The sequence below is a fragment of the Lissotriton helveticus genome, chromosome 11 (assembly GCF_964261635.1).
Source record: "Lissotriton helveticus chromosome 11, aLisHel1.1, whole genome shotgun sequence".
Classification (NCBI taxonomy): domain Eukaryota; kingdom Metazoa; phylum Chordata; class Amphibia; order Caudata; family Salamandridae; genus Lissotriton; species Lissotriton helveticus.
Window position 1 is genome coordinate 383,025,610 of NC_136072.1, and position 72,089 is coordinate 383,097,698.

The window sequence follows — 72,089 nt, forward strand, 5'->3', positions numbered from 1 at the left end:
CAGGCTAGCTTGAATCCAGTGGCACAGTGAGCAAGGGACCGACGTCTGGGCATACCCATCCCACTTAGGGTGAAAAGTGTTTCAGCAAACAAATGATGGATGGAATGCTGAGAGGAACAGAGGAAACCGGGACTTTGGATGCATGCAGGGAGGCCGGAATTTGACTAAAATGCTCAATCGAAATGACCTAAAAAAGAACCAAAAAAGAAGAAAGATACACCAGCATCGACTGAGTGCAACGATAAAAAGACTTCAAACAGGTCGTTATTCTTCATACTCTCTGAGGCGTCTCGATTGTTGGAGGCATCTAATTGCGACTGTCCATTAGACCCCATCAGGATACTGGGAATTAAAAGCGCGTTTTGAGACTGTATCCAAAAAATTGTTTTAATTGGTGACGGTGGCTACATTCAAAGTCCCCATCTAGAAAGAAAAGTCTAACTGATACCTAGTGTGAGTGATTCCGCTATCAAGAAAGGAGTTCCACACAGATACGCTGTAAATATTTCCAGACAATACAGCGAGAAAACTGTCCTGAAGAAGGTGAACTATCAATCAAATTTCACCGAAACGCTGCGTCGACTTCTGTTTTCTGTAACCAATTGTATTTTAACTGCGTGTGATTTTCATACCTTTTTTAAATAAATTGTTTTTAACATGTATATGTACAAATAAATGTCATGAAAACTTCTTTATGCACCAAAACCTTTTTTGAATACGTGGTTATTATTTCAGTGTTGGCTGACACAATGAAAGTAGGATTGTTTTAGCTGTTATTTTTTGGCTGTTTACACATGTCTGTTGTCTAATTATGTTCACATAACTGTATGGAAATAGTGGGACATTCTCTGTTGCTCAGCTTTGACCCGGTCCCTATCGCAAGTAGTAGGGTATCTCCCTCCTTTTTGTAAATGCTGAGAATGCAAACATTCTTCTCCAGTCAAAAGATCTGGGTTAAATCCATCGTTCTTTTGCCAACTACACCACCCCAATTTGGACCCATCCATATGCAAATCAGTCTTGACCCTGTGCCCCATGGGAACAGATCAGACCGAACTGCCAGGCCAGGTCTTCCCTGAACCAGAAACAAGCATCCTGGGACCGGTTTCATGGTATGCTACCCTTCTTCAGCCTAGCTAGGTTGAATCCAGTGGCACAGTGAGCAAGGGACCCACTTCTGGGCATACCCATCCCACTTGGGGCAAAAAGTGTTACAGCAAACAAATGATGGACGGAATGCTGACAATGCAGACATTCTCCCCCAGTCAAAAGATCTGGGTTAAATCCATTGTTCTTTTGCCCACTACACCAACCCAGTTTGGACCCAGCCATATGCAAATCAGTCTTGACCCTGTGCCCCATGGGAACAGTCCAGACCAAACTGCCAGGCCAGGTCGTCCCTGGACCAAAAACAAGCATCCTGGGACTGGTTTCAGGGTATGTCACCCTTCTTCAGCCAGACTAGCTTGAATCCGGTGGCACAGTGAGCAAGGGACCCACGGCTGGGCATACCCATCCCACTTAGGGCGAAAAGTGTTACAGCAAACAAATGATGGAAGGAATGCTGACAATGCAAACATTCTCCCCCAGTCAAAAGATCGGGTTAAATCCATTATTCTTTTTCCCATATTTTTAAAAGCATTTCAATATTTAATTGCATTGAATAAGTGAGCACTCAAAACTGCTTCCTGATTTAAGTTCACAATGTTCTTCAAGCTGCAATTTCTGTTAATCTGAGACACTTCTTCCATCAAGCAAGCTCTCTGCCAATAAACTTGCTCTATTAACACCAGCAGTTTGTCTCTCATTCATCCTTGGCTAACCGTGTCTTCACAGCTCAGCTTACAATGACAATTTACTATTTTCAAAGCACATTTAATGATAGACATTTTTTATATAGGAGCATATTTTTAAGGGAAAAGCTGTTTTTTTTAACTTTTATTAATTGCTATACCTGACGCTTCTCAGACATTACTTCTTGCACAATGGCAGATTAAAAAGTCACAAGCTCCCAATTAAAATCTTGTCAGGCAAGTCTTCTAAATTTACTCCAGGAACCGACAATTTCCTCAGAACGGATGACTCTGGGTCAAGAAAAAACACCAATGCTTCTTTGTCCTCATCTTTATCAGCTAATTATGTACAACCTAGCGCTGATAAAGCATCCATGAAAGGATTCAAGAAGGATCCACCACCCCTCTCCTAATGCTTCTCTGGACTTGTTATTGGAAGAAATCATAATGTTGCTCCCAATTATGGAGGAAAATATTATTAAATTACACAACCTTTCAGATAGATGGTCCCTTATTGAAGAGTGAATCTCTAATGTGGAGCAGAAGGTTGTAGTTTTTTAGGACACACCTTCTGTTCAAAATAGTTTATTACATTTATAATAAAAAATGACAATACAAAAAAATTGTAGTGTAAGAATACCCAATTAGAATAAAAAATATTCAGAACAGCAATGAAATTCCAACAGGTAAAATACAGTATAGAATAATATTCCTTAAAAAAACAAAAGGGAAGGAGAAGAGGCATGTATAAATATATTATTAATGACGATTAAAGTAGAGCTACTATGAAATAAAGACTAGACTGTTATAAGAGCAATACATTTTAAAGCTGCTCATAACAGAAAATGTAAAAGTTTGACTTTTAAGTCACGTATTTTTTGAGAAAGACTGACAGATTTGCAGGTTAACAATTTGAATGAAAAATCTTCATGTATAATAAGTATCTTTTTTGCAATATCCCAGACTTCAGTCCAAAATTTAAAAACAGAAGGACAATCATAAAGCATATATTTTAGCAAACCAGTATGTAAATTACAGTGCGAACAATTTGAAGTCAGAAGAAGTTTAGCTTGGAACAAACCTTATGGATACCATAAACCGTTATATAAAACATATGAGTTTGTTGGATAGAACGAAACGGGTAACCATCCAGAAATATCATTGAGCCAAGTAATTTTCCATGTATCAATAGATAAAGAGGTTGAAAGTTCATTGTTCCAAAATGTTGAGATCACATTAATGTTGGTACCTTGAGAGATGTTCATCCTTTCATATAATATAGAAACACCATGAGACACAGTTTGAATATAAATTGATCGATCAGATTTAACACTAGAAGGAATATTATGAGGAAATGAATCTCAAATAGAATTACATAAAAAATCATATTTTTAGAAAATCAGGAGGTAAAATATATTTTGTTTGTAAAACCTCAAAAGATATAAAGCATTATTACAGTAAACATCTCTAATAAGTTTTATGCATGGGTTATACCATAATGACATATCTTCAGTAATGAATATGGATGATTGGTAAATTAAATCAAAATAATTTAAAATTAATTTAGTTGATTTTAAAATAACAGACTTATGACAAATGGAGATTTATTGGACATGGTTAACAAAGTAGGTAATGGAAAGGGTTCTATTCAAATTTTTTCTATAAAAAGCCATGAGGGGGATTACTCAAATGAGAGTGATTAAACCAAAGAGAGCTTTGATTTAATATAAAAGCTTTGTGATAATATAAAAAGTCTGGTAAACCAAATCCCCCATTACATTTAGCAACTTTAGTTTTTTATAACTAATACGAGGGGATTTATTTTTCCCCAAAAATCTGGAAAGGAGTTTATCTACAGCTTTATAAAACTTTAAATGGAATTGAGTAGGAATTATGGCAAGGGTATACAACTTCTTAGGTGCTATAGTCATTTTTATAGAGTTCCTTCTTCCCCACCAAGAAAGATGAAGTGAAGACCACTTGGATATTTTATCCTTAATATAATTTAAGATAGAGTCACAATTCAATGATATTGTTGTTTTCATAGATGAAGAAAACAAAATGCCAAGTTATTTAAATGTTTCTCAAAGCCAAATTATTGCTTTCATGGATAACATATCTGGAGTACAATAAATGTTTAACCGCATGCGTGAGGCGGTTATTTTTGCGCTGTGCGGCTTTTTTCTAAAAGCCACGTTACATGACGAGCTCAGCTCGTCATGAGCATGCGAGCGGCACAACTCATGACGAGCTGAGCTCGTCATGAGCAGGCAAGGGGTTAAAGGAAATCATTCTGTTTTATTAGTATTTAACTTGTAACCAGAAACTATGGAATAAGATGAAATAATTTCAAATAAGGGCGGGAATGAGGATAAAGGATTGCTAATAAATAATAGTACATCATCCACATATGCTAATGTTTTAATAGTAACCTCCTTAATATTGATTCCAGTAATTCTATCAAATTTTCTAATGGAAAGAAGCAAAGGTTCAATACCAAGGAGACACAAAAGCGGGTAGAGAGGACATCCTTGTCTTGTACCTCTGCAAAGAGAAAATTGGTTCAAAGTGTGGGCAATAATAAACGAGCTGTAGGAATAGGATATAGAGCAGATATCATATGAATAAATAAAACACCAACATTAAACTCTATTCAAGTACGAAATAAAACCTGCCAATGAACTTTATCAAAAGCCTTTTCAGCATCTAATGAAAGAACTCCTAAAGAGAAAGATAGAGTGGGTCCTTGTTCTATCACATGTAGTAAAGTTCTTGTATTTTTGGCCGAATATCTATTGTTCATAAAACCAGATTTATCTGGATGAATAATATAATCTAAAACAGAGGTTAATCTAGTAGCAAGTATTTTGGCATAAAGTTTACAATCTTGGTTGATTAAGGAGATAGGACTGTAAGAAGTGTAGGGTCTTTGTTAGGTTTGGGTAGTACAACAATCAAAGCTTCAGTAAAAGAACCTGTAGTAACCCCTGTAGAACTAAAACAAGTTTAAATAAATGAGGAATAAGTTGTAAATTAAATTCTTTATAAAATTCTGCAGGAATACCATCAGGCCCTGGGGATTTATTTTTTTAAAGTGGCTTTATGGTTAATAACATTTCATCTTGAGTAATAGGCAAATCTAATTTAGTTTTATTTAACTGGGAAATCTTTGGTAATCCACATTTAGATAAAAAAGAATCAATTAAAGACAAATCATCAAAGTTAGGTTTATTATATAGAGTAGCGTAATAATCTAGAAATTCATTAACAATATAATTTTGGGATAAAGCAATTTTACCATTAGAGCTATTAATTGAATTTATTTGTGTCTTATCTTTTTTAATGCGTAAATAATTGACTAAAAGTCATCCTGATCTATTAGCATTAAAACAAAATTTGGTTTTAGAGTTCGAAAGTTGAATACTGCTATTCTGCTAAGAATTGAATTAAACTCATATCTAAGTTTTTGCAATTTCAATCTATATTGAGGATCATTAGATGTAAATAAAAGTCTCTGATGTTTTGCAATTTGTTTATCTGAATCTTTAATTTTTGCATTGAAAGTTTTATTTTCATGTGCCATGAGAGAAGTCACCTATGGATCAAATAGTCTGTGTGACCACATTTTGTCCAAATATAAACCTTCTCAAAAAAGTTATCTGTTAGAATTGGCATTTAATTCACGATTTAGAGCCGACATTCTCAACTTTTCCATTGTTCACCCTAAAGAAAGGAAACAGCATTGGAAGTCAAGTGGCTCATGCTGGACTGCCAAAAACGTCATCCAAGAAATACACTGTGGGATCATTTAAATTTACCACCTATCATAGGACACCACAAGTGCAGGAATTGCGTGTGTTGTGACCAAACTATTGAAGGGCTCCTTTTCTCATACAATAACATCAATTGGAGACACAACACATTCACAAACTGTAAAATGCGAAATGCAGTTTATGGCACCTTGTGCCCTTGCCCAAAGCTTTACATTGGGAAAACCAATCAAGAGGTACATCATCGTATAAGCCAACACAAATCTAGAATTTTGAAAAATGTGCAGACAGCCCTGTTGGTGAACCACTGGGTAAACCACAACCATACAGAGAAAGATTTAACTTGGACCGTAATTTCAAAAATAGACCAAGATCTCAGAGGGGGAGACATTGATCACAAATTGACACAACGAGAAGCCCTGATAATTGTAAAATACAATACAGCAGTTAATAGACTGAATGACCTCTCTGAGATATATAACTTACAGCCAGTAAGATGCATCACAATTTATTTTGGGAATAAAAATAATTTGGAAACATAAGTATTATGCAACAATTAGAGTAGCTGTCAGTACAGCAGCTTTCACTCCACACCTCCGGCGTTAGGTGGATCTTTAAATAGATTCACTTAAGAATATATCATACATGATGCATATTACATGACAGGCTGCCAAACAAGTGGCTTTTTCATCGCAAAACTTTCCCAAAAATAAATTTCATTAAACTAAGCCTCCAAAAATATAGATCCGTGCAATAAGATATACCACCACGCAAAGTATACAGCCAAAATACTACCCTTTTTAATGTAAAATGGCCCAAGAAAAATTTGCTCACTTTCTGAAAGAAAAACAACCTTGGTAATTACAGACTAATGTCATTTAGACTCTCTCAATAAATGTGCAAATTAGACATGCATAACAAAAAAAACATGCATAGTACCACAAACGATCAGCAGATAATTTATCCAACAATCCTCTTTCGATTTTAAGAAAAAGTTCGAAAATCAGATACAGCATGCAATATTAGGTACAGTCTACATCTCCCAGAAATCTTGAGAGACAAGCTTTTGCGGCGAATATGGCGGTAAGCCGGATGTTTAAAAGAACTCCGGGATAGCCAGGTGAGCAGAATGAACAGACTAAACAGAGGAAGGTAGACGCTGCCATGCCGTATTGACGTGCTAAAAAGGTACACGTAATTAGCCATGCACTGACAGTTGAGTCTTTATATCAGCAGCCAATTAAGTAAATAGCTATGTCATTAAGTACTAGGTCGGAAGCAATCGTAAAACGTAGGCCGCACTCGGTGCGTATAAAATGCATCCTCAGCGTAAAGGCACAAGTTATGAAATGTGTTTACCGGCCATACCATGCCGTGAGAGTAGGAAAACACTGGCTGCACTCGGCGCATACTAAAGACGGCTTCAGCATAGAGGCACAAGTCGCGCCAAGTAAAAACGCGTTAACCGGCAGATAAGATGCAGAAAACTAGACAGCAGCAAAGTGCACACGAAACTATAGTGGATTAAAATGCCCAAGTGATTACGCTTTTTTAAAAACCTAGTCGCAAACGTATTACATCTTTGTATATATTAACTCAAGAGACCACGTCACTTTTCGAGCACAACAAAGGACATAAAAGAAAGAGCTGGCTCTTGCTGCAGATTTGACCCCAAACCCTGGGCGTAGTTCGCGAAGTAGCGCTACGCGAAGCTACGCGAAGTGCACTTCGCACTACGCGAGCTGCGTAGTAGCATGTTCGCACTGTGCAAGATGCATTTTCAATGATTGCACAGTGTAGACAAGCATCTGGCACCGTGCAATCATTGAAATCGGCATCTTGCACAGTGCAAGCTGAAGTTTTCTGCCGCTTGAGTAGATTTTAACTTGAGCGGCAGCTTTCTCAACGCGGACTGGTAGTTTCTCATCGCGAGCGGTCGCGAGCATGCGCGACCACTCGCAATGAGAAACCTGACCTCCCTGCGTTGAGAATCTCGCCGGGATGTCATTTTGCTTCCTCGCGGTCGCGAACATGTTGTTGAAGACCGCGAACAAGCAAAAAATGACCGCTGCACTACGCTACGCTGCGCTACGCGTGTTCGCACTGTGCTACGTGCAGCTCGCGTAGTGCGAAGTTGCGCAAACTTTGCAAAATACGCGAGCGTAGCGTAGTGCTTCGCCCAGGGGTACGTGTAACAAGAGAGGTACGTGTAATAACTCGTGTATTTCATGAAGTTAAATTTTGAACCACGGAATATATAGCTTCCATTTGTTAAGCTAAAATATGTCAACTTAAAAAAAAAATAACTGCGAGCATAAATCCTTTAATTAAAGAATTGTGGATAGCATTCTTGCGATGCAAATATTTTTTTAAAAAGCATACGTAAAACAAGTAGATTTTGAGCTGTTATACTTGGACGTTTTTGGCAGATTCTTTATTATGTCGATAAATTCCCACACAGAATTTGAAAACTTACAGTAAACTGGCCGCGGCAATTTGAAAAACATCAATAATGTTAAAGGTAAGCTTTGACATAAAAAGTCAATATGTTGGATTGACAATACAGAATGCAATGCTAATCAGTGGCTCTTCTGTCCTTTTAAGCTACTTCAATACCCTATAAAAGAACTAGGAACAACAACAGGAAACACCACTCTATGATAATAAGTGGCTGCACCAATAAGTTGGTCAGTTGTAACTAAAAAAATAAGCATTGGACATGGACGGTCATTAAATTTAATTCGCTTTTTATTTCCTTTCTTCTTCTTTTCTTAATTTTGACTATATTAGATTTCTTCAAAGACTACAGTGGACAAAAGGTTCTGATCATACTCGAACAGAAGAGATTGGCTGATCTCAGAAAAATAGGTCAAACACCAGACATTTTTAAATTGGTGAAAGGAGGTGCATTAATAAGTTTTTAAATTGTTCATGAGGTTAACTTCAGTTTAATTTTTCTTTTTTCTTATATTTGTTTTGGTCCTGAGGAGAACCCTAATGACTAAATATTGGGTTTGAAACGCGTCAACCATGGTTAATCCTAACAAGTGCATCAGTTATACAAAGAAAGTATCCCTTGTTGTTTCTGAATAGATCACCAGTAGTAAGAATTGAATATATTTAAGTTTTGAAAACAAACAGGGAGTCGTGAATTCATAGCACTGTTTGGGGCATGCACAAGATAATTGGTTGAAAAAGATTAAACAAAAGTGTAGAACCTAAAAGGGCAGGTGTGAGTTGTCTTCTTGTTTTTGTCTTTTAATGTGTCTAATTTGTCAGTCATCAATTGTTATATGTTGTCAGTGATCATTTGTTGTGTGCCCAAATCGTATTTTGAAAAAATTACCTTACAAGAATTGTTTTTTGTGAAGTTTGGATGTAGTGGTGTTTTATAATAATTTATGCGAAAAAAATGTACTGTGTTTGAAAAAAGTCTCAAAATAATAAGTCATTTGAAATATGAAATAAAAAATTCCTTTCAACAGATGTCTCTAGGTTGCATTAAGTGGTTAAAATACACCTAAATGGAAAAGAAAAAAGAAAATTAACATCAGTATTGGCATTTTGATTTGTTGTTTCCTGTTGATTAGGCTCAGCCTTATTGATAAGAACCAAGACCCTCTTTTGTTTATTGGTTATGAGAGAAATAGAGGCTCCTCTAATATAAGCTTTAAAAGCATCTCATCTATTCACCATGGAAGTAGAGCCTTCTGGGTTAAGAAGAAAGTAATCATGAAGAGCACTTAAGAGTTTTGGTTTATTGTGTTCATTAAGAACAATACTAGTATTCATCCTCCATCTGGATTGTGTTTAAAATTTGAATTCAGTTTCAAAACAAAGGAAATTAAGGCATTAGCCAAAATATAAATATTACCAATAGTAGGAGTGGCTACAGAATTAATTAGTTGTCTAGAAATTAATAAATAATAAAGCCTTGAGTGAGAGTTATGAGGATTGGAAAAAATGTAAGGCCAAAGCCAGGCCCTATCTTGAACACTTATTCTGCCCCCTCACAGACAACCTGGGTAGTACCTCAATGCAGAGCTGGGAGATGGAGCAGGAGGAAGAAAACACCACTTTTGGCTATATAAATTCCAGGAAAAACCTCACAGCGACAGGTAAGTACTTTGAAGCACAGCTACTTCATTATGAAATGAATTCTGACAGCAAATGCGGAGTTATTTGTCAAAAAACAGGCTGTAGAAAATGGAGCTCACCGGGACATGACCATTTGTTTTGCGCGCTCGCGCGTCTCCCAGGACACTCCTTCTAATGTGAATATCCTTCAGGAATAAGTAATCACCTTGCGCAAATAGGTCGAAGACTTAGAAAATTGCAACAGAAGGAATAACCTACACATTTATGGTCTACCCGAGGTTACGGAAGGTACAAATCCTATCTTTTTTTCAAACCTTTCCTACCACAGATCTTAAACCTGCCTGATGGCAAGCCACCCAATATGCAGAAAGCTCAGAGACTTGGTCATTTTTCCAAAGCTCTGACCAAATCTAAGAAACCTAGAGGAATACTCTTGTATTTTCTAGACTATACAGAACTTATGCAGTTCATATCTGTCACCAGGTAATTCAAACGTATATTTTGGTCTGGACATGACTAATTCTTTTCTGAAGATCATGTCAAGAGTACTGCAGATTGACAAAAAGAGTACCTGAGTATGAGACTGATGCTTCTCTTTTCCGGAGCCCATTCTGGACTTTTTCATCCTTTTCTCAAAGCCACGCAGAACAACAAAAGGACGATGTATGAAGATCCATTTCATCTGATAGACTTGCAAATAACAAGCCGCAGCATATGGATTTCACTATAGCCGCTCATGTGTCAAAATAGCATTATGTTCTTGACTTTTTCTTCTCTGCTTCTACACTTATTCCTTTCTGACAAGTAATTTTGTTTAGCTCACATAATGTTAATGTGTCCCTTTTGCTTAGTTATCTGATAAATTCTTGGACGGTGTATTTTTTTAGAGTTTGTTTATCGCTTCTCATGTTTTAACTAATCAGAATTTGTCTTGCAGGTGTTGACGATTTATTTTTTGCTTAAAACTTGGTCTGGTTGCATCAAATATATTATATGTTTTTAATGTTTTTAACCATAGTTTTCTGGAACGTCAGGGGTTTACATTGTCTTATCAAAAGTCAAACAGTTTTAATCCACTTGTCAAAATTTAAGGCACACATTGCTTGTTTGCAACAAATTAAAACTAAAGAACATGAACGCACAAAATTACATAAGAGTTGCATAGACAATGTATTTTTTCTTGCCTGGAAATGACAAAAAGAACTATGTTATAATTCCATGGCATAAATCTTTAAAAGTTCAATTCCTTTAACAGGAAATAGATCTAGAAGGAAGATGGTTATTACTTAAATTATTGATTAACATAGTTCCACTTGTTGTGTTTAACGTATATGGTCCCAATGCTCCGGATTGTAAGTTTTGGTCCAACATTGCTCAGAAACTGCTACAATATTTTGCCGAAAATTTTATACGAGCAGGTGACGGTAATATTTTGTTGCTCTTTTTCTTGATATATATTCTTCTTTTCACTATATTCCAAACAAATCACAAAAAGCAGTTGTAGATGCTATTCAACAACATCATCTGACTGATGCTAGCCAATTAGGTAACCCTTCTCTCATAGAATATACATATTTGTCCTTTGTTTATTGCATAGACTCTAACATAGATTATATTTTTATTTAGTATCACCTCACTTAGTCTTTACATGTAGGAGATATTGGATCCGTATTAATCTCTGATCATGCCCAAGTTTTGATCCAGTTGGACCTATCACCCAAACATGTCTCTCCTAAGAGGTGGCGATTCAGTAATTCTTTGCTATTAGATACTAATTTCACTTCTTCCCTTACCTCTTTCTTTCATGATAACACTCTGTTTCATGTAATATGGGATACTTTTAAAGCCTCCGCTCGTGATTGTATTTCTTGTTTCCAAGAGAAGGAAAACATCTCAGGCCCACTCTACAAAATTAATAAACATCTTGAACATACTTACTACACTTCACACACACAGCATTCCTTATAACAACTTAACAAAGCTAAACTGCAATCTAGTAAAGTGTCTATAAACTCTGCCTCATCTCATCTCCTCAAAACTAGTGCTAAATATTTGGTTGGTCAAAACAAATCTGGTAAATTATTGGCAAATGAACTGAAGATTAGACAAAACAGTTTACTTATTTAATCGCTTATAGACAATAATATACACCTGAGCATATTCCATCAGAGCTGGATATCTTGAAATATCTTTCCTCTGTTAAAAATCCGGACCTTTCTCACACAGACTTCCATCCTTAGAGGCCAATGTATCTTCTACAAAATTGCACCTAGCTATGCTATCCCTTAAAAAAGATACAGCTACAGGTCCTGATGGCTTTACAGCAGAATTTTATATTAATTTTACTAAACTTCTTTGGCTAAACACCTTATTCTAATCCATTCATTTTTAGATCCTTCTACTTCTTAGGGATCCTTTGGTGAAGCACTCATCTGCCTTATTCGAAAAGATGGCAAAGCTCCACACTATTGTACCCACTATAAACCTATCTCATTGGTCAACTTACATTATAAAAATGTTGCTAAAGCTCTATCTTCTAGATTAGAATCCTTCCTTCTTAGTCCTTTTGTAAGGGAACAATCAAGTTTTGTGACAGGCGGATATCTTACAGATAATACTCGTTTGTTTTTGTATATTATTTCAAAGTCTGCTGATTGCACCTGAACCTGTAGTAGCCATTGCTTTAGATGCTGAAAAATCTTTTGACTGTATAAATTGGTCTTTTCTCTTTCATACCCTTCATTGGTTTGGCTTTGGCACTAAAATTATCAACTTAATATCCCTCCTATACTCATCTCGCCAAGCTGCTTTTGTGCTGTTGGCTTAACCTCTGCTTATTTTACCTTGGGTAGAGGCATACGACAAGGCTGTCCTTTCTCTCCATTTCTTTTTAATCTAGCTCTAGAACCATTCTTATCTCAAATTAGACAAAACACACTTGTTTATGGTTTCTCGTACAATACAAATTAAACTAGCTGCATATGCTGACGATGCCTTATTATTCATAATGAAACCTCATTCTTCACTCCCAGCTTTTTCGCCCGAGGTTGTATCATGCTTTTGTTTCTTGATTTAAATTAAATAATGACAAATGTTACATTTTAGCCTTAAACAAATGTACTGTAATACATGATTTTTCTCCCTAAAATTTTAAATGAATACCTAATCATATAAAGTATCTTGGTCTTCATTTCACTCAGGGTCAGTAGTATGACCATTTTTTGCGGTCATAAATGGGAAATCGGCTAGTTTGCGATCACAAAAATAGGTGTGCCCCATGTACAAACCCTATTTTGCAAGTTGGTAACCTATTACCGACTCGCAAAATAGGGATTGCGACTCGCTATTTGGAAGGGGCATGCCAAGGGTGTCCATTCCTAATAGCGAGTCGCACTTGAATGTTTGATTGTTTTGCGACCGAATTTTGTGGCCACAAAACACTTGCAGTTATCCACCTACTTCAAGTAGATGGTAAGCCTCTCACAAAGGGAAGCCCTTTCTGAATGTATGCGAAAATGTTTTTTAAGAGCAGGCAGTGGTCCCACGGACCACTACCTTCTCTTAAAAAATGAAACATATACTTTAATTTTTCTTTTTTAAATGCATCCCATTTTACTTTAAGGAAAACGGTCTGCATTAAAAAAAATATGCTTTATTTAAAAATCAGTCACAGATTTGATGTATTTGGATATTTATATAGCACAATAATCACCCAAGGGCATCAAGGCGTTAGAGAAAGACCACAAATAACACATCGTCAAGAAAAAGAGTGGTGGAGCTTCTGCTCACCGTGTGCCTGAGAACAGCCAGGTCTTAAGGGCTTTTCTAAACGGGAGCAGAAGAGGAATAGATCTAAGTGCCAAGGGGTGGGAATTCCAGGGCTTACATGCTGCCACTGAGAAAGCCCTATCCACCACTTCTTCTTCTTGGTTCTTGGTACCAGAAGTTGCATTTGATGAGAGGAGCAAAGTAGTCGGCCTGGGGAATACCATTTGAACATGGTCTTCAGTCTCGGAGGATAGGAGGCATGCAGTGACTTATGGACCATACACAGTGCTTTAAAACTGATGCCTTGTTCAATGGGAAGCCCGTGTAGGTGTTCTAGTCCCTTTTTCGCTGATTGTCTTTTGCGAATGTCCAGAATGAGTCTTGCCAGTGCATTCTGCAGTGCCTGGAGCTCATGTTGTAGGCCCTTACTAGAAGCCAGGTACAGGGCATTGCAGTTGTCTAATCTGGCCATTACCAGGGCCAGAGCTACCTGGATCCAGGCTGAGCGCTGGATGAAAGGGAAGACTTTTTTAACATCCTTATAAGCCAGGACATGGTGGTCTGCTGACCCCAGAAGGCCACCATCCCTGGGAGTGCTAGCTATTCCCAATGGGGTCACAAATTGCACCTGCCTCATGAATATTAATGAGGCAGGCAATTGACGACCCCATTAGGAATCGCAAAGAGTGTCTGATACACTGTTGTAAATTACATTTTGCGAGTCGCAAATTGCGAGTCACAAAACTACGCAATTTGCAAATCGCATCTAGCCCCAAGTCACTTAATTCTTCCATTTCTCTAAATTTAGATGCTTGTATTCATAAGACTACATATTTATAAAAAATAGGTGGCATCCCTTATGTATTTATCTTGGTGGAGTCATTGGATACTATTAAAATTATGTTAGTTCCTATTATTTTCTTTACTATATCTAACATCCCCTTAAATATATCGCTTAAATCGTATAAGAGAATTTACTCAATTTGATCTCACTTTCCCTGGAACAATAAAAAGCCCTGCATGTCATTACTTAACTTGAGTCATACTAAGGCAGAAGGAAGAGTGAATTTCCCAGATTTTGCTAACCATCACAAAGCCTTCATATTAAAACAATCTTTATATTGGATCACACCTTCTTTCTCTTTTATCCCACGCTGGGTTAATGTGGAACATTAGTTTATATCTCCCTTCTTGTTTCGTGAATTTATAACTTTTATGCATAAGCCTAAAAAATTACTTACCCCAATCTTGCAACGCAGCTGTAATTATTGGCTTCTGTCACTCCATACTCTCCTACAAACCTGAATACTTTAATGGAATCCACCCTTTGGCATAATCATATCATACAAATAAACCATAGATCCATTTACTGGCCAGTATGGAGATCTAAAGGATTAATTTGGGTCAAACAATGGCACTTTTATATCTTTTACACAAGCCCAAAAACTATTTGGGCTGCCATCCACTTTTTATTAGAAATTCATGATCCTGCAAAATATCACTAACATTAAATCCCTTTTTCATCCTAATACACCACCCTCCATTAACCTTGCTAACCTCGTACATACAAAGCCAAAATCTTCTTCTATCCATTCAATACTTCAATGCACCTCCAATGATCAACCTAAATCAAATGTGGAACTTGCTTGGGAAACTGACCATCGTATCACTTTACCTATTTCAATTTGGCAGCAGATCTGAATCAAAATCAGGAACTCCTCCTGAGCAGTGAGTACAACAAAAACACTCTTCTTTTATACACTAGACTATGTACAGCACCTGTACTCCCACGAAAGATCAATTCTGACACCTTAGATTTATGTTGGATATGCTCTGCACACCACGCTGACCTGAAACATTTGATGTTCACTTGCCCCTATGTTTCCAATTCCTGGTTACAAGTTTGGGTCCAAATCAATGTTAAATGTCGTTCAAACATTCCTTATTCTATTGCTAATGTTTGCTTAGGAAGTACTTCTAATGTTTGGGCTAACGCTTTATTTTAAAGTAAAAATGGTAGATCTCATATTAGCAAGTTACTAAGCATTGGAAAGACTCTAAGCAATAATCGTCTAAAGCATGGTGATATTCAGTATGCTATATTCATAGTATAGACACTACATATATAACCTGTATCTCTTGTCTTAATACTGCAAGAACTTTGGTTACCCATTACACAGTTTCTATATGACTCTGCCAAAAGATCATTTGCATCCCAACCTATTACTTAGGAAGTATGTAAGCCTCCTTGATGTTTAATTCTAATTGTATTGCTTTTCCTCTTTATTACATATTGTAAATTAACCTGTAAATATGCAAATTGTGCTTTTATGGTCTGTTGACCGAAATACAGTTTATTGATTGATTGATTGAGTTACATATTGTTTTCAACTCATACCCTACTGTTTATTTGTTATATACAATCAGAACTATATATATATAGACTTCCAGAGCTACATACTGTGAGAAGTTAGCCTGGCATATGATGTACACTAGTTCTAATGGGCACCTTGCAGCAGTCTAATCGACCCTTATTGATGGTGGTTGTAAAGTCAACCTTATAGAAAGCTATCCTAGGGGTAGCATGGACCAGCAGTCATCAGGCTAACACTTCAGAGAGTGTATTAGGCAAGTTGTTTTACCAATTATAATCCCTTGAGTACCAGATGAAAGGACACCACACAAGGTATATATCAAATATATATGTATTTATTCTAAACACAACCCCTCTGCACTCTTTATGAGGTCAGAGGTGAAAATACAATACACGTCACTGAGTTAATATACGATAAGTTGCACAGTATACGTTATGCCCTAGGGGCCTCACAAACCATATACTAAAACAGTGGTATAAGAACCATGAGAGAATTAGAAAGCAGGCCTGGGGCCTGTGGAATCGCTGGGGCTACTCTAAACAACCAAAGGTTAGGAAGTAGGAGGCCCACGGGAGACGTGTGCAGTGTCTAAACACAGCCGCGGGTTACCATTGACTTTCTATGGAGATCGTAGAAGTTACAAATATACAATTTAAGGGCACTTCCGGATGGACTACGATGGAACCCTTTTAAACAAGGACACTTCAAGAGTCAAGACCCATGGGTGTATAGGTGTCTTTTCGTGTCGGGTTTTGTGGTCGTTTTCAATGGAGAGCTGCAAAGAAGTGCTGCAGGCGACCAGAGGAAAAGTGTCCGGGTGGATCCAAGGGTGGATTGAAGATCTGAAGAACCTGAAAGCAGAAGGGACAGAGTCTGGGTCACTTGCCAGTGACTAGGGCGGCGATAGGAAGACGCCACCAGATGTTGGGTGATTTCAGGTGAAGAAGTGAAGTTTTTCTCTTCAGACACGAGGACCAGGAGGCATCAACAACAACCAGGAGCTGGATTCTAGCTGTCCTATGAATGGATACAGTTGACTGTGGTGTCAGTATCTGGACTGGACCCAACAAGCCTTGGCAAACGCAACCCATGCAGGATGTCAAGTTTGTCTTCGGTGCAGACCAGCAAGATCTGAGGAACTTCTCCTTTGCAGGGAAGTTGGAGCAAGCCTGGAGCAACCAGGAAAGTGAGTTAGATTCAAAATGGAGTCTTCAGGGGGCTCACTAGCCAACAGACTAGGAACTGGGAAGATGTGTCAAGCTGAAATTCAAGAGCAGGCCCCATGGGACACTCGTGGAGTGTGGAGACCTGAGCTTCAGTGCAAATATTGCTCAGGGCTGGAGCTTCAAGCACCCCCATGCAAAACTTCGAGATACCTCGTAAAAGAAGTGCAGCTTGCTAAATGCAGTATGTCCAGGAGTTCCGGTCCCACATCTCTTGTGCCAGCCACGTATCTCTGCTTTGCTGTGGGTATGGGTCGGGGTCAGAGATGTCTGGAAGTCTGTGTCCTGTGTCGCAGATTCTTCGGGATCTGGTGGGAGCCTTGAAAATGCAGACCGGCAAAGTTGCTGTTGGTGCCTGTTTCAACAGGGTGGTCACTCCTTGACCACAAGGGAGATCTCTTCCATCTTCCAGTCAGAATGGAACGTCGATGGTCCAGGATATGTCTTGCAAAGATTCGTCCAGGGTAATCTAAAGTCCTAGGGACACAGCTCCTATACTTATACGGAGTTTAGGGGCTGGACTACCCTTAAGGTCCCTCCTATGGGTGGACCTGGGAAGGGAGTGGTTACACCCCTTTCCCTTTGTCCAGTTTCGTGCCAGAGCTGGGGCAGAGTGCCCCAGCAACCGGTTTGAACTGGGAAATGCATGGAGCACCTTGTGTGCCCCTGGCAGTGTCTGGAAAGCATTCACTGAATGCAGCCCTCCCTGCCCCAATACACAAAAGCCTGTCTGGGGAGGTGCTGGCACCTCCCTGGACAGGAAACCTATTGTCCAGGCCTCCACTGCCGGAGTTTCATCCAGCAACAGGAGGTCAGATTCGTGTCTGTGGCAGCAGCATCCATTTTGTGATGCTGAGGCTCTGTTTAACTTTAACCGGGTAAACCAGTAACTACATGTCTTCTCTCTCTAGAAGGGTGGAATGCTACCCCCGCCGCCAGGACTGGCGGGGGGGTTGTATTCCAAAGTGTTTGACACCTTACAAAACATGTTTTGATAAAGCCAAACCAAAGTTAGCATTAACCGCGAGGATTATAATGCACTTAAGAGTATATGGTATGGCTATAACATAGAATAACTATAAGGAGATGGTTCCGAAAGCTGCAGAGGGGCTCAGCTCATGCTAGGGCACCCTCTCACATAAAACCAAGCACTCTGCCTCCAGGAATGTTAAGGCCTGCCATAGGAGTGACTTATAGGTGTATATGTGTCTATAAGTATATATAGATATAGGTATACTATATCTAAGTAAGGGGTGATTACACCACCTTACCCAGGCTGTGTGAACAGACCTGTGGTGTCAGTTTGGAAGGCAAACCAGGGGTGGCACAATACATGCTGCAGCCTCTGGTAGGCCTAAGGTGCACCTATGCCCTGGGTACCTATGGTACACTATACAGGGGTTCACAAGGGTGACCCAGTAACCAATCTGGTATGTACCTAAAGTACATGGTATCAATTTAGAGAGAGAACATCTGGGCTGTGGGTCTGATTGGCAGGCCCACAGCCACACTAAAGTCGAAAAACCAGAGAATCACAGCAAAAAGTGGGGGTAACCATAAGGAAGCAGACCCTACTCTCCTACACCTACCATTACATACAGGAAACCAAGATCAATGTGGAGCCAATTAGTGAGAATGAGCCCAGAATTGAGTACAGCTAGCACATGGTTTACACCAAAGCTAGGCTTCCATAAATGCTCTTCTTGCCAAGCTTGCAAGTTCCGCATTAATACCACTCATTATAATACTCCATTTTCACACAAGAGTGTGCCCATTAGGGGTAGCTATTGCTGCAGAACTGAGTATGTGGTATATGTTCTGGTGTGAACCTGTGGCTTACGTTATGTGGGAAGCACTAAGTTGCAGGTGCACGTCAGAATTCTGCAGCATCTCAGGGTGATCGTTAATAATGACAACGCATATCCGGTTGTTAGACATTTCAAAGCTGTACACAACAATGAATTGAAATGTCTTTCATATTACGTGATCAATGCAGTTGCCCCCCTTAGATGGGGTGGTAACAGAGAAAAACTATTAAGAAAGTTAGAGACACATATTATCTTGGAATTAGACAGCAAGGCTCCTAATGGGTTAAACACCACTGAAGATATGTACAATTATCTATGAGCATTATGAATCAGGGTGCTGTTTTGCTCAATGGAGTGACTGAGTTTTCCTTTTAGGTTCTGTTACTGAAGTCTTTTCATATCATGAGGAATGGAGGATCTAGGCATTTTTTGCACATGTATAAAAGAGAGTGTTATTTTCCATTTTAGAATGTATCAACAAATAATTTCATTAGATTTTTTCTAAGACGCATCTTCAAGGATGGTTTATAGTGAAACTCTCGTTTTTTAACCAACATTACTTGCACAGTATGGTATTTTAGTATAAGTGTAGGTTAGGTGTTTTTTTTTATTCAATATTTTGTACAATTTTAACACAAGTATTTAGGGTATTTTTGGAGCACTTCAGAACTTTAAAATCACCACATGTTTACATATGTGAATCTATTAGGACAGTTTTTTCTAAATATTTACTCGCTGATTGCATTTTTGGGGACGAGTTAGTTGGCAATGTACTTTATGCATTTATGCAGCCAAAAAGATTGTTTTCGTGTTTTTATTCATATGGATGTATATTCATGTTCTCAAGTGGATCGGTGAAGCATTACACTTTGATATTGTGGCTGCTATACTGAAGACCCATATTGATGCATAATTTGCACAAAATGCGATGTTTTGCACAATGTTTGTTTACATATTTATTAGTTTATAGATCTAATGAATTTCATTTACGTATTCGTGTCTGCTATACATTCTACAATGGTACCAGAACATGTTTTATATTGAAGTGTTTATATATATTTATATATTTGTATATTTATATATTTAATATTGCATTCGTCACTTTACATTTTTGCATTTATGCCGTTTACAAAGCTGAAACTGTCGTGCTATTTCAGCATTTTCTCACAAAGGTTGATGCAACTGCTATGCCTGAGTCGAAGTATTTTCTCTATGTTTCTGTGAGTGGGCATGTGACTCAAGAAAGGGTTGGACACCTAGCAAACATAAAAACAATGGCGGACGCTTAATTTTCAGTATGATCAAGGGCACAGTGTGCTTGAAACATGTCTCAGAGGGAAGGGAGCAATAAACATTTTCCTGCCTGAGCCGTTTGGGTCCGTCTCTCTCATTTCGCTGCATCGGAAGTTCTGAGAGTATGCTTTGAATATATATGAGAACAGTGAGCTAATACCAGTACCCAGTATTGGGGCCACCAGTAGCAACACCCCTAGATTAATTACCACATATTGTAAGCAGGAGAGAAACATCAAAACCATTATTCAAAAACATTGGTCCATTGTGCTAACTGACCGTGTGTTTCACAATAAGCTCGCAGAGACCCCGACAATGACGTTCAGAAAAGGAAGATCTATGGGTATTGATCTTGATAAAAATTCCCCTGAGACCTGAAAAGCAGCTACATGGTTAAAACCAGCTAGAGGGTTTAGGAAGTGTGCGACATGCAGAGCATGTACATTTGGCTGCAATAAAACACACTATTCCACTCCATTTAGTGATTCACCAATTTCCATCAAAGGTAGCTATAATTGTAAGACAGAATATGCTGTATATGTCCTGACATGCACCTGTGGCTTTAACTACATTGGTAGTTCGAAGCTGCAGGTACCTGTCAGAATATTGCAGCATACCAGAGCCATTCTACACAGTGATCTGCTTACCCAGTGGCCCGGCACTTCAAACGTTCTCATGCAAATTATATTAATTGTCTAACCTATTACATGATCAGTGCCATCCTGAAATCTTGTTGAGGCGGCAATAGGGAACACCAACTTAGACAATTAGAAACCAAGTTCATCTTTGAGTTCGACAGCAAGTGGCCGCAGGGTTTAAACAACAACGAAGATATGTATAATTTTTTTAATGAGAAATCGTGATTATTGTTTATTGTTGGTTATTTGTAATTTGCATACAACAATAACATTGTGTTCAATGGCAAAAAGAAGTCTTTTTATTTCTACTGATTTATATAGATAAGACTAGAAAATGAAAAAGTGTATTTTTCACAGAGATATGTCTATCTATGCCTGTTTTGTATGCATGCTTGGTTTTAGAAGATCTGCCGCCAAACTAAATGAAATCCCATTTTTTACTTTTTAAGACCTGCTTTTATGTATAATGAAGTTTTAGCAAGCAATCTTTCGTTTTTAATAGTATGTTACCTGTGTGGAATTTTAATGTTAACAATATTGATACACGTTTGCATTTTAATTATACTAAACCTGGTCTTTGTATATATATATATTGTTCTGCACTTTATATTTGCTTTTTTTGCACATTTATGCATTCAGTTGCATGCTGAAGTATTTATTCACTTCATTGCTGCTTTTTCACCTATGCACTTTGTTCTGGAGTTACATTCTGGATTCATCCAGAGACTAATGTTTTTTACAAAACGACCAAAATCTGCTTAGAATGAAATTGTTTTTACATGTGGATTTATCCTGTAAATGTAATCTTTGGAATATGTTATTTATGTATTTAAACATTTATAATCAATACCAGTACGTATATATTCTACAATTGTATGTACCAATATGAAGGTTTTAATTTGCAAACCTGTATAAATTCCAAGCAAGGTAGAAATTGTTTTGAGCTTACTCGTAATGCTGGCTACTGCAGTGAGTCTGTTTACTATGATTGTCATCATGTGACCTGGAAAGGTGACGATGGGTGGTTACCAAACACACACTTGAATATATAAAAAAGCAATGGCGTAGTACATAACCACATGTGAACAAGGGCTCCTGTGGCCCGAAACGCGTCATGCGTGGGTTGTGGTAGAAATAAAACATCTTGCCTGAAGTGCTGTGGGGTCTGAGTCTCCTTCTTCGCCACCGCCGAAGGTTGGACGCGTGAGCCCGAAACGCGTCATTGCTGTTTACCTGAAATGAAAACATCGGTTGGCCAGATCCTGTGGTCCTTCTCCTGCTTTGCCGGTCCGTGTGGATTGGAAGTGGTTTTGAAGTGTTGCTATATATATATATATATAATTACGGCATACACCACCTTTTCCTTCCCCCTTTTCTTATTTTATTGGCCCTTTTTTTCTTTCAATTATGTATTGATGAATATTTTCTGGACTGTACTATTTTCATATGAATAAATCTTCCCTTTAAACTTAAAGTGTTGTATTGCAATTAGCATGGCCTTGCAGCTCTGCCAGGCGTGGGTATCTTCATGTTCAGTTGTTGAGGATTCATTCACAGACATTTAAGCAGGCTCATTAGTAGTGCAGATGTGGCAAATCTTTAGGATGTATATTTTGAACTAGTGTGGTTTGATTTGTGTTACCAGAGATCTGTATTAAACTTGGGTACATACTCTGAGAGGATTGGTATGTCACATGTCTGCCTTGAGGTATGTCTATGAGATAACTAAGACTATAGAGTCTTCTTTGGGTCCACACTATCTCTTCAAATCAGTATAACTGTGTGGTATTTAATGATTGTTGGGGTACTGTGTTATGTATAATCTTAGGAGAGGTATTTTGCTTTATGAATACACAAAGGCTATTCAATAGCATGGTGCTTCTGAGCTGTGTGGTATGTATATGTGTTGAAATAACTAATGTGTTATGTTGGAAGTTGTGATTATTTATTGTTATGCTTTGGACTGTTGTGAGCTAGGTGATAACTAACTATATGGAATGATTGAGCAATGCAGAGTTTCCTGTATACTGAGTTCTGTTGTGTGCTGACTGTTAGTTAAAGGAGCTTTTGTGTACATAGCAGCATCATCTAAGTCCAAGTCACATCCATGCAGCTCTGTACACCGTGGTGCTGACCTAGGCAGCTTGCAGTTGTTTTTGTTATTTACTTTTCTGTGCTCTATTATTGGCAACTTCATAGCCAATGATTGGAATATCTGACTTGCATTTGTTTGATGGGCAGGGTAGTGTCTAATGTGTTCTGTATTTTTTCTAGGAAGATAATGCTGTTGTAATGTGTGGTGATATCCACTCACAGGCCCCATTAGAGGTCCAAGAGGCAGGCATAGGTTACTGGTCATCAATTATGAGGGTTGAGGTCATTTGACACCGATGTCCTGGGTTCCATCCTCTTTTGGCTCTGCAAAGCGGACCAATACAATCCCTTCAAGCTTAGACTCCCAATGTAGTGAGGGTGAGCAGTCACAGGCTTTTAACAGAGTTAACAAGGTAGTGCTCAACCTCAGCAATCAACCAACTGGCACATTATCTTAGCTGAGCACCCATATTTACAAGAAAGAAAATACTTTAATCACACAGCTGCATTAAATGCTACACAAATCCATGATCACAAGTCAGCATCCATAAGTATGATCTCCTCTGTAGGTGCCACAACCACACACCCTATCCTTGGAATGGCGATTTGACTCAGCCTGGGCCAAACACATACAGCTTATGGGTCGGCAGTGGCAGTTTTCGAGGTTGAGGTCCCAACAAGACTGACAGAAAGGCATCCTGTTTCTGGGACTATGGCAATCAAGCAGTGTAGCTCTCATCTGGACCAAATGCAATAATGCGATTGCAGCACCAAGGAATGCAAGAGCAACAGTTCCTGCCAGGATTCGATATGAGAGACTAAGGGTGTGGTCCCACAGTCACCAGGATCTCCATTACTTTTGCTTACTCGTACATCATACCTATTACTACACACATGCTAAACATGGACTATAGATGCTGGTGCAATGGCGTGGTTACACACATAGAAGGGGAAAGTTACATAGGTGGGAGTATAGGCCACAATCTAAGCCACACAGATTAAAAGGTATGGTTACGCTATCGATTTCTTTTCAACACAGTATGCTGCCACCACTACTGTATGTGCTGTACCCTCAACACGGATAGTTCATGGGTGACATGATTGAGGGCACGCTTCGTGCACCTCTCCAGATCACTGGACAGGCCCAAGGCCTCGCATAGTCAGGGATTGGCCTAGGCCTCTAAGCACACACTTATCATGACACCATGGTCAACATAAACGTCAGGATACCAGAAACACCAGCAGTTGGGGACCCATGGCATGGCAACTCTCCTACTAAGCAATGAAGGGTACAATCCTATCCCATCACCCCTCATTATGGAGTATCTGATTTGAGCTGCATGGGTGATCGGGGTTCTGTCTAATGCTTCCTGTTTCATGCAGGGTGTAGGTATACTGACTTTATGCCAAAGCTCCTCTCTGAACCATGGCAGCAGTCACTGTGAGATATGCTACTCTCATAATTCTTGGCTGTTGCTGCTACTCAATTTTTTTGTAGTGGGAGCAACACATTTTTCTATCAACACACAGGAGGGTAGGGTCAGAATCATGTGAACCTTTGCATCATTGATTGAATTCATCCGCCATCTGGAAGCTTCCATTGCCATCCTCACCATTCCAGTTTGAATCACATGGAGTATGTTGTGAGCCTGGGGTGGGATTAAACCGGTCTGGATGCTATGCACACCAGAGGATGGTTCCTGAATGGTCATTCTGAAATCAAGCTCTTTCCAACTTCAGCACTCAAAGTCTATCTCTTTGGGAGTGCCCAAATTAAAGGAGATATGGAGATTTTATATTATAAGAATCTTGGGAGAAGTTGGTGCAATTGGACTGTTATGACACTATCTACAGCAGGGGGTGATCAATCTTTTATGTAATAAAAGCTGCTGATGTTCACTGAAATTCAATGTGAGCTACTATTAGTAGTACTGTAATAGTGACCAAATCAAACAATATCACAATAGTGATCAACATATGCAATACTACAAGCAGCAAGGTAATCACATCAGTTCCTCAGTCAGGGTTGCCAGCAGAATTGTAAAAAAGGCTTTGACAGTTTGAAATGACTCTATGGGCATGATTACAAATGTGTGTGTTATTTATCGCACCTGGCAAACAACAATACCATGGTGTTTGTCATTTATTCAGTGCAATAAATACCACAAATTGCCTGTTTCTGGGAAGAAACATGGATTTTGGTGTTTAAGGCACAGAAATATGCATGAAACAGTAAATATTGTATACGTCTCCACTGTTAAACATTCGGCAGATTTGAACTGCCCAAATGTAATGAATGTTGAGTTATTAAACGCATCTGATAACTGTCGTATGTGGTTAATTAAATCAAACTTATAGTTCTGGCCCATGCGTAAACAGTGGTTTGCAGATGGCCTGGAATTAACTGAGTCACTCGTAATGAGCCCAATCTATGTAATACATGCCGGCCACAGTTGCAGTGTCCCTTGCACAAAACTAATAATATTAGAAATGAATCTCCCCAGATTATTTATCACTCAAAAATTAGCTTTAAGTATATTTTGGGAATTTAGCCTTTTTTAGGCATCAGCTGATGAGTTCTGCAAATACAAACGTTTGCCTTGAATACACAGTGTTGGCATACATATATTAAGTCAACGAAGCAAACGGTTCGGATTCAGTAAGCTGGGATGCACTCACAGGTAGCTGGAGTGTTAACAGTAGCTCATGTGCTATTTGTTGGAGAAGCCTTATCTAGAGTTAAGAATGCTCCTCAGGCAGTTAGCAGTCAAGTCAATTGTAACTTAGAATCTTGTGCAGTCCTCCTCCATTCTCTAGCTAGGGTTAGAGGGGGCATTCAAGCATTGTCCCCATATGACAGGGCTTTCATGCTTGTGACTAGCGAGGAGTAAATGGACAGTATACAGCTCCATGTTTTGAAGTACAAAGACAGTGAGGTTCATGCAGTTCTGTGGCCAAAAGATGTTCTTCAAGATGTAGAGTAGCTCCAGCTTACATGTCTAGGTCAGAGAGTTGGCCAATAACCCACAGTCAGTCAAAGGCAGTGCATCCTCTAAGTTCAAATATCCAATGAATTAGGCTCTGTCAGTTTCCCTCCTCAAAGATGTTTTTGGGAAGACATCTTTTACAGAATACATTGAGGTGGTCTCTGCCGATGTGCAACAGACATGGTACCTTCTGAGGGGCTGTCAGCAAACCTTGTTCACTCTCCATTGCAGCCCCCAAAACAAAGAACTGCAGAAGAAAAATATGATTGGCATGGACTGTTCTCTGTCAGTCGCATCCATCCATCATATTGCAACCATCATGTAATTCTTTACAAAGCAAATATTTACAAGTAGCTATGGGGATTTCAGGATCAGCTCTTGCCTATCAGAGCATGATCTTCTTCAAATTTCTTGCAAAAATGGCATTAGGCCAGTGCACAATTCCTTGAAAATTGGGAAGGAAGTGGAAACCAGAGACACAGGTTAGTGGAGACAAGGAACTCACAAATGGCTCATAAAGGACTGGCCAAACACTTTCACATATGGGTTTCACAAATGACTTCCAGGATATGTTTAGCAAAACAGCATTTTAGGAGCAACAAGGTATGCAGCAGACATGTGGCAATGAGTTACAAGTTGTTTCAGCTTACTGTTATGAAAATGTCATTCTTTTCTCCTGCTAAATTGACTTTTCAACTTAGGGATTTAGACTGGATTCTAAACATTTTAAATGCACAAAAAATAAATGAGGGGCCCTTTCTGCCCCATGCTTTTAAACTAATATAACTAGACAAGACAGTAACAGCCCCTTGGTGTAGCTAGCGAACCCCAATAAAATGTAATAGACTTGCCCCAGCCAGGGTTCCTCCAGAATGAATCATGGGGTCTATAATCATGAGACTCCACGAGGGGCGGATCAAAGAGATGTCCATGGGGAACAACAAATTAATTGTGTTTTGTGGGGTTCTTCAGTAGGGTCTACACAAACGCTGTCTAAAAAAAAATATAAGTGGCATCTTTTAAGGTTCATTGTATTTATATTGGAAGCTTTTTAATACAGTAAACAAATCACCCAACCCCCCAGGCAATATTGTTAACTGGCTCTGATGTGAAAATTGTGCTACAAAACAAGTTATTTATTAATTTATTTGAAAAGTTTTATAGAGCGCGAACATGACGTGAACAAGGTATCAGAGCATAGTACATGTAAGAAAACCATAAAAGAAGTTAAGCAGACATAGGGTGATCAACATAGATATAAAATAGATAGGAGACAAAGTAAAACATGGTTAAGAGATAGATCCAGGCTGTAAAGCATGAGCTAAAAGTTAGTTTGGTGATTTTCAGTCTAAAGTTGCACGGAAATTGCAGGCAGCTTTTCAAGAACAGCTCTTTGAGTTCTTTTTTGAATGCGGTGATAGAGGGGTTAGTTCTGATTTCCGGGAGAAGAGGGTTCGATATTCTTGGAGCGAGGCTGAAGAAGGCACGGCTGTAAGTTTTCTTCTTGAATTTATACGGTTTCAGTAATAGAGTGTTTGAGCTTCTTAGAGTCCAGTTTTGACCAGATAGTTCGAGGTTTTTTTGCCGGGTCAAATTGGAGTGTTATAATGAAGCACTTTGTGCATCAGGCAGGCTATCTTAACCCCTTGGCTGCGGGGCTGATTCCCCCCACTGTGCTGGGGGGAGGCGGGGCGCGCACAGCGTCCCGGTGCTCATGACGAGCTGAGAAATTCCGTAGTGAAAGCGGGAGATGACTAGGGATTTTACTGCTAACTGCATGTCATTTGTCGGTAAGAATGGTTTGTGGTTCCTTAATGTGTTGAGTTGGGGATTGGCTCCTCTGATGGTTGCACTGATGTGGTTTTGCATATTCATGTGTTTATTTAGCGGAGTCCACAATGTGAGGAGTGCAGTTTATTGCCATTAGTAGTTTGAGACAGTCTTGGATGGGGGCGAGGTATTTTGGGGAGCAATCAGGAGGAAATCGGTCTTGAGTGTATTTAGAATAAGGTGATTTTGAGTTAGCCAATGTTGGGATTTCAGCAGAGCAAAGTTAAGAGTTTTGATGTAATCAGGTGATGACATTTCTAGGTATAATTCCATGTCGTCCGTTTGCGCAGTTCAGAATTTTGGTGAGGGGTTCCATAAGTAGGTTAAAAGCGAGGGTGAGTGTGTGTATCCTTGGGGCAATCCAAATGGTAACGGTTTACTGTTGATAGAGAGTGGTTGATTTTGATTCTTTGTGTTCCGTTGTGAAGCAATGAGGCAAAGCAATTTAAAACTGGGCCGGATAGCCTCATCCTTTTTTCGAGGAGATGAATTAAGTTATCATGCTTTACCGTATTGAATGCTAACAAGGAAGATTTCGTTCTGGTCAAGTGATCTCAAGGAATCATCAACAATATGTATTAGGGCAGTTTTGGTACAGTGTCCGGATCTGTTCCCGATTGGAATTGGTCCAGGAGTTGAAACTGTTCTATGTAATTACAGAGTTGTTTGTGAACGCATTTCTCAAGTAGCTTGTTCAAGGTCATGCTATTAGACATTGGCCAGAAGCTGTTAGGGTCAGATAATGCTTTTGGATGGGGGTGACGTGTTATTTTGAGACAGTCAGTAATCAGGCCCTGTATGAGAGATTTGTGGATGATCTTAGACCAGAGTGGGAGCACGGAGGATCTAAGCTCTTTGAAGCACTTAGTGGGTAGCAGATCTATGAAGTGATTTGAAGGTTTCAGGGTGGTTATAATTTTGAATAGTTCGTTATCATCTGGTATTGAGAAGGTGTCCTACAACACAAAATGTTTTGGTGTACACTCTATGTATCCTAAGATAGGGGAACTTACCGAGGGAAAACACGGAGAAGGAGTTGGTTGGGCTTGGAAATGTGTGTTTGGAATGGTGAGTTGTAGTACTAGCTCAATTTTTCTAGTTTTGTATATGAAGTATGTAGAGAACGCCACACCACTGGGGAGTAAGTTGTTAGGTGAAGAGTGCTGGTTGGCAGAGTGGTTTGCTTGTTGTTTGGTGATCTCAAAGATATTTTTTTGGTCTGTTTTTGTCATTGTCAAGTCGTGTCTTACTCAACTGCTTGAGGTTCATTATGAAGGGGAGAGTTTCTCCGTGATCTCTATGCCAACTTTAGTTTGCGTCTTTCATTGTTATGGGAGCAATTACACCAGAGATTGGAGTGTTTGCTGGGGATCCTTTTGAGCTGTTGTGGAGCGATTTTGTCAAGTACATTTGTCATGGAGTGGATTTGAAGTTGGATAAGGTCATCAAGGTTAGTCACATTAGGGGGCAGAGGAAGGAGGTTATCGCTAATGTGGATGAGATCATTAACGTTGATGTTCGTTAGATCTCTTGCCCATTGTTTTTTTTATGGGCTTGACCCTGTTTGATCACCACCCTTTCCAAGATAAGAAAGGAGATAACGTAATGGTCTGACCAGTCACTTGGTGATATGTCATCTAGTTGTATAACATTGTCCTGGGTGGTGATTAAGCCAAGGGTGGCACCCTTGTTGTGGATGGGTTTGTTGCAGGCCTGGATGAACTTTAGGTCGGAGAGGCAAGTTTTGAAAGGGCAGATCATAGGGTCATTTGTGTCATTCAGGTGTAAGTTGAAATCCCCAAGGAAGATTTGGTTAAGGAGGTGTTCAGAGTTAGAGGAAATGGTCTCCATTATTTGTTCGATAAAAAGATGATTGTCACCTGGGGGTGATAAATCATTTGAAGTGTGCAGATTGTTTTGTCATTGTTTGAGATTTCAAAACTCAAATGTTCGCAGGTGGACATCGGTGCAGTTTGTATACATCTCAGGGTGAGAGCAGAGCAAAAGATGCATGCAATGCCTCCCCCGACTTTAACCGGTCTATCCAATCTCATGATGTCATATTGGGGGGGGGGACTAAGATGTCAAAAATTGATGAGGAGGAGTCATTGAGCCACATTTCGGTTAGGATCAGTAGGTCCAATTGATGTAGAAGTATGAGGTGGAAAATTTCAGCTGCATGCTCTACCGCTGATCCACAGCTAAGTAGCATTGATTTGATGTGGGATTTAACTCCTACAGTTTCGAGATGTGATGTGGAGATTGGTAGTAAATTATCCTTGTTTGCAGTTCTAAGTTTGACGCTGAGTTCTCTAAGAGTGTCAGAAGGAATAGTCTGGATCTTGAATAAAGCTTGTGCTGAGTTATTAAGGGAGAAATTGTACAATAGGAGAACGGAGTGAATGTGAGCTTCAGTTAGATGGTTAGTAATTCTATGGTGCCTGGATGGCTGATTGGGATCTGACTGTGATTTCCAGTCTAATTTCCCCAGGGAAACTATGGGCAAGGTTGTATTCCTGTTGTGTTTAGTTATTGAGGGTAGCATGATTGATTGGATTTAGAGGTGGTATTCAGATTCCATAACTGCTCCATCTTCTGAGAAAAAAGTGACATGTTCTGAAGGCACACTGTTACTAGTAGGAGATCATGGTTGAGGCCTGCCAGCTTATCTTCGATGGATGGGGGGTTCAAAGGGAGGGTGGATGGTCTAGGAGTGGCAAGTGAGTAAAATCCTTTAGCAAAAGGAGTTGTGTTATGCTATATGCAATCTTCAGCTGCAGTAGGCAGTAAGTAGTAGGTAGGGTGATGGAGAGTGAGATAAAGTTAGTGGATAGAGAACTGGGGAGGAAAGAGGAAGGGGGTAGTTGAGGGATTCTGATTTTCCTCAGCGTGAGCCCATTGTAGACTAGGGTAGATGAGATCCATGTGTTGGGGCTGGCGTTTGATGAGTGATGAGCCCACTGGTGTTTAGGAGATGAATAGGACGTGTAACTGGAGGAACTGGAGTGCCCCATATTGCATTTATTGAGATCGTTAGGGGGACATCATTGCAATTCAATGTCATGTGATGAGAAGTGAGTAGTGGAGGAGACCATTTCGCTGGTCGGCATGCAATCTTTGGTTGTGAGAGAGGACTTAGCATCAGCTACGTTAGCTTCGTTATTGGTGCCGCTTGGGGACTGGTAAGCCGAAATATTTCCAGTGAGAGGGAGGATGAGGAGGTGGCAGAAGTAGAGTGAGGTATTGGTACAGCGACGAGCCTTTGGTTAGGTGGTGTAGAAGACACAGAGTAATCTAATGCATTTTTGCACCTCATAAAGCTTTTGTCAAATAGATCATTACTACGGTCCAATGCTTGAATAAGGATGTTTCCATTGTTGTTAAGGGATATTGCAAGATTGTCCTTGAATTCTGGTGAGGGTGTTACAGTTATTCCGAAACCATGAGGAGTTTTCGTTATAGGTTTGGATCGGAGCAAGGAGCTTAGGACTCTTCTCCATTGTGTTCTTTTGTTATGAAAAATATTAGGTCGTTAACTAAGGGTGGGCGTAGTTCACGAAGTAGCGCTACGCAAAGCTACGCGAAGTGCACTTCGCACTACCCAAACTTCACGAAGCACTACGCGAGCTGCGTAGTAGCATGTTTGCACTGTGCAAGATGCGTTTTCAATGATTGCACAGTGCGGACAAGCATCCGGCACTGTGCAAGCATTGAAAACGGCATCTTGCACAGTGCGAGCTGTAGTTTTCTGCTGCTCGAGTAGATTATTACTCGAGCGGCAGCTTTCTCAACGCGAACAGGTAGTTTCTCATTGAGAGCGGTCGCGAGCATGCGCAACCACTCACAATGAGAAACCTGACCTCCTCGCGTTGAGAATCTCGCCTGGATGTCATTTTGCTGGCTCGCGGTCGCGAACATGACGTTCAGGACCGCGAACAAGCAAAAAATGACCGCTGCACTACGCTACGCTGCACTACGCATGTTCGCACTGTGCTACGTGCAGCTCGCGTAGTGCGAAGTTGCGAAAACTTCGCAAACTCCGCGAGCGTAGCGTAGTGCTTCGCCCAGGTTTATCGTTAACAACAAAACCTTTTGAAGTGCAAAAGTATGCATCAGAGATAAGCGTTTCTAGGGTGTCGTTTAAGTAGATTATGTTTGAAGTTCTTAGGAGGGTTTTTTCCAAATATTAGGAAGGTAGACAATTTTATAACTATAAAGGGCCACCTGTGACAGCAGGTTTTTGTTGGGGCAGGTGTTATTTGGAGCCATGTTGGAAAGGGAGGTGAATAGTGAGAGAGGTGTGAAGTTTTGAGTTTGAGGATGACATTTTTTTAGGACTGCTACAAGAAGGTCTACTGTTCTTGTGTAACAAGTGGTTGTAGTTCAGTCAGAGTAAAAGTCATTACCATAATTAGAAGTACCAATCTTGTGTTAGTTCCAGATGTGCTGTGAGAGACCCTCCAAAATGGCCTCTGACCCTTAGTAGAAAAATAGTAGTGGACCTGAAAGTTTTTCTTCCTTCCTTTATCTGTTAAAATGCCCCACCTCAGAACCACCCATGTTGGAAAAAATGCGGGAGCAGCCAAGGGAAGGGGGAAACCCAGCTGAAACAGTTGATGGGGAAGGCTGCCTTTTCGTAACAACAACTGGCGGGGTCCAGCCCTTGTTGGCTGTGATGCAAATGGATTCCACATCGCAATGACCCCATGTTAAGATCGGGAGTCCGATTGATGTGGGAGTGGTGACCAAGAGGTCCGCCTGCATCAGTAAAAGCCTCGGGCAAAGGCCCTCTAGTCTTGCTAATTGCCATAAAAAATCCTTCTCTGCGACCTGACTCACCTAATATCTCTATGAATCTTCTTTACCTTCTTCATAGGTGCACTCAAGACACAATACAAAGTCTGTATCCGAATGCCTAAAAACTACAAACCTTGGCTCAGGACCAAGCTTAATTTGTCCCTGTTTGCAACAAATCCCACAATCTCTACAGCTCAAATCACTATATCTGTATGCTTCTCCGACTGCTCCTTTGAATCTGCCATGATCAGAATATTCTCTAGATAGAAAATTAGACAAATTCCACCTGCTTTCAGCAAACTACTTAAGGTCTCATCACCTTTTTAAAAACATCAGGGAGCTACATCAATCCAAGTGGGAGACATGAAAATCTCCACATTGTCTCTTCCATTGAAACCTTAGGTAATCTCTGTGTTCTCTGCATATTGGAGCATGCAATAATTCATCTTTTAACTCATTACTTGTTAACCAGTCATTATTTCTCAGAATATCCCTTAACAGATGTAGTCATCTTGAAATGGCTGTTAATTTTCCAATCATACACTTCTCTGAGATTTAGTACCGGTCTCATTCCTTTGTCCTTTCTTCTCTACGGAGAAGATATTGCTCCAAAAACCTCCTGATGTATCCCTTACCTTCTCTTCTATACCGGTCTGAAACAAAACTTATAATTCTTGCCTTAAGTAATTTTTTCTTCTGAACTGAAATTACATTTGTGGGTCTTTTATATTGGACTGGTAGATCCACGAATTCAATTCTGAAATCTTGATCAGTTTCCAAGACCCGAGCAGCCCTCATGTTTATAAGCTACAAAAGCACTCCCACTCCACCTATATTTAGTTCACTATTGGCTTAATAAAGCTCAATGGGCTCCCCTCTATCACTTTGTCACAAAACTCACAACTATTTTTTTATTCAAATCCATTCTGATTTATTCAATTAAATGTTATCAAAAGTTAAAAACAATTTTGTTTATATGTTAATGTGAAAACACATGACTTTTTATAGTTTTTTTGTTATTTCATATGCAATATAATTATTTGCAATTCATCATCTCAACATTGTAACAAGTAAGCATTTTCAATTGATATGCATTCTGTATTTAGTTCGCAAAAGATAACCCCATGTAATGATCCACCTAAGCACCACAACTATCTCACATCACATCACACCCTAATCTAGCATACTCATACATACATTCAACCTTCACCCAGCTATGGTGGCATACACCTTTTGAATCATGAGTGAAAATCCTTCATTATTTATTCATGGTTGTGTTGCCAGCTGGATGTCCATAGTGTTGATGCACGTTCCGGTGGGTAAATTGATTCAGAGGCCACCTTCTTCAAGACCTCCTTTTGACTATTTAATTTCTAGCAGGGGTGCTGGGGTATCTGTAAATAGAAGGGATACTTTAAGCAAGGGGACGCCCGTAGTTACTGAGTTATGCAGGGAGTACTGCTACTCTTTTGTAAAACAAAGTATAATGGCAAAAAAAGGAGAGGAAAGAAAGAAGAAGAAAAATAAAGGTAAAGGAAAAGGAAAGAGAGAAAGAAAATAGAGAGAATAATTCACCCTTTCACCCTACATGATGGAAATTCTTGTAAGTCAAGTAATTTTCTTGACTTGCAATCTAATTTTTCAATGTTGTTAAACAAGTTCAAAAAGAGGGATGGGGAAAATACCAGAAGTCCTCATTACATCATTATATTTTTCTACAAATTGGGCTATTCTGCTGCCCAGTGTTTAAGCTATAGAGCAAAAGCCTCTAACTAAACATACCTGATATTCTTTTTGCTCATCTCTCTCCTCGTGTATGTAGAGTCCTATTTTGTTGATGTTGTGAAAAATTACAACACACCCCTGCTGTCCGCTATAGTGTCTATATCTTCTTGAAAAGCTTGAACATGTAATGCCTTGCTGGAGAATTGACCCTGCATTCTTCCAGGTGAAGAATGCCCCCCCCCCCCATTCTTCCGGACAAACCAAAACCCTATCTCCACCAGCTTTCTTAATGCCCTTTTGAACTGTTTACGTAGAATTAAGTGTTTCTACATATCAAGACGTATCTCTTACACACCTCCTTTCTTGCTAGCCAATCCTTCCAACATAGGATCAGTCTTCATTAGGAGACTCTTAGGTCTCTCCAGACACAATGCAGCATTTGCATCCCCCCAAAAGGCATATTGATCTTTGAACCTATTGGCTTAAATCTTCTATGTACAACTGTGAACGGTTCACACTTACCTTTTCAATTAAATCGAACACTTTAGACAAAGGACCCAAAACATCAAGAAGTCTTTCTTAACATCATTTCAATCTCTTGTCCAGACCCTTTCTATGATCCCTTCCACATTTGTTCATATACACCAATAGCTTTGGATCATATTCTGGGGTGTTGGCTACCTTAATGGACAACATTGGCCTTGGACACTTAGATCTCATATGTGTCCTTAAGTCCTTAAGCATTTTCTTTCTTATCCAAAACTCCACATTTTGAGCTACATGTTGGGCTGGAGCCCATTGAGGGGAAAAGGAGGCGGTATTAATGATGGGCCAAACATATATATCTCCCAAAGGGATTTTACATTTTTTTTTTATTATCTTTCTCATTCTTAGTCTTATCCTCCTTTCTTCTTTTACTTTCAGCTCAGTCTGAGTCAGAATCAATGTTTGACAAACATTTTGAATCAACATCTCCACTACAGTAGCCATCAGATTATGTCACCATTTCTTTGCCTTTATAGCCTTTCTTTCTAGTCTCAAATCTTCTGCTTTACCAATAGATCTTTGCTCCACAATATGTTTTCTTTTCTGCATAACTCATGTTTTTCACTGCCTTGAACTTCCAATTCGGCGTCCAGAAATGCTTCCATTTATCAGTTTCTCCAAATCTTTGCTAGCAGTCTTACTCAGTGGTAAAATTATGTCTGGACAATCATCTAATCTTTTCCCTGATGTATCTGCCAAATTCACAAATGCTTCATTTACCATAATCTATAACTTATCTTCAATAATCTTATCATCCTTTGAAGAACCTACTCTATCACTCTCCATTCTTATCATCTTTAATTAAAACATTCTAAAACCTACTATTAATAATGTCCTTTCTATCAAATTTAAACTGGAAAATCTGTTAACTTTAAATGTCTGTAAATAAACTCACAATAATAAACTCACACCTCTGAGGTAGCCCACTAAAAAACATTGCTGCTCCTACTGTTCAAAAATCCTCTCACAGAAGATCCTGTCAAAGATCAGCTAAACACAATGCTGATTGCACCATTTCATCCCCAATATATGGCTATATACATATCTGTGTGCTGTGCCAGAGATATCCCAATCTTACAAGATGGCCACTGCATATTCACATCATCATGCAATGACACATATTGCAGTCTAAATGGGAATCAATCAAATTCACAAGACACTTTTGGAGATTCTCAAGTGCTTTCTAAAGCATTGAGTAAAGCTGACAAGCTGGCTCCACTGCACTACAAAAAGTATCCCATCCCTTGCCTCAGCATTCTAACTTTGAAATGCAGAAGAGGAATTAAAAAAACGCATGGTAATGCAAAACATTGTCACCTGATAACATTTTGTTTAAGATTAAGGGTCCGATTCCGATCTCGTTTGGAAAGCATACCGACCGCATCAGTTCCGGAATGCTTTCTGTACGACTCCGATCCGGGGAGTCCCACCAAATGAGTACGATGCATCCATATGCATCCAGATACGATTCGGTCAATCTCCTATTGACTTCAATGGGAGCCTGAGTTTCGAAAGTGAACACAGTCTCCCATTGCAGAAAGGGCTGGTTTGAGAAAATCGTGCACCCTGTGGTGGTCATCCCATGGTGCAAGCCACATTGTGCATGGTCAGAAAGGGGGGTCCCTTGGATACCCCCACAAGCCCGATTCAGAGTGCCCCGGATAAAGGGGGGCCTGCAACATGCCCCCAAATACCGTTTCCAGCAGCCGTTTTGATCCGGGAAAATCGAATCAGAAAGGCGGTCTGAATCGGTCATCATACTCGCTCGTTTGGAAACCAAGTCCAAAGATATGTACAAACCAGCTCCTGACAGGCGCGACCTCACCGAATGCCTTTTGGAACTGATTTGTTCAGCCCTAATAGTTCAGAGGCATCATACTAGGTCGTTTGGAATTTGGAGTCGGTCGAAAACAAGGGTTTCGGATTGAGTTCAGCAAACCCTAATCCGATTCGGAACCCTTGCGACCGACATCGGAATCAACGCCAAAGTGTTCTGCCTTTCCTAGGCTCCCAAAAAGAAGCTCCAAAGGTCAGCCAAATAACTCCTCCATTAAATTTCTAATGTAAGACTCAAAAGATCTATGAACACAATCTCTAAATTGTTAATGAATATTACAGAATGTCCAATCCCATACTGTAAACACCACTCTTTATCATGAAAATCATTAACAGTTTTCTCAAAACCGTGTAACTATCAAAGCCGATAAGGAAATAAGGTTCATGTATAGCACTTATCTGTGCTTGAGTAGAAACAAAAGAAGAATAAAGGCTGCTGGTTCTTTGTTTTTTTTGGGATTCCAGGTTTTTTTTAATGTTCTAAAGTTCTAGCTTTGTTGCTGCTGTGAATAAGCAATAAAGGAGGATTGCATAATGTTGGCCTTTCTGCCTTGACATAAAATAGAGATCTTTTTTAATCGATTATTGCAAACTTCCATGCATTATAGTTATATTTTTGTATGATCCATATTGGTCTAATACTGTTGCTGCATTACTAATCAGTTAGCCCATCGCATTACCAGTATGAACCATGATGCAGTTGCTCATTCGCGTATACACTCTTAAACAACATAACTTTTTCAGGTAGTTGCTCTCTTATTAACCAACGCAATGCCACTTCCACATGTAGTAACACTTAATTATATGATGATTAACTTTTCCAAAACCTTACTTTCATACAAAGCATTTTACCAAGTTTAATTATTAAAATCAGCAAGAACGCAGTAACGTATTTGGACCTACGCCGTTCTGTAAGCAAAATCATTCAGCTGTACTGACTTAAGAAAAACATTTGCTTATTTCCATTAAGAATCTTATTACATTAACCGGTGTGTAATTTTCCAACCTGGCAAACTAGAAACATTCAATTAATTCACTTGATCAATTACAAATAGGCTAAGTGCACACTAATAAATAATTTCACCAATCGTTTTACCCTCTCTGTTCATTGAGCTGAGCTGTACTTCATTTTAAGTAGCTGTAAGAAAAAAACACTATAATCTACTCAGTTTCAAGTTGCAAGAAAATGTTTTGAAAGATTACTCTTTGGAAAACAGCATATTATTTTGAGCATCAAGCAGCACCTGCATTGCAATTTTGAGAGTTTACTGAGCTAGGCTATGCCTGGGCTGAAACTCCACGAAATATATGTTGCCCGTCATGATCTATATATCACTTAGGTTATATGATTAGAACCTTGCACACCTCTACTTCTCATACATATCAGCTGAAGCATTCAACATGGCACTGGCCAGATAACAGTTTTTGCTTGTGAAGAAGCAGGATGGTAGAATGGAAGAAGACTTTCACTTTGAAAAATGATTTAGGATACTCAGTCCGGGTGTACATCCCTCTATCAGGTATAAAATATTATGGGGCAAAAATAAGGTGGCCTAAACATAGAGTTCCAAAATACAATGTACGTAGGCGCATATATGTAAGTATAGGCTTACTAACATCTAAGTACTTCAAAGCTATATGGATATATATATATATATATATATATATATATATATATATATATATATATATATATATATATATATTCACTGAAAAAACCATAGGTTATAGACCATATATAGTTAGGAATTAGCATTTAAAAAACCTTATTTTACTCACACAAAACCATTGAAATTCCATATATAGTTAGTTGCACTAACTATATATCGCGCACCCGCAATCCACCGCTGATGATGTCACATATTACATCATTCATGACATGGTCAGTGACATCACTGATGACATCACTGATGACATCATCCAGTGACTGTGTGTTTCTGTAAAGTTTAAATATGTTTGATATATTGAAGAATGAGTGGATGTATAAGTGTCTGGATGAAGGATTTAGTAGGTGCGTGACTGACTGTATGAGTGAGTGAATAAATGTGTCGTACTAAATGCATGGGTTAGTGACTAAACTGTCTGAATGTGTGCTTCAGTATGTCTGTTGTGATGTAAACTGCTGCATGTGTGGATCATTAGCTATACGAGAGGCTATATATGTTATTGATTGGTTGCCCAAGTATTTGTATGGGAGATTGAGTTTGTGTGGGGGTGGCTGGGAGGTGTGTGACTCTGTGCATAGATGTGTGAGCAGTTGATTCACTAGGTGTATGAGTTCAAGAGTGCATGTGGAAACAGCTACATGGGCGGTTGACTGTGTGCATGAGTGTATTGATGAGTGAATGGATATCTCAATGCTACATGTCATAGTAAGTACATATGTAAAACACAGTACATGTGAGAGTTGGCATATATAAATAACTGTGCATGAGAGCCACTGAATGTGTGAGTGGCTGTATGGATCATTGTGAACTTGTATCAGGGATTGTATAAGAGAGTAAATATGTGTTAGTATATGTTTGAATAAGTAAGGTGTGTATAACTGTATAGTTGAGGAAATGGAGGTGTGATTGATTCTTTGCATGACTGACTAGGTGTGTGAGTAACTCCATGGATGAGTGACAGTGTGTGAGTGTCTGTATACACTGAGTGTATCTAAGGTTATATTAGAGTCTGAAGAGGTTTATCGTATTAGCACAAGAATGATGTCAAATGAGATGTCATCAGTGATGTCATTTGAGATGTCATCAGTGATGTCATCAGTGATGTCACTGAGCATGTCATGAATGATGTAATATGTGACATCATCAGCAGTGGATTGCGGGTGCGCGATATATAGTTAGTGCAACTAACTATATATGGAATTTCAATGGTTTTGTGTGAGTAAAATAAGGTTTTTTAAATGCTAATTCCTAACTATATATGGTCTATAACCTATGGTTTTTTCAGTGAATTTTCAAGGTTTTGTAAATGCTAATTCCTAACTATATATGGTCTATAACCTATGGTTTTTTCAGTGAATTTCATTGGTTTTTAAAAGCTAATATCTGTAGCTGTAAAATGTATTCTTCTTTAAATCCAAAAATATATTTTATATGTTTATTAATAATTTTTTTTTTAAATATTTTTTTTTCTTCCCTCCCGCTTCGCGAATCGGGAAGCTTCCCGTTAGCTGACCTTGATGCCGCGAAATAGTCCGCGAACCCAGCCGCGGGCCGTGGAGGGAGTTACGGTGGGGCAGGGAGGCGGGGAGGGGGAGGGGCAGGGTGGAGGGACCTAAAAACTGACATATGGATAATTGCAGGTAAGTACACAATTTAATTATTCAAACGAAATTCGTAGCGCGCACAGCATCGCATTTTGCGATGCAGTGCGCGCTACGAAATTCGTTTGAATAATTAAATTGTGTACTTACCTGCAATTATCCATATGCCAGTTTTTAGGTCCCTCCACCCTGCCCCTCCCCCTTCCCGCCTCCCTGCCCCACCGTAACTTCCTCCACGGCCCGCGGCTGCGCGAACCGGTAAACGTTCCTTTAACGCAACTGCCGCGTTAGAAAACATCGTGACGCCTCGCGTCCGCATGACGTTTCACGTTGTCGCGTGATACGTCATATGACGTGCTACGTTAGCGAACTGGTACGCGAAGCGAGGCGCGAAGCGCAGGTTCCCGGAAGCAAACCGGGAGGCGGCGCAAAGCGCGTATCGTAAACACAGCAGGTCATGTGACTTGGTAATAACACTTTTCATTGGTTCATTTCACTTTTGGTTTCCTAATGATGTAACACTAGGTCATGTAATCTAAAATTAACACTTTTCATTGGTTGAGAACTATTGTTTTTCCCAAATGATGAAAACCCCTCCTTCTTTCCTCACTCTGACTTTCATCTTTGTGAGAGAAAGACCCTTTGTTACCAGTGAGCAATGGCTTCTTTAGTAACTTCAGGCTGGTGCTTCCCCACCACCTCCACCACCTCCAAGGAAGAGAGGACCACCTGCTGAAGTTATAATTCAGCAAGAAGAGGAAGAAGAGGAAGAGGAGGAAGAGCAGGAAGAGAGGCAGTTTTTGCCTGAGGAGCCCAGGAGGTCTCACCGGATAGAAAACTTCATTTGGCAATTTTTTAAAATTCCCAAAGGCCAGAAAAAAGTAAATGCAAGATACGTAACTTGCCTTATATGTCAAGATAGACTGTCCAGAGGGACCGAGAAGAAATACAGTTACGGAAACTACACAATGCATCGCCATATGACTAGGTGGCATCCTAACAACTACAGTGCTGCACAGTTTCGTAACGAACTAGATAATCCCCCTATTATGGCCAGAAGATCTGTTGTACCCGAAGTGACGGGACCAGAGGGCAGGGAGATGGTGCCAAATATACAACTGAGATTTGGGGAAGTAAAACAAGTCTGCGTACTTTGCAATGGATTCATTTGCTACAGAGAAAGTAGCATCACTCTGATCAACAGAGCTATTGACAATCATCTTCCAATTTGTCCGAAACGCCGCAAACAATAAATTCTTTTTTTTTTGTTGCTCCTGTTGAGCCCTTTACAATGAATCGTTTTCGTTTCCCCCCCCCCCAAAAAAACCAAAAAAAATATAAAACCGTTCAGAAAAATTAAAAAAAAGTAAAAAAATGTTCAGAAAAAAAATTAAAAAAATATAAAACAACAAAAACAATAAAAAAAAAAGTTCTTTTCAGAACTACCTCCCCGTTATTAAAAAATTGGTAGAATATTTGGAACTCTGCCAACCTCTATTTCTCTTAGTTCGCTTCCCAGTTCGCTCGCCGGTACGCGAACCGGGAGCGAACCAAAAATTTTTTTTACAAAAAAAGAACAGTAAGTATAAGGGAAGGAAACAGACAGTTATGTTAAAAGAAAGACAGCTATAGGGGAGTAAACTAGAGATACTATTACCCGTAATCCACTGCTGATGATGTCACATATTACATCATTCATGACATGGTCAGTGACATCATCAGCAGAGGATTGCGGGTAACAGTATCCCTAGTTTACTCCCTATAGCTGTCTTTCTTTTAACATAACTGTCTGTTTCCTTCCCTTATACTTACTGTTCTTTTTAAAAAAATTTTTTTAGATCAGTCAGAAACAGTGAAAGTAATAGAGACAGAGTGAGTGACCAAGAGTGAAGAAGTATGAGAAGAGAGGGACTAAGAAAAATAGTGAAGGAGTAGAGTAATTAAGTAATAGACAAAGGAATGAGGGAAGTAGCAAAGGCAGGAAAGTGATTCTTAAAGAAATAAAGCAGTGGAACTAATAGAAGTTAAATGTGATAGAAATATAACAAAAAGAGTACAAAACATTTACCTCATAATTGTCGTTAAGTTAGTCATTGTGGAGAAGCGTGGCTCAGTGGTTAGAGGCGGCAGACCCGGAAGCTGAGATCGGCTGTGAACCAGGGTTCGATTCCCCGCTTCGGCGGGACTCGGGCTCAAAAATTCCACGGACTCGACAATTCTCGCTCCGGTGCCTACTCGACTCACGGGGTCACACTCTGCGACTCTGGGCAATAGCTTGCTTAATCTCCACTACGGCCCCTCGCGGTGGGATGCCTGGCTTTCACCTTGTGGATACCCTGCCGGGGTATCTCACAGGGGAATACCAGGACGGGTTCCCTAAGCAAGCGCCTTGATGCCTTCGGGTGATACGTGCGCTATATAAGTCGCAATACACATACATACATACAGTCATTTGTTCTTTTTATACTAAAAAATCTGTGAAAGAGAGAACAAACATTTGAAAAATATTAAAACATGTTTTTAATAAATTAGAAAAAACAAGGGAAAAGATTGAAGGACAAATAGTTTTTCAAGAACTTTGACACTTACAGAAGCCTCTGCTTCTCCATGCCCCTACACAGTCCTAAAAATATACATTTTAAACTAATAGTATCTTGATGCAGATGAAGTGAGTCCTATCTTGCAACATTGTGCATCTTTTGCATGACTGCTGCATCGGTTTCATGTGGCATTGTTTTTTTACAGCATGACACATCTGCCTAGATTCATCATTTTATAATTTTGTTGCCTCATACCAAATCTTTTCAACCGCGACTGTGTCACAAAAGTGACGCACAGTGGCGCAAAAGAGGCATACACCTATCATAAATCTGTCCCTAACATGTTAAATAATTGATTCAGGATGACAATAAGGTGTGGCCTATCCAGAGGTTTGTTTAAGGTGAGGCCTACTCAGGGTTGCAGATCAAACTTACACTTATTGAAGAATACAGAGGAGATAATACATGTGAACGCCTACTAATGAAGTAAGTCATGTCCACTTCACTTTTGAACAAAGGCTAGACCTCTTCTGTGTCCGTGGACAGACCTAAACGTCATCTGCACAATGTCATTCGTAAACTTAGGAAACACAGGTGATGTAATTGAAAAATGTGGAGTTTCTTTTCCTCATTTCACAATCACATCACCTGTGTTGCCTTTGCTTAGGTATCTCATAGTGCAGATGGAGTCTAGCATATCAAACAGTACACAGAAGTTGAGCAGTGTATACAACAATTTTCACACTTAGAAAACCTTCAGCTTCTGCATGTCCCCTACACAGTGCTAATTATATACATTTCAAAGTGATGGTATCTTGCTGGAGATGAACTGAAACCTACCTTGCAACATGGTGCATGTTTTACACAAAAGTGACCCACAGCGGAGAAAATGAGGCGCACAGTCATCATAAATCTCAGCCTAACATTTTAAATCATTGTTTCAAGATGCCGATAAGGTGTTACCTATTCACAGATTTGTTTCAGGTAAGTCCTACTCAGAGTTGCAGATGAAATTTAGGTTTGTTGAAGAATACAGAGAAGAAAATACATGTGCAGGCCTACCAACCAAGTGTGTCATGTCGACTGCACTCTTGGACAAATGTTAGACCTCCTCTGTCTCCAGGAACAGGCCTAAACCTCATCTACACAATGTGATGTGTAATGTTAAGAAACACAGGTAATATAATTGAAAAACGTGCAATTTTTTTTCCTCATTCCACAATCATATCACCTGTGTTTCCTTTGCTTAGGTATCTCATTGTGGAAATGTAGTCTCTCATATGAAAGACTACGTAGAATATGAGCACTGTATGCAACAACTTTGACACTTACAGAAGCCTCACCTTCTCCATGCCTCCTACACAGTTCTACATGTACATCATAAATGCAAACAGAACAGAATTAATTATACATGTTAAATGGTTTATTTTTGCTGTTCTCAGAATGTATCAAATTTCACTAAAAACAGTGACTTGAAGGTATTCATCATATAACAGCGGAGAAAAAAAAACACAATCAAAATGATTGTGTTTAAAAAACCCATACAACATAACAAATCAGAATTCAGAACTCCTTAAAGTTAACTTACTTTCCATGACGGCAAAGGATGTCCTATGAACAGCTTACACTCTGTTGTGCTGTTATTACTTTCAACCCGCCACTTTCTGAAAGAAAACCTCCATTGTTTTCAAAAACATGTTACATACAATAAATGACTTCTCGCTCTCTACCACACGTTTCCACAAGGCCAAATCGTGTCTGAGCCATTTATAACTCTTAGAATTCTTGTAAGCCAATCCCGTCATGTTGTATTTCCGCATCTTTCACAATTAAAATGTTGAAGATCATTTTCACAATCCTGGACTAGTAATATCTTCCCCTTCTTGCTCAATCATGTTCTACATTTCCTATGACACTGATACTGCTTACTATAAAGCAGACTTACACTACCTTTATGACTACTACAATTATTTAATTCTCTACATCACTTTTAATCACAAAGCAATGTAAAACAGTAGACAGCATTGCAGACTTACATTCCCTCTACTCCATGTTTTGATTGGCTGCTTCAATTAGCTTATAAAAAGAAACAGTTTTTCTGAACTCATTCAAAGTGCACGTATTTCTCCATGACGTCCAGTGTTATGGTAAGAAGTTATGTCTCGGTACTACACTTATCCTCAAGGCCAAATCGTGTAGGAGCCATTAGAACTTCTTGAAATTCCTCAGAGCACATCCCGAGATTCTTTCCCTAAAATTTTGGTTTTAAAAACACCAGGTAAGAGTTTTTAAGGTCATACGGCAATTTTTTTTTGAAAATTAAAACAGAATCATTGCAAAATGACCAGCCATTTCTAGACTTTAAATAAGCTGTGTAATGTCCTGATGTTATTGAAGGACCGTCATGATATATAATTGCTACAGTTACAAAAGTCCTCCCTGATATTGACAACTGTGAAGCCACAAAATTTTTAATTAAAGTTGTCAATTTTGTTCCATCAGGCCTACATCGTTGGAACATTAAAATGACATACTGGCCATATGTTCGTATAAATAATGTGGACATCATTTCAGATTTACATTGGCTACACTCCATGTTGTGATCAGCTCCTTTTACTAGCTTATTAAAAGAGACTGATTTACTGTCTGGCAAAGTTAAATATATAAATCTTTCTGAGTCTACACTAGTAGTACTTGATACCCTACAGTTCTCGCAGTCATGCTGCCATTGATAAGAAAGCTCAAACAGGTGATCTACATCTACACCTTCATCATGCAATACATCAAGCATATACATTAAAAACACCTGACAATCTTGCTGACTATTTTGAGAGAATTGTGTTTGGCCTGAACATCTGTCTAACAGATTTCGAATTTCAGACACACTTTCTATGTTTGTTCTATCAGTGCTACATTTCTCTAACACAGAATTTAACAAACTGCAAAATCTTTTATCAGAATTGACCACAATCTCTTCTTTTACATTTTCTAGAGAAAACAAAACATTAACCACTACATTAGCATAGCAGTTGACACCAGAACTGTTTTCAAATTGAAAACCAACAACATCTTCAACAGAATCCTTTTTGTTTCTGCTTATAATTTCAGGTTCATCGACTTTTCGTCTTTTTGCTACAACCTCCCCAATATTGGTCACATTTCTTCGTTTCCGGCCTACCACACGTTTCTCAAACAAAGGATACTGAGGCAAATGTGGCGCATACTCTCTTCTTAACCTATTGTATTCCTTAACACAATCTAGATCCGCACAAATGTTTGTGACATCACACTCAATCAAGTACAATCCCGATAAAGTTCTAACTCGTGACAATGCCACATATGCCATACCCTCCTTGAACACAGAACTGCCAATATTCACCAATGCACTGTCTACACTTAAACCTTGCGATTTATGAATTGTCACCGCATATGCCAAGCAAACAGGAAACTGCTTACGACGAACATATAAGTCTTTTACAAGCAAAAATCTAGCAGAACAACGACCAATTAGCTGTACTTCCTCAATGCCATCAAATTTAATTTTTAAAAATTCAATTCCATCTCTATTTCTGTATTTCACAAAATCAACAACATTACCCATTGATCCATTTACCAGGCCTCTTTCAACATGTAAATTCCTTCTTAAAATTATACGGCAGTTCAAGCACACATTCAGAGTCTTTTCAAAACCTGCAGTTTTAGATATACTCTTCTCTAATGAATCCAATTTTGTTTTCAGATTCTCAGACAAAATAATTGTTGATCCCATATGCTCTACTCTGTCAATAGCTTCCAGTTTCACAATCTCTTGCTTTTCTAAATGCAACATTTTGTTGTTGAATTTGGCACATTCTGCAAGAGTTGGCATCAAACATATTCCAGATTTCTTCTCAGTAATTTTCTGAAAAATATTCTCAGGCACAACATCTTGGTCTGGATATAAATTTGTCAGTAATCGTGCATGTAAAGCTTCTTTCCCATGCTCGGTCACTTTTCCAATTCTAACATCTTGTAGAATAGTCTTGTAAACTTCATCCTTTGCCTGACGCATATTTTCATGCAGTTCAGCATAATTGAAGTTTAACCATATATTGACGTTGCCAATGCTCCCTAGGCACTTCCTGGTATTTTCATGCGTGAGCATTTTGAACACAGGTTGCCCTTTCACTGGTGTCAGCTGCAGAAGATCTCCGAAAACAATGATGTGTTTGCCACCAAATAACACATCATACTCTGTTTTGCGAACTTCTTGCATTCTCAAATGCACAAAGGCAAGCATGACATTGGAAACCATGCTTACTTCGTCAATGATAAGAAGTTTCATTTTCCTCAAGACTCTTGAAACTTCAAAACAAGCATCTCCCGATAGCTTGTGATATTGTAATTTGTTGTCATGCTCCACTGGCAGCATCAGTAAACGATGTAAAGTAATCCCTTTCATGTTATGTGCTGCCAGTCCAGTTGGAGCGGTGACAACACAAGACAGCGATGACTCTGTCCTTTCCTGCAAATAACATGAAATTGCTTTAATAAGGAAACTTTTTCCAGTTCCCGCTTCTCCACTCACGTACAGTCGAACATGCTTCAACGACGTACATGAGCACTCTTTCTTGTCATGACTTAATCCATGATCAATTTGCATGGTAACTTCATCATATATTTTCCTCTGCTCAACGTTGAGTTGTCTTTCCAACTCTTCTAAGTTAACCGCATCCTCCTGAGCATGTGCCATTGCTCTTTCCACTTCATTCATAGCAGTGGCAGCTTCATTTTCGATAACAGGTCCTCCTAGTGGATCCTGACTCAATGAAGCAGAACTCTGACTGTCCTGAGAACTGTCTCTGGCAATCTACGCTGCAATCGTTGCTTCCTGCTCGATTTCCACATTCAAAATTTCTACATATTTGGGAAAAGCAGGACATTCTATGGTCTCCTTGGCAGCATTCAAAGAGTCTTCATAACAGAGGAAATCTCCAAGCAGTTCCTCTTCTGCACGCCAAGGCTTAAAAAGTTGCAAAAGTGCTAAATAGAAAAACTCCTTTTTTTCAGGAGATTCGCCACTCAATTTTCGATGGTTTACCAAGTGGCATTTTCTTTGCTTCACCAGACATCCCTCACTTCCTATTACAGCATACACTCCTTTCTCAGTATCTTCTTTGATGTTCCTCTTGAATTTGTAATTTTGCACAACCTCATACAGACAAACATTCTCGAGGTGACTGCTTCGATTTGGATAATATGTATCCAACATGTTGGTCTTCAAAATGTCGGTACTGTTTGGCTCCTTTTCCGCCAAATACTCAATTTCCCGCACAGGTTTGAGAACTCGATTACGCGTTGCAGCAAGACCAAGACTCGCCCAAACGATACTCCTGCACTTGGCATAGAGACTTGCTGAAGACAACCGGTCAGAACATTCGTAAGCTCCGATTTCTCGATGCGACAACATCTTCAGACTGAAACTGTACAACTTCTTGCTGAGGCTCTTTTCATGGGAAATGTCCTCCCACATATCCTTCAATTCTGTCTTCTCTTTTTTGGTGATGTAAGATGTCACATACCGAGCCACAGCCATACAGTTATCAGCCACAAACTGTATATCCATGTTAGCATTCCACATGGACAAAATCACCGGGTTGTAGTCGTTGATGTACTTAGACTCTTCGTTCCTCTTCAAATTGTATGTGTTTTTAGGTGATTTCTTCATCACATTATGTCGCAGCGAAGACATCAAACTGTTCACTCTTCCTTTAGAAATCACCGGTCGTGGAAAGCCGAAACGACATTTGGTGTAGAACTTGTCTTTGTTTCGGAATTTACGACGACAGTACTTTCCACATCGATGGCTTTGGAAACGTAGAACTTTTTCTCTTAGGCTTTTTTTCTCCTTTGCGTTTGGAACAGCACACGTAGAATACTGTTCTATGAAACTCATCACTGAGTCTTCTGGATCCGTTCCAAATTTAGGTGCATCCTTGATCCACAGCAACATATGTATATGAGGAGCACCTCTTGCTTGGTACTCCTTTCTCCAGAAGAAATCCAACACCTCTCCAAGAGGTGGATTCTTCTTATTCATGATGAAAGACATCATACCTTCAAATCTATGATTGAAGTACCTACATACATTGACTGGATCCAAAGAGCACAGTTCTGCGGGTGTCTTGAATTCGATGACATTCGATGAACTCGGACAAGACGGAGGTCCTCATCCTGGGCTCCTCGCCCTCCGCCTGGGACGACTCCTGGTGGCCCCCCGCCCTGGGCACCGCACCCAAACCGACGGACCACGCACGCAACCTGGGCTTCATCCTGGACTCCTCCCTCTCCATGACCAGGCAAGTCAACAACGTCTCCTCGGCGTGCTTCAACATCCTACGCATGCTACGGAAGATCTTCTGGTGGATCCCCACCGAGACCAGGAAGACCGTCACCCAGGCCCTCGTCACCAGCCGGCTGGACTACGGCAACGCCCTCTACGCCGGGACCACCGCCAAGCTCCAGAAGAGACTCCAGCGGATCCAGAACGCCTCAGCCAGACTCATCCTCGACCTCCCACGAACCAGCCACATCTCCGGACATCTGAGAGACCTTCACTGGCTCCCCGTCAACAAAAGAATCACGTTCCGCCTCCTCACCCACGCACACAAAGCCCTACACGACCAAGGCCCGAGCTACCTCAACAGCCGAGTCAACTTCTACGCTCCCAAACGCCACCTCCGATCAGCCAACCACGCCCTCGCCGCCGTCCCCCGCATCCGAAGAGCGACATCAGGAGGAAGGTCCTTCTCCTACCTGGCCGCCAAGACCTGGAACTCCCTCCCGACCGACCTGCGCCTGACCCAAGACCACCTCTCCTTCAGGAAGAAGCTGAAGACCTGGCTATTCGAGCAGTAGCGCCCCCCCCCCCCCGCGCCTTGAGACCCTTCGGGTAGGTAGCGCGCTTTATAAGTGTCACTGATTGATTGATTGATTGATGTTTTCTACGTTAGCATTTGCCTCTCGTAGAAATTCAAGTAAGTCTTCCCAGCCATACTCAGCACAGCTCAGAGTGAGGAACCATGTGGGAGTTCCTAAGTTCCTCAGCATACATTTTAAATCACCATGACAATGGTACCAGTACTCATTAGTACCACGCTGACACGCCATGAGATTAATCAGGTGAGAATCCAAAATACTGTCTTGGACATTGACTTTTCCATAAAGTCACTTGCCGAGATGTTTTGCATGTGTATACCACTTTTCAAGATGTGGTTCACTGCATATGACAGTCCAGACAGATCGCTTTCAAACAGGAGATGAAACAAATAAGGAATGCGTTGTCGAAACCTAGCATCTCCTGCATACAATCGCAAAGTCCGGTATTCAGAAGCAGGAATTTGATGAGGTCGCTCATCATATCTTCCTCCCTGACCTGTTGGAAAAAGCTGTGGGAAACACCGAGCTTCCAAACTTTCCTCCCAAACACTAATGGGACTCCCTTTCGCTTGTTTCATTTGAAACAACTCAATAGCATTCCCCATGACTTCCTTGGAATGCAAAGGATGAACACTATAATGTTCATATATTTCTTCACTAGTACAGGGTTCTACTTTCTCAATTTGACCAGCACACAAATCGCTATCCTCTTCCTCACTTACTTCCTCTTCTGCAACATATACATTTTTATAGTATTTATTATTTTTTTTCAAATACAATGTTGCCCTTTTGACTTTCCTAACATCTACTAAATCTTGCCATATTTTCTTATTCTTTGTCGGAACCCCATTAACTAAGATAACCAGAGGTTCCTCTTCCACTTTTTCTACTCCAATTGTGTTAATGTTTTTCTTGAAATCTAGAGGCAAATAAACTACTCTTCCCTTTAATCCTCTCTGTAAATCTGATGGAGGCAATTTCCCTGTCTTTGGCTCCATTCTTACAATAGCCTGAAAGGGATGGATACTTTGAATCAAAATAGATTCATAAGTATTTAAATCCTTCAATTCAGAAGGAATCTCAACCAATTCCAGATTATTATGAACTGCTCTAGCAGGCATCTGGTTTTGATTTAATTTGTTACAACAATAAGTACACACACGTTGATCCAATCCCAAATCAAAACAATTTTCTACCATCAAGTATGTTGTAAAATCCTTCCATTCACTATTATTTTCCCTTTCACTTTTTGCATATAAATCCACTAACTTAGTCTGATTCTTATAATAAGTGCGTCGACAACACACACAAGTGAAATTTGGCCTCTCACTTGATTTCACCTCAAACGTCGCAATTTCCCTCTGGAAATTATCTGTACTGGAAACCTGTACACTATCTTCCACATTACCCTCTTCTTCTTGGTCAATTTCAACATTCTCCTCTTTACTTCCAAAGTAACAAAACTCAATTTCTTCACATATATTCTTCACATCTATTCCAGAACCATGCAAAAGAGCAGCGCATAATTGTTTAAGCATAATTGCTGGACTCTTAGCATAATACAACATTCTAACTAATTTCCTCACTTTATTATGATGCACTGCTAGCATCCTGAAATGATGAAAAACACTCTGGCATACTCTCCTGGAAAGACAAGCCAGTGAATGACCATGCAAACCTATCACTTCTCTCACTCTGCAAGGATCTAATTCTTGCAACAACTTCATTTTCTGCTTCAAACTTTTCTTATTAAATGACCGTATAAAATCACAAAGCAAATTGATGGAATCCTGTCGTACACTGCAAATACTACTACACTTCCAGATGTACACAGGACCCTTAGGACGTCTCTCTAAAACCTCATTACCTAACACCTCTTCTATCTCTGTTGTCACAAGTTTTTCTTTTTCAACTGGACAACCATCTTTCACTTCATAAGCTCGACCACTGGTGTCAACTGCATGCACCAAATCATTATCCTGGAAATAACTCTCCTCATTAAAAAATGCCTCAGAGCTTGAACTATGCATCCATTCTCCAGAAAAAACTTCACAAAAATTACTACGATTAACTATTCTCTTCCATCTACTATTTCTTTTGAAATCATAAATTGCCTTGTTTAGCTTCCTAATTCTATTGATTGTCAAAATAAATAACTTACGTTTAATTTCAAATGCCTGATCAATAACTTTCTCAACTATTTTTTTTCTCTTATAAAAAACCACTTTCTGTTGACCTTTCTTAATATTTTTTAACAAATTGCCAATTATCCTGTTGCGGAACATTCGTTTACGAATGTCCCTAAACTGTTGTTTCCTTCTACTTTCATGCATAGAGTTATCTCTTACTCTAGCAGTAACATTTTTCATTGGCCTTTCCTTTCCGTTTGAATTGCTTCTCCTTTTCTGGACTGAAACATTTTCTGTAGTAATATTTTTTTTACTACAGATATTTCTTATGAATGTTTTTGTACTCTTACCCGGTGCTTTCTTGGTGACTTGACAAATCTTTTTGTTAGAGGACTGCTGCTTTTTTTCATTCACCTGCTGTCTTTGACGTTTTGCAGCCTTTCTCACTCTTTCTTTGGTTGGCATGCTGAAATCTTGAAATGATCTGCAGTTGAATCTGTGGTAAAATATAATAAAAAATGTTATTAACGACTATTACCCAACAGTAAATCAATAACAGTCATCAAAAACTTAACACACTACTTAACATTTTTACATAGAAGATTTTTTTGTGCATGGCAAATTTAGAATACAGAAATAGCAGAAAAGAAATGGAATTTATATTCATTTTACCTGTGCTGTTTTATATGTGAATCTGATCTAATTTTATGAGCATATTTTAATATTTTATTGAAGACACTACACATAACCTGTTTTTGAAGGTGTCTTTATTTTTAAATTAAACGGTTTACATTTTTACTTTTTATTTATTATAAATTTATAAAATAAATGTTTATAGTTCCATAGGCTCAAGCACGTCAGCTTCCCATCCTATGTCATACAATTCTGACAAATCTGCATCCTCATCACGTTCTTCTTCATCCTCAGGATTTAAATCATCCAAAGGATCAACATCCACTGATGTTTCAATTACGAGTTCAATGATGAGGTCGAAATCAACTGATTGCTGATTGTCGCTCATGTTGATGTTGTCTTTATCTTTACAGAAAGATAACAACAATGAGATGTTGCAGAGTAAGAGACAAATCTCAGAGATTATAATAGTAAAATTGTTTAACAAGAGTAACATTTTGCAGCTATTATTTAACCATGTCCAGCGATGCTGAGGAGGCAGCCGCGGGCCGTGGAGGAAGTTACAGTGGGGCAGGGAGGCGGGAAGGGGGAGGGGCAGGGTGGAGGGACCTAAAACTGGCATATGGATAATTGCAGGTAAGTACACAATTTAATTATTCAAACGAATTTCGTAGCGCGCACTGCATCGCAAAATGCGATGCTGTGCGCGCTACGAATTTCGTTTGAATAATTAAATTGTGTACTTACCTGCAATTATCCATATGCCAGTTTTTAGGTCCCTCCACCCTGCCCCTCCCCCTCCCCGCCTCCCTGCCCCACCGTAACTCCCTCCACGGCCCGCGGCTGTGAGGAGGTGAAGCCTATGTCCACTTTTTCAGTGAACAGGACTCATCTCTTCTTTACCTTGGATAAACCTCACCGACTCTGTGTCCCCTGCACATAATTAAATGTAAAGGGGCAGATTTATGTTAACTAGCACATCCCCAGGGATGCACCAGTTAACGTGCACCGCTGCTCTGCCACCCATGGTGTGCCGCATTTACAATCAGATAGGACAAAGCTGCGTCAAAACCCTGCGCCTGCTTGAAGCAGGCATAGATCTTGACGCAGGTAGGCTGAAAGCTAAAGCAACAACTAAGTGTCGTGTGCAGAAGTTGCAAAAAAGGAAAAATGGCATTTAAACCGGTAATGAGCCCATGCTAACTTAACACAGTGTAAAGATATCCAGGATCTACATCAGTTTGGGGTTCACGAACCTGGCAGGTACAAGGCACTGAGGCTTTGCACCGTGCATGTCTCATCCCAAATCATATGTTGTTTGTGAATGAAACAATTTCCCAGACCAAATGCTTTGGATTGGCTACTTCTAAAAAAATTAAACACCCCTACTATCCCGGAGTTAGAGGAATATGATGGTTGGAGTCATTTTACTAGGTTGTCCATTAGTGATTTACAGGCCCTACTCCGTAATTCTTCCTTTAACATTTCCAGTATAAATCCAAAAGGTTGGCTGCTTTGGCAACGTGCCTTATCCACGGTTTAATAACGCTGCCTTTTGCTTTATATAAGTTTTCAAATTGTATGAAATATATACCAATATGTCGTTATGAACCTTTAGGTAGTGGTTTTCTTCATGAGGTCTGGTCGCTTCCATACACATACAGATGTTTCAAAGATGATCAAGAACTTTATCTGAATGGAGAGGAATGCACTGAGACGCCAGATCATTCACTAATGTGTAGGCACATACAGTTACACGGTTCATGCAACAAAGACCGACCAAATATGGCTTGCGTGTTGCAAGGCACGCCAGTTCCTGCTATCATCCCCACGTTCAAGTTGTTGGAAAATGGTAGTTATTTGATGCTCAATAATGAAGATTGTTCTGGGTTAATTAAAAGTATTCCTTTTATCGTAACAGTAAGTGAACGGGTTATTTGCTGCAGAAATGTTCTATTTCCTCCCACACATGAACATAGGGAGTTTTCAATCTGGCCACAAATACCAACCTTGGGAGCAGATTTCAACGGCATGGCAAGAATAAGGGCTCTTTTGTCTCAGAGAGAGGTGGCCTTGAGTTCGGCCCGTGAAACTTTCGTGCTTCACATAGCGAACACCCGTACAGAGGTGCAGACCCTTTTAAATACTGATTCGCCTTTGCATTTCAGCGAGATGGTTCGGACTATCTTTAACGCGTCCTCCACAAAGGGCCTGGCGCATTTTTTTAAAGTTGTTAGCAGTGGTCTCGTGACTTCATTTGAGAAAATCTTTGGAGTCATCCCTGCTTTCTTTCATTCTATTTTTTCCACTTTGTTTGGTGGATTCCCAGTTTTACTTGCATTAGCACCGGACGCTCTTGTGCTATTTTACATTTTTAAATATGGATGTCCCTCCTGTGCAAGGTCCCGCCCTGCAGCTGCTAACGCTGTTCTGCAATCGCATGCTTGAATATTATGGCACAATGCCGTTGGCGATATTAAGCACGGCATATGGATTATCTTTTCGATTCTCCTACTTCACCTGTGTCCAGCCTGTATTTCACTGCCTGACCTGTGATTTCGATTGGGCCATTGATTTGTGTCTCTGCGGACCGGTTTCTCCTGACGTCGACTTTAATCAGCTGATGAGTCCTATCATTACTCACGAGTTGGTTTGTCCTGGCGAAAGGATTATGGCTGTGGCATTGATGCATGGACTAATTGGTCCCTGGAATTTACTGGCGGCAACACAGTCTTTCTTGGAACACAGCTTTCTTGAAAACCCACCGAGCTGTCCTCTGATGGTGATAGAGGATCCAGTGCTGGGAGAGCACGTATGTTCTTTTCCGCTTTTAAATTGGATGGCTGAACTCTTTTCGAATGAAGACGGTGACTTCCTATTGGAGGCTGTTGCAGCTTATTTTGCATACACAATTATGTCATAGACCTTTTTCATGTTTGATATGCTGAGTACTAGCATTTCATTGACAATTCATTGACTTATTTGTCAAGTTTTTATTATTTAGCTTGCCTATTGGCTTAAGCCTCGATAAACTAGTTGACTGTTTTATTTTTTCTTAGCATTAAATTTTGCTAGTTTTTAATGTTTTACCTTGCGGACCGTGCACATATAAAGTTGCAATCTGCTCTCATCAGATGGCACTTCTATTACCTTATTTTGTTCGTTTCCGGATCATGGAGGGGTGTCATGTAGATCCTGGATATCTTTACACCGTGTTAAGTTAGCATGGGCTCATTACCGGTTTAAACGCCATTTTTCCTTTTTTGCAACTTCTGCACACGACACTTAGTTGTTGCTTTAGCTTTCAACCTAGTAGTTCATCATGGTTTACATGAGAATAATATGTTATTGCTCTACTATCTGCTTTGCTTGTTAAACTATATCTGTACAGCGAGTGCTGAAGTTTCAAGAACAACACGATACAGAATTGTTATGAGGTCTGATCTCCACGACTTCATAGTCATAACATAAGTGCAGCTTCTGCCATTTCTGGGCATGAGGCAGGTTTTATATTGCTTTGCCGAACACACACATACACAACACTTGATGCGGTTCACATGAAGAGAGAGCTGGTGTATGCTGATGTGATTCCTTCAAATCTAGGACACTAAAGTATAGGCACGCCCTAAACTAACCCAAAGAGACCTTCTTAGCAAATAATATAATATGTGTATTAGGGAGGGTGAGATATAAGTGTTGCTAACTCTTATTCATTTACAGCATGTTAACATACTGTCACCATTCGCTTTTTATGTACTAGTAACTATGCTGGTAATTTTGCTACTGATAATTGTGGTAGCGTTCTAGTGTTCCTGCACAGGAACAGGATGTGGGGAAACAGAAAGCGGAAGGCGGCCATATTGTTTGCTTGGCGCCGACCGTTGAGCAACAGCTTAGCCCCGGCGCTCCGGAATAAAGATAACTAAAAAGCATTTAAAGACGTACGTTCTCACATTATTACAATGGCGACGAAGATGTGTACTTGTATTATCTAAGATACTACGCCTGAGAAGACGGCATTAGTAAATAAACATTTCAAATACACATGTGTTCTTCTTAACTCCATGTTCTGGTTTGTAATGAATATATAACGACCGAGTGTTCATGAGTTCCACGTATCCTGAGGTACTGTAAGTTCATGTTCTGGATTGTCTAAACATTGAGAGTTTGTTATATCCAATGTGACACTGTAGCTAGCTTGCTAAGGGGTTTTTGGGTACTAAGGTGAGTTTTGTGGCACCCTAATTCGCCGAGGTTCCAATCCTCTGTGCACAGTTCTGTGTGAGAACAGAAACCCTGCGACAGGGGCACCCCTGAGCCTTTCTGGAGCTTCATCACACTTGCGATCAGCCGCGGGCCGTGGAGGGAGTTACGGTGGGGCAGGGAGGCGGGGAGGGGGAGGGGCAGGGTGGAGGGACCTAAAAACTGGCATATGGATAATTGCAGGTAAGTACACAATTTAAATATTCAAACGAAATTCGTAGCGCGCACAGCATCGCATTTTGCGATGCAGTGCGCGCTACGAAATTCGTTTGAATAATTAAATTGTGTACTTACCTGCAATTATCCATATGCCAGTTTTTAAGTCCCTCCACCCTGCCCATCCCCCTTCCCACCTCCCTGCCCCACCGTAACTTCCTCCACGGCCCGCGGCTGCTTGCGATACAACTCCAGCAATGCGCCACCTTTACGGCACAGATGCGTCACGCATCTATGCTGTTTTTGCCCCATGATGCGCCGCATTGTAAATGCAGCACACCATGGGTGGCGGAACAGCGGCACAGGATGACTCTGGCACATACCTGATGATACGCCAGTCATCATAAATCTATCCCTAAGCTTCTTATCTTGTTAGAGATGAACCGCCATATGTATCATCAAAGTTTTTTACATTTCCTAAATAGCGAACTTTAAGGAATAAATAGCGATTCTTTACCATTCCTAGTTTGCGATGAGCTATTTGCTAATTACAAATTACCCATTCATTTCCATGGAGCAGGAGGCCCATAGGAATGAACGTGCAATTTGCGATTAGCAATCAGCTCATCGCAAATTACGAATTTTTCCGAGGGTGCAGGGGTGTCTCAAGAACACCCTGCTGCACCCCTGAAAAAGAAATTTGGGGGCATATGGCGCACATAAATTTTGAAAACATTCCTTTACCTCAAAAACGATTTTCAACTCATAATTTGAAAACACTGCCCACGGGTAAATGACTTAAAATGTCCTCAAGACACATGAAAGTGTCTTTTTAAAGCCTTTGCAACTTTTTTGGGTCACTTTTAACATGGCTATGTAACTCAAACAGTCAAAATCTAAATTTACCATGCTCAGGTGGGAGCATATTTACAAGGAATTTGCTCCACGGAGAAAGGTCTTTTAATTTAATATTGGAAAAATAACATCAGAGACACTGAAATGCCTTATAAAGAAGCATACACCATTATGTCCTTGTCATACATTTTAAAAGCATTCATTTTCCCCCAAAACGATTTTCAAGTCATAATTTAAAAACACTCCACATGGGGAAATGACTTAAAATGTCCTTAAGACACATGAAAGCGTTTTTTGATTGCCTTTGCAGCATGTTTCAGTCACCTTTAACATGCCTATGTAACGCAAACATTCAAAATCTAAATTTGCCATGCACAGGTGGGAGCATATTTACAAGCAATTTGCTCCACAGGGAAACGTCTTACATTAAAATGGGAAAAATAACATCAGAGACACTCAATTGCCTTATAAAGAAGCATACACCATTATGTCCTTGTCATAAATATTAAAACCATTCCTTTTCCTCAAAAACGATTTACAAGTCATAATTTGAAAACACTCCACAGCTCCTATGCACATAAAAACCCTGTCAGTACTAATACTTCACATTTTCTCCAATTACAATTTCTCAAAGAAACAAAATCTATTTGTAAAACACTTGAGACAAAGCAACATTTGAAAAACACAACTTTCTTCATAATTTTCTCCTTAAAGCACACTATTTTCTATCTAAATTAAAGAAATCTTTTCTAACCTTAGCAAATACTTTGAGTTTCAAAACAGTCTCAGAAACACACCAATTTGTCTTCAGCAGAGCAAAAGGTATGCACTCCAGAGTCTGCAGCTATCAAAAGCACAGAAATGCTGTAATTCTTCACACATATCTCTGATGTCACCCAATCAAAACTCTTCCCTCACTTTTTTTCAAATCAAAACCCTTCCCCCCTCTGCCCTCTCTGCTTTTTTGCATAGCAACCACCTCTTGCACGACCTCTGGTGTTTGCAAGTTCACACAACAATGTTGCAATTGAACTCTGAACTCTCAGTGCACCTGCATATCCAGTGCATTCTTCCATTTAATGATTTTTTCTTCGCCACTCAAAATACATCTTTCAACGAACTCATCCATGCACCCTAACTTTCTGTTTTCAACAATCAAAATCCACCAATCACTGTTACTGCTTCATTAACACAGAAACTCTACAGTTTTTTTCATTTTAAACTCTTTTTTTTTCAACTGCCATTTCATTGCCACACTTCATCTGACTGCAGTAGAACCTTCTCTCGCCATGTTTTCTGTCTGGATTGTTGGACATAGTTACATCTATTGGGCTCAGAGGTACGCTGAAAACAGGAATTTACCTAACCTCAATTTACAAGATGTGGAAATTAAGTGGTTTGGCCACAGAGGATTAAAATGTCACCAATTGATACCATTGGTGAAAACCTTTATGCATTTGCCAAAACCTGACCTGTTAATTGTGCACTGTGGAGGTAATGATTTGGGCACTTTGACTGGAGTAGGTCTGGAAATGCTTTTAAAGGACACCTTTGAGCAATTGATGGCACTTTTTCCTCAGACTGCCTTGGTATATTCAAATATATGCCAAAGACAGAAATGGAGGTGGTCGAACCAATTTTGTCCACAAATTGAGAAGTCGAGGAAGCATGTAAACAAATCTGTTTCAGCTTACATGAGAGACCATGGAATGGGCTCCTTGTACAACAATAACTTGCGTTACTACATGCAAGATATCTACAGAGGAGATGGAGTTCACTTCTCAGATGAGGGCAACAGAATTTTCATTCTGAATTTAAGACTGTGCATTGGTACCTACTTATAAGTACCTAAATGTACCATAAACCCAAAAGCTCTTCTCAGAGCTACCCTACATCTGATCACTCACAATTATTATTTTACTCTAACTTTTTTCACTAATTTTCAAGAAAGTACGCTCCCCGGAGCGCTACCCGGTACGCGAACCGGAAGCTAACCGCGCGAAAGAACTAAAAAAACGATATTTTTTTTTTTTGCCGTGCGAGGCCCTTTTAAAGCCTCCACATCAAACCTAGGGGGTCAGGGAGGATCTACTATGCCCCCTTATGGTCATTTGCCCCTTCGCTTTGGCCTCCTCTTCTCTCTCGATCCTACCGAGAGACAAGATGGCGGCCGCTACGGACTGTTTGGAATGTTTACAGACGCCGAAGAACCAATCAGCTTCGCAAAGCTCTGTAACGCAAAAAGTACGCGAAGCGGAGCGCTGTTACAGATATATATCTTTTTTTGAACGTTAATTTCTCAAAATCCACTGGAGCACATATATTGAGACCTAGCAAAGGCACATCGGGCTACCAGTACCTACAATTTTCCCAAGTTTCATGCAAATCCATTCAGCCATTCGATTATTATTATTTTTATTTTTTTTTGCCCCGCGGGGCCCTTTTAAAACCTCCACATCAAACCTAGGGGGTCAGGGAGGATCTACTATGCCCCCTTATGGTCATTTGCCCCTTCGCTTTGGCCTCCTCTTGTCTCTCGATCCTACCGAGAGACAAGATGGCGGCCGCTACGGACTGTTTAGAATGTTGACAGACGCCGGAGAACCAATCAGCTTCGCTTCACAAAGCTCCGTAACGCGAAAAGTACGCGAACTGGAGCGCTGCCCGGTCCGCTGTTACAGATATATATCTTTTTTTGAACGTTAATTTCTCAAAATCCACTGGAGCACATATATTGAGACCTACAAAAGGCACATCGGGCTACCAGTCCCTACAATTTTGCCAAGTTTCGTGCAAATCCATTCAGCCGTTCGGGCTAAAAGTGAGGCCAACCGCCCTATGGAAAACTCAATGTTAAAAACACGTTTTGGGACCCCCCTTTTTTCTCGGCCCCCCCTTGACGAACCCCCCCCAAAGTTTCAGGGGCTGCTCAGAAACAAAATGTTCCATTTTCCTGAAAATTTCAGCCAATTCCGTCCACAAACGCCAAAGTTATTAGACATAGAATTTTCAAAAATCCCATAGAGAAAAAATCCTAACTATATATACCTACTGGCGACCGCCAGTAGGTAATATATATATATATATATATATATATATATATATATATATATATATATATATTCACTGAAACAACCATAGGTTATAGACCATATATAGTTAGGAATTAGCATTTACAAAACCTTATTTTACTCACACAAAACCATTGAAATTCGCATATATAGTTAGTTGCACTAACTATATATCGCGCACCCGCAATCCACTGCTGATCATGTCACATATTACATCATTCATGACATGCTCAGTGACATCACTGATGACATCACTGATGACATCTGATGGCGGCCATTTTGGTTTGGGAAAGAAAGGATAGACCGAATTGTCGGACAAATCAATAACACCTTACTTTGCACATTGTTAGCATTTTAGCAGTGATGATACAGTGTGAAACAGGGAAAACAGACAAATCATGTTGTTCAGCAGATCAATTCCTCACTAATTCAAGCATTGTTCAGTCATAAGTATCATTGGTGACAATTCTACCCCTTATCATGTATACAACATACTACACATACCAAGCTACAGTTTATGAAACAACCATATCGATATACCATTGTTATTACTTTTCAATTAAACATATGTGCAGATAGTTATAAAACATACATAATATTTTATAAAATCATTATACTATTCGTGGTTAAACCAATGTGGGACTGTCATTCATTCTCTTTTCAGCTGAAAAAAAGGGGTCAAGGTTTCGCAATTGTTCAATAATTATCTATATCTTATTTTAGCATATTGTCCCTCATAGTTGGCTGTCCTGCCTTATGATATCGAGTCCCTCCTTGCGCAACTCCCCTTGTGATTCAATACATATCAGGTCCTTAGAATGAAACCCCCCATGTAATTTTCAAGTGGTTGTTGATGGTTAGTGTCAGATCCATCCTCTACTCATAGAATTAATCTTTCCCACTCCTCTCTATTATTGAGTCCTGTTCTGAAAGTGTTGAAAAGGGACATATAAAACTGTTCTCTTTTCTTTCTTTTAATGTTCTCATTGCCTCCTCTAAAGTTATGGGATATGGCTTCTACACCTCCCCATTTAAGATCTTCTATTTTATGATTGTGTTTAGTCCAATGCTCGACCAGGGGAGCGGTCATTTTTTTGGTTCTGATTGCGGATTTGTGTTCTGTTATCCTCACCTTAATTTCTCTAGCGGTTTCCCCTATGTATGCCTTGTCACACGGACATTTTATCATATAAATCAAATTTTTGGTTTTACAATTGATAAAACTTTTGATTTTATGATCGATTCCATTATAGGTAATCGCCTTGCCCTTCATCAGTGATGAGCAATTAGTGCACATATTGCAGCAAAAATTGCCAGTGGGCAATGGGTTGTTATCAATTGTTCCTTGGCTGTCCTTGCTCTTTTCTGTAAAGGTATGAACTAAACAGTTTCTTATGGTCTTATTTCTTCTGAAGCTGAACATGGGTTTTGGCATATTTACTTCCTGCCTGTCCCTTTCCTTAGGAAAGCATTGAATTCCTGGATATTAAAATCCGTGTAGAGAATGCAGTTTTAGGTGTTGATCTTTACACCAAACCCACTGACAGAAACACATTACTGCATTATAAAAGCAACCACTCTAGATGCCAAAAGGACAACATACCATTCGGCCAATTTTTAAGAATCAGGCGTAATTGTACGAATATACAGGATTTTAATAGACATGCTGACGCCCTATCAGATAAATTAAAGAATCGAGGATACCCCAAAAGCTTAATTAAGAAAGCCTATAAACGGCCGAAATATTATGATAGGGACGCACTGTTTGATAAAGACAAACAGAAACATGATAAGAATCAGGACAAATTAATTTTTGTCACAAACTACAGTATAGCAAGCAACAAGATTAAAAATATCATTAACCGAAATTGGCCGTTGCTCAACGATAGGCAGGAAGTAAATATCCCAAAACCCATGTTCAGCTTCAGAAGAAATAAGACCATAAGAAACTGTTTAATTCATACCTTTACAGAAAAGAGCAAGGACAGCCAAGGAACAATTGATAACAACCCATTGCCCACTGGCAATTTTTGCTGCAATATGTGCACTAATTGCTCATCACTGATGAAGGGCAAGGCGATTACCTATAATGGAATCGATCATAAAATCAAAAGTTTTATCAATTGTAAAACCAAAAATTTGATTTATATGATAAAATGTCCGTGTGACAAGGCATACATAGGGGAAACCGCTAGAGAAATTAATGTGAGGATAACAGAACACAAATCCGCAATCAGAACCAAAAAAATGACCGCTCCCCTGGTCGAGCATTGGACTAAACACAATCATAAAATAGAAGATCTTAAATGGGGAGGTGTAGAAGCCATATCCCATAACTTTAGAGGAGGCAATGAGAACATTAAAAGAAAGAAAAGAGAACAGTTTTATATGTCCCTTTTCAACACTTTCAGAACAGGACTCAATAATAGAGAGGAGTGGGAAAGATGAATTCTATGAGTAGAGGATGGATCTGACACTAACCATCAACAACCACTTGAAAATTACATGGGGGGATTCATTCTAAGGACCTGATATGTATTGAATCACAAGGGGAGTTGCGCAAGGAGGGACTCGATATCATAAGGCAGGACAGCCAACTATGAGGGACAATATGCTAAAATAAGATATAGATAATTATTGAACAATTGCGAAACCTTGACCCCTTTTTTTCAGCTGAAAAGAGAATGAATGACAGTCCCACATTGGTTTAACCACGAATAGTATAATGATTCTATAAAATATTATGTATGTTTTATAACTATCTGCACATATGTTTAATTGAAAAGTAATAACAATGGTATATCGATATGGTTGTTTCATAAACTGTAGCTTGGTATGTGTAGTATGTTGTATACATGATAAGGGGTAGAATTGTCACCAATGATACTTATGACTGAACAATGCTTGAATTAGTGAGGAATTGATCTGCTGAACAACATGATTTGTCTGTTTTCCCTGTTTCACACTGTATCATCACTGCTAAAATGCTAACAATGTGCAAAGTAAGGTGTTATTGATTTGTCCGACAATTCGGTCTATCCTTTCTTTCCCAAACCAAAATGGCCGCCATGCTCGGTCATTCACTATATAGCGAATCGGTAAAACTTATAATCATTACTTCATTAGCAACCAATATAAAAATATGGTCCGAGGACAATGATAACATATATATATTTATTTAAAAAAAAGGCAGAATATATTACAGACAAAAAACATTTTCGTAATACAAATTAAGGTTTTGAGGATCGAACATAAACGAAACACTTCCGGAACCACAGCCCCGAGTACTGTTCCGATGACTCAAGACAAACTAGATTAATTTGTTCTAAATCCAAAATTAACATCTGTGAGTATATCAGGCAATGGGAATGATAAGTATACATAAAACAAGCATGTAGCTGCGGTTTTGTATGTTAACCGACGCCATCACTTCCGGGTCACACCGGGCAGAATCAGAATAAAAACGCATCCATTTCACGCGTCATGTTACTTCGGATTTCGAGAAGTGAGACGACACGGAGGAACAGGGAGGCCGACTTGAAGCAAAAAGGTACGTGTACATACGAGCCCCCGGGAGAGTTTTGCTTAGAACGAGAATAGGCTGTATCTTGAATGCCTAGTAAGCGAACGAGGGAGAGAGTTACAACTGCCCCGGAACCCTGATATAGAACGTGCAAATGGGGTGGTGGTGTAGCCAGACTCTCATTAGAGACTCTCATTAGAGACCGCTTCGCATGCAATTGAGAATAAATAAAAACGGCAACATGTAACAAACTTAATTATTGCTGTCCATAATTTTGGTTTAAAGACTAAAGAGAGTTAAAAATGGATGCTCTAAAATTAAAATGATCTAGACAGATGCAGACAATGGAGTTAAATGTATGTAACATAAAGACCAAATAGCAACTCTTGCAGTGAAATACATTGAGAACGTTATTTCTTTAAAATACTTATATTTGTAGACTCTGAACTTCCTGGTTGCATATAAGAAAAGACCCGGACAGATGCGGATAACCCTCATAGCCATAACCTGAACATCTACCCACATCTAATGGGTGAGTAACGAAACGGGGAACCTTCTGGCACAGTAGTGATAATGTAAAATAATAGTAGACCCCTAAGACTCAAAAAAACCTTTTTCTTGTATTAAGGATAAGAATAAAGAGAAAAATATTCTCCACAAATGAACTAATCTGTCATAAAAAGGAGCCCCCTCTATCAACAACGGTGGTTCCTCCGTGCAAACCGACAATTGTCAGTCTGGAATATAAGGTAAATAAATCTGCCACTGCCCCAAGTGTTTATGGCAAGTGGAGTATTAGCAATATAACTAAGGAGCGGCATTTTCCGTTTTTTATCCTATCTAGACTTCTCACCTGTGTATGAAACCCTATGAAGAAAACCTGGTGATAAGTAATCATCAACAGAGATAGCAATTGACAAGCTTCTCTAAGATAATATAAAGGTACATATGGATTTCCTTGACTAACCCAGATAGGGTAATTGTTAGATTAACTTTGTGTCGTGTAAGACTTATACCGTTAGTCAATAACGGATTCAAGGCTGTCAATGGGATTATTGTAAAAGTATATGTTAAAATCAGACAATGAGTAAAACTAGAGCAGGGCATGTAGAAAAACGCGAACAGACAGATTATATTGTGATGTTAAAATCTTGTTATTTGCTTGTAGATAAGAAGTCAAATGTTTGTGTCCTGAAGAAGGTGTCAAGATTGAGTAACACCGAAACGCCGCGTCGACTTGCTTACAACACTTTGACTGTGTATAATTTTAATAAGGTCACCATCTTAGATGGTATTTTATATTTTACATATTGTTTAATTTTTAGACTGTAACCCAGTTAGGAGGCTTCAAATAAATTTTGTATATCTTTATAATTAATCAGTAGCGTTTTACTTTTACATGTTGTGTGAGTCTGCTTAGACTTAGTCCTGTATTTTTTGTCTGATGTGTCCATTGGACAATTTACTGAGTATCCGAATACCTTAATATCCCTTGTGCAGCTTTTCTCTCAGCGATCCTAGTCTGCCACTACTTTAACAGGGATTTGTTTGATTGTGTATGACAAAATAAGAAGAAAAACAGTAAAGGATGTGGAATGAGAGGTAGGGATAGAACCGGACTAAAAGAACAATCCTGAGGGAAAGTGTTAAGAAAACAGTGAGCAAAAGTAAATAGAAATAAAACAAGATGTATGATAGTGACTAAGGTTAAAACATGTGGAATAACAGAGAGAAAAAACAGAAAGCAGAAAAGAAGAAGTGACAGAAAAGGAATGATTGAAACAGCAAAGAAATGTAAATAACATAGGGGCATATTATCAACACAGGCGATAAAATTATCGCTGCTTTTATCGGCAGAAAACTGCCGCTAAAGCCGCTTTTGCGGCAGAAAACTGCCGCTAAAGCCGCTTTTGCGGCAGTTTTCTGCCGATAAAAGCAGCGATAATTTTATCGCCTGTGTTGATAATATGCCCCTTAGTGTGTTTGAACTACAGGGAGAAAGCATAATGAACAAGTAGTGAAAGAGTGATGAGTCAGAGATAGTGAGAGTAATAGAGACGGAGTGAGTGAACAGGAGTGAGGAACTATGAGAACAGAGGGACTGAGAAAAGGAGTGGAAGGAATAGAGTAAGTAAGTAATAGAAAAAGGAATGAGGGAAGTAGCAAAGGCAGGAAACTGATGGTTAAAGAAATGAAGCAGTGGAACTAATAGAAGTTAAATGTGATAGAAATGTAACGAAAAGAGTACAAAACACTTACCTTATAATTGTCGTTAACTTAGTCACTTGTTATTTTTATACTTTCAATCTGTGAAAGAAACAACAAAAATTTGAAAAATATTAAAACATGTATTTAAAAATTAGAAAAGACAAGGGAAAAGATTGACAATCATCCAATTTTACAAAGAAATAAAGTTAGAGATAAACATGCAGAAAAAAAGAGAAAGAAACAGTGATAGACAGTCAGAGACAAAAAGAAATTGAAATAGAGTAAATTACTAAGAGAAAAAAAAAGAAGATACTTTCAGTGACAGAAAAGAAGGATAGAAGAGAAAACTAAATTGAAGTTGTGTAAGCTACTAAAAGAAAGTGAGTAAGGTAAACTATATAAGGAAAGGGTGAATAAGGAAAAGAGAGTGAGGGAGAGAGGAGACAGAGGAAGTGAAGGAAAGAGTGTCAGATACAGACTGAGTGAGGCATCTACACAATGTGATTCATAATGTTAGTAAACACAGGTAATGTAATTGAAAAACGTTCAATTTTTTTTGCTCATTCCACAATCACATCACTTGTGTTTCCTTTGCTTAGGTATCTCATTGTGCAGATGTAGTCTAGCATATGAAAGACTACGCAGAAGGTGAGCACTGTATGCAACAACTTTGACACTTACAGAAGCCTCAGCTTCTCCATGCCCCCTACACAGTCCTAAATATATACATTTTAAACTGACGGTATCTTGTTGCAGATGAAGTGAGGCCTATCTTGCAACATGGTGCATCTTTTGCACTGCTGCTGCGTCACAAAAGTGACGCAACGGCGGCGCAAAAGAGGCGCACGGCCATCATAAAACTGCCCCTAACATTTTAAATGATTGTTTCAGGATGCCGATAAGGTGTGGCCTATCCAGAGATTTGTTTGAGGTGAGGCCTACTCAGAGTTACAGATTAAATTTAGGCTTGTTGAAGAGTACAGAGGAGATAATACATGTGCAGGCCTACCAACGAAGTGAGTCATGTCCACTGCACTCTTGAACAAAGGCCAGACCTCCTCTGTCTCCCTGGACAGGCCTAAACCTCATCTGCACAATGTGATTCGTAATGTTAGGAAACACAGGTGATATAATTGAAAAACGTGCAAATATTTTTGCTCATTTAACAATCACATCACCTGTATTTCCTCAGCTTAGGTATCTCATTGTACAGATGTAGTCTAGCATATCCAAGAGTACGCAGAAGGTGAGGACTGTATGCAACAGAGCAATGTACATTACTCACCTCCCTTGACACTTACAGAAGCCTCAGTTTCTCCATGCCTCCTACACAGTTCTAAATGTATATCATAAATACAAAAAGTACAGAATTAATTATACATATTGAATGGTTTATTTTTGCTGTTCTCAGAATATATCAAATTTCACTAAAAACAGTGACTTGAAGGTATTCATCATATAACAGCGGGGAAAAAAAAACACAATCAAAATGATTGTGTTTAAAAAACCCATATAACATAACCAATCAGAAATCAGAACTCCTTAAAAGTAACTTACTTTCCATGACGTCGAAGGATGTCCTATGAACAGCTTATACTCTGTTGTGCTGTTATTATTTTCAGCCCGCCACTTTCTGAAAGAAAAGCTCCATCGTTTTGACAAATATGTTACATACAATAAATGACTTCTCGCTCTCTACCGCACTTCTCCTCAAGGCCAAATCGTGTAAGAGCCATTTATAACTCTTGGAATTCTTTTAAGCAAATCCCGTCATTTTCTTTTTCCGCAACTTTCAGAAAGAAAACATTCAAGATCACTTTTACAATCCTGTACTAGTAATATTTTACCCTTCTTGCTCACTCATGTTCCACATTTCCTATGACACTGATACTGCTTACTATGAGGCACACTTACACTACCTCTATGACTACTACAATTATTTAATTCTCTACATCACTTTTAATCACAAAGCAATTTAAAACAGTACATTAAATTATATCAACTCCTAGAATCATTATAGGCCAGTTACCTACCCAAAATTCTTTCTTCTGAAAACAGAAAGTAAGAATATTTTTAAGTCAAAAGGCAACATTGTTTCATAGTCAAATGTGAATCATTTCCGAAACATCAGCTTTTTTTACATTTTCAATAAGCTGTGTAATAAGTGGATGTTGCCAAAGGACCATCATGTCATATATAAGCTGCAGTTAGAAATGTTCTTCCTAAAATCAACGACTGTGTAGCCACAACATTTGTAATTAATGTTGAAAACTTACTTTCATCAGGTTTATATAGTTGGAATTTTTAAATGACATTATAACCAAAAGTTTGTTCAAAAAATGTGGACATCATTGCAGACTTACATTACCTCTACTCCATGTTTTGATTGCCTGCTTGAATTAGCTTATTAAAAGAAACAGTTTTTCTGAACTCATTCAAAGTGCAGTTATTTTTCCATGACGTCAAGTGTTATGGTAAGAATACCGTTTGCTTTGGGAAATACTCTGTTGTCCTTTAACTAATCCGTGCCCACCACTTTCTGTAAGAAAACCTTCTTTTTTTTCATGAACTACTTAAAACTCAAAAATAACTTTTTACTCTGTACTACACTTATCCTCAAGGCCAAATAGTGTAGGAGCCATTAGAACCTCTTGAAATCCCTCAGAGCAAATCCAGAGATTCTTTCTCTAAAATTTTGGTTGTAAAAACACCAGGTAAGAATTTTTAAGGTCAAAAGGCAATTTTTTTTAAAAGTTAAAACAGAATCATTGCAGAATGACCAGCCGTTTCTAGACTTCAAATAAGCTGTGTAATGTCCTGATTTTGTTGAAGGACCGTCATAATATATAATTGCTGCAGTTACAAAAGTCCTTCCTGATATTGACAACTGCGAAGCCACAAAATTTTTAATTAAAGTTGTCAATTTTGTTCCATCAGGCCTACATCGTTGGAACATTAAAATGACATACTGGCCATATGTTCGTATAAATAATGTGGACAAAATTACAGACTTACATTGGCTACACTCCATGTTGTGATCAGCTGCTTTTAATAGCTTATTAAAGGACACTGATTTACTGTCATGCAAAGTTAAATATATAAATCTTTCTGAGTCTACACTAGTAGTACTTGATACCCTACAGTTCTCGCAGTCATGCTGCCATTGATAAGAAAGGCCAAACAGATGATCTACATCTACACCTTCATCTTGCAATACATTAAGCATATACATTAAAAACTCCTGACAATCTTGCTGAATATTTTGAGAGAATTGCGTTTGACCTGAACATTTGTCTAACAGATTTCGAATTTCAGACACACTTTCTATTTTTGTTCTATCAGTGCTACATTTCTCTAACACAGAATTCAACAAACTGCAAAATCTTTGATCCGAATTAACCACAATCTCTTCTTTTAAAGTTTCTAGAGAAAAGACAACATTAACCACTACATTAGCATAGCAGTTGACACCAGAACTATTTTCAAATTGAAAACCAACAACATCTTCAACAGAATCCATTTTTTTTCTGCTTATAATTTCGGGTTCATCGACTTTTCGTCTTTTTGCTACAACCTCCCTACTATTGGTCACATTTCTTCGTTTCCGGCCTACCACACGTTTCTCAAACAAAGGATATTGAGGCAAATGTGGCGCATACTCTCTTCTTAACCTATTGTATTCCTTAACACAATCTAGATCCGCACAAATGTTTGTGACATCACACTCAATCAAGTACAATCCCGATAAAGTTCTGACTCGTGACAATGCCACATATGCCATACCCTCCTTGAACACAGAACTGCCAATATTCACCAATGCACTGTCTACACTTAAACCTTGCGATTTATGTATTGTCACCGCATATGCCAAGCAAACAGGAAACTGCTTACGGCGAACATATAAGTCTTTTACAAGCAAAAACCTAGCAGAGCAACGACCAATTAGCTGTACTTCCTCAATGCCATCAAATTTAATTTTTAAAAATTCAATTCCATCTCTATTTCTGTATTTCTCAAAATCAACAACATTACCCATTGATCCATTTACCAGACCTCTTTCAACATCTAAATTCCTTCCTAAAATTATACGGCAATTTAAGCACACATTCAGAGTCTTTTCAAAACCAGCAGTTTTAGATATAGTCTTCTCTAATGAATCCAATTTTGATTTCAAATTCTCAGACAAAATAATTGTTGCTCCCATATGCTCTATTCTGTCAATAGCTTCCAGTTTCACAATCTCTTGGTTTTCTAAATTCAACATTTTATTGTTGAAGATGACACATTCTGCAAGAGTTGGCATCAAACATTTTCCAGATTTCTTCTCAGTAATTTTCCGAAAAATATTCTCAGGCATAACGTCTTCTTCTGGATACAAATTTGACAGTAATCGTGCATGTAAAGCTTCTTTCCCATGCTCGGTCACTTTTCCGATTCTAACATCTTGTAGTATATTCTTATAATCTTCATCCTTCGCTTGACGCATATTTTCACGCAGTTCAGCATAATTGAAGTTTAACCACATATTGACGTTGCCAATGCTCCCTAGGCACTTCCTGGTATCTTCATGCGTGAGCATTTTGAACACAGGTTGTCCTTTCACTGGTGTCAGCTGCAGAAGATCACCGAAAACAATGATTTGTTTGCCACCAAATAACACATAATACTCTGTTTTGAGAACTTCTTGCATTCTCAAATGCACAAAGGCAAGCATGACATTGGAAACCATGCTTACTTCATCAATGATAGGAAGTTTCATTTTCCTCAATACTCTGGAAACTTCACAACAAGCATCTCCAGATAACTTGTGGTATTGTAATTTGTTATCATGCTCCACTGGCAGCATCAGTAGACGATGCAAAGTAATACCTTTAATGTTATGTGCTGCCAGTCCAGTTGGAGCGGTGACAACACAAGAAAGCGATGACTCAGTCCTTTTCTGCAAATAACATGAAATTGCTTTAATGAGGAAACTTTTTCCAGTTCCCGCTTCTCCACTCACGTACAGTCGGACAGGCTTCAACGACGTACATGAGCACTCTTTCTTCTCATGACTTAATCCATGATCAATTTGGTTGGTAACTTCGTCATATATTTTCCTCTGCTCAACGTTGAGTTGTCTTTCCAAGTCTTCTAAGTTAACCGCATCCTCCTGAGCATGTGCCATGGCTCTTTCCACTTCAATCATGGCAGTGGCAGCTTCATTTTCGATAACTGGTCCTCCTAGTGGATCCTGACTCAATGAAACAGAACTCTGACTGTCCTGAGAACTGTCTCTAGCAATCTCGGCTGCAATCGTTGCTTCCTGCTCGATTTCCGCATTCAACATTTCTAGATATTAGGGAAAAACAGGACATTCTATGGTCTCCTTGGCGGCATTGAAAGAGTCTTCGTAACAGAGGAAATCTCCAAGCAGTTCTTCTTCTGCACGCCAAGGCTTTAAAAGTTGCAAAAGTGCAAATAGAAAAACTCTTTTCTTTCAGGAGATTCGCCACTCAATTTTCGATGGTTTACCAAGTGGCATTTTCTTTGCTTGACCAGACATCCCTCACTTCCAATTACAGCATACACTCCTTTATCAATATCTTCTTTGATGTTCCTCTTGAATATGTAATTTTGTAGAACCTCATACAGACAAACATTCTCGAGGTGACTGCTTCTATTTGGATAATATGTATCCAACATGTTGGTCTTCAAAATATCGGTACTGTTTGGCTCCTTTTCCGCCAAATACTCAATTTCCCGCACAGGTTTCAGAACTCGATTACGCGTTGCAGCAAGACCAAGACTCGCCCAAATGATACTCCTAGATTTGGCATAGAGACTTGCTGAAGACAACCGGTCAGAACATTCGTAATCTCCGATTTCTCGATGCAACAACATCTTCAGACTGAAACTGTACAACTTCTTACTGAGGCTCTTTTAATGGGAAATGTCCTCCCAC